Here is a 72089-nt window from a genome sequence, read left to right as displayed (position 1 = left end):
ACCAACATCATCCGTGATTGCTTTATGAGCACTGCACTTCACAATCGCAACTTCAGTCGGCAAGGTTAAAGATTCCAACAAGTCGTTAACTAGCTGACCATGCTGGATCTTAGTCCCATGGGACGTAATGAAACCCCTTTCTCTCCACAACCGGCCGAAACTATGGGCCACGCCAAATGCGTACTGACTATCTGTAAACACATTCACTCTCTTTCCCTCGGCTAAAACACACGCTCTTGTTAGAGCTATTAATTCTGCAGCTTGGGCAGAATTCTGACTCACTCTTGCAGTCTCCACAATCGTCTTCAAAGTCGTTACCGCGTAAGCAGCAGTCACATCACCATTCTCCAATTTAAAACATGACCCGTCCACATACAGCGTACCATCTGGGTCGGATAGCGGAGTATCCTTCAAATCGATGCGTCCTTTTGTCTCTTCCTCCGTTTTGAAATAGCAGTCATGTGGCTCGGAATCACTCGACTCTTGATCAGTCGGCAACAGCGTTGCTGGATTCAATACATTACATCTTTTGATCTGAATATGACTCGCTAGTAATGTCAGCTCGTAACCAGATAATCTCGCACTAGTAAGGTGTTGTGTCTTCGTTCGGTTCATGAGTGTATCCACTGCATGAGGAACCATGACCACTAGCATATTGTTCATCACCAAACCAGCAGATTGTCGAATGGAGGCTGCAGCTGCCGCTGTAGCTCTCAAACAACTAGGTAACGCTCTGGCTACCGGATCTAATGTTGATGAAAAATACGCACAAGGGCGTTGTTTATCACCAAACTTCTGTGTCAGAACACTCAACGCGCAACCTTCTCTTTCGTGAACGTAGAGCGTGAATGGCTTACTGTAATCAGGTGTACCTAATACAGGAGCTGAACACAATGCTTTTCGTAATTCAGTAAAACTCTCTTGACATTCATCAGACCATGGCACCGGACTCGGAACATTTTTCCCAGTCAAAGCTACCAATGGTTTCGCTAAAAGAGAAAAATTTGGAATCCACTGCCTGCAGTAAGAGGTAATCCCTAGGAAGGCACGTACTTCTCTCTGTGTGCGTGGAACACTCATCTGCGTAATTGCTTTTATTCTCTCTGGGGTCAACTTCCTTCCCTCCTTTGATAAGAGGTGACCTAGGTAGGTCACTTCTTGGCAGCAGTATTGCATTTTCGAAGGAGACACCTTGTGATTCAAATTAGACAAATGATGCAATAGGGAAATTGTAGCTGCTTTGCAAGTTTCCTTGTCATCGGCAGCCACTAAAAGATCGTCTACGTACTGTACTAGGGCAGAACCTGGAGGAAGGACAAAAGAATCTAGCTGACTTTTTAAAGCTTGACTGTAAATTGATGGACTTTCACAATAGCCTTGTGGAGCACGTTTAAATCTGAAACTGCGACCTCCTAGACAGAAGCCGAAAATATCCCTACTTTCTTCGGCTATCGGAATGCTGAAAAAGGCATTCTTTAGGTCAATCACTGAGAACCATTTGGCTGTGGCAGGAATCAATGTTAACAAGACAGTAATGTCTGGCACTACAGGAAACTGCGGGATTACAATCTTATTAACTTCTCTAAGGTCTATGACAAACCTATAAACTGGAGGTTTTGTAGGATCAGTTCGTTTCAGAATCGGCAATACAGGACTGTTACAGACATTTCCTCTAGTTTCCTCAACCACACCCTTCTTAATCAAATCTTGCACAATCAATAAAAGTGCACGTTCACCTTCACTCGATATTTTATATTGGGGAATTCTTGGAAATTTTACATTCGCTTTCAAAGTTACTACATACGGTGGAATTTCTAGGAGACCTACATCATTAGGACCAGTCGCCCAAAGAGAATCAGGGAGTGAACGTAGCTCCGGCGGGAGTGCGTCCATTGACAAATACATCGGAGAGGTGATATTTTTACCCAACGTAAGCTGTACTCCTTCCGGAGAACAGTACAATGTCGCATATAGTCTTTTTAACAAATCTAAACCAAGCAGGTTTTCATTACAACCTGTCGTCAAAATCAGGGGTGCTTTCAATTGGCACGGTCCAACAGAAATAGACAAAGGACCAGATATCGGGTTGTAAACAGGGGCGCCTGAAAAACCTACGGAAACATTTGTTGAGCCAGACAAAGGTGCGCCAGGGAGTTTCGCATGAATGATAGAACTTTTTGCGGCACCAGTATCCAACAGAAAGGGTTCGACTACACCTGATGTTGCTACTGCGACATAAGGCCCACTCTGATCCACTGGAACTGATACTACTCCCTCTCTCTGTCCATGGCTGTCCTAGTACCCATTTTGTTGATAACCCTCGTCTACTTCATTATAGTCCTCGACAAGATATTGTTGAGATCTATTTTGCTGAGTAGATTGTCCATTTCGTTGATCAAAGTGATTGGAAGGACGATCATTCGTTTGTGGAGGCATAGCACCTCGCCCTCGACCTCTAGAATTCTGCACAAAACCACCACGACCTCTCTGAGCTGCTGCTGCATTATTTTGCGCTAAGATCGGACATTCATTTTTATAGTGACCCTCTTTCTTACAGTACGCACACTGATTCCACTGATATTGAGGTCTTGATGAACCATAATCTGTCCTTTGGTATGAGTTTTGCTGCGTATTAGTTTGATTCGCGCGAGGCGGATACGCCTGCTGCAAAAGAACTTTGGTTTTTAAATCTTTCGTTTTCTTCTCTGATTTCTCCTTTTCCTCTTTATCTCTATTTTCGTAGTACTGTGCAGTCGCAAGTATTTGCGCTGTCGTAGATACAGCCCACGCACTTTCTGAATCCTTTAATTTATTGCATAATTCAGGTAACAAATTATGCACAAATTTATCGACAAACAGTCTCTGTCCTCCTTCTGTACTCATGTCCTGACCACTATGATCTACAAAAGTCTCTTCGAACCTCGTGAAGAAGTCGGAGACACTTTCGTCTTTCTTCTGCCTGCATGCTGACAACTTGTCCCAATTTACACGTAGTGCTGGCATCAGAGTCTTCATTAGATCAATTATTCTACCTGGCAGATTAGCAATTAAAGGCTCGGGTTTTGCACCACCTATTTGTTGACCATCTGCTGCAGTGATAGCTGCCCAATCACCACCTAAAGCAGCCTGATGATCCTCTCTACGAATTTTAGCCCACACTGGTTGCGGAACTACATTACCAAACAACATATCAATGTCGGCTAGGTTCATTATACAAGCCTCAACTGTCTGTGTTAATTCCTTGTAATATCCGGCTGGATTCTTACGTGGATCTGGCAAGGCCTGTTTCACCGCTAACACTTCTGCTCGCTTCCATGGAATGTGTATCCACACTCGTTGGAACTGTGCTGGAGCAGCTGCAATACCTGCATTATCATCACGTTGTATTGCTTCGCGCCAAATTGGAGGAACCTCCCTCATAGGATATTGGCGACTTAGCTTCACTTTACCTTTTTCTAAATCTCTCGGTGAACGAAGAGATGGATCATTCCTAAAACTTAAAATGAGTTCCATCGCTTCCTTTATATTCTCACCCACTATCATTCCAGCAGCAAACTCTTTTTGAACCCTAATTAAATCTTCCAAATCTGATTCAACATCGTCTTCTTCTATCTCTTCACGTAACAACGAGCACATCTCATCAAAGACGTACCGTTGTGTTGGTTCCCCCCACTGCATAAATGTGTCTAGCACATCTCTCGTACTATATCTTCTACCCTTCGAAATCCATCTGAGAGCCGTGGAATCTAAAACTCCCCGTTCCTCAGTACTTGGAAGCTGACTCCGTCTCTGTACAGAGTCAGGAGTAGGAGTCTTAATCAAAGTTTTATATATAGGAGACAGCATATTAGTAACAGAATCAGTGATTCTTCGACGAACAGAAAGTGGAGTTAGTACACTCGCAGATGTAGAGAACGCAGTAGAGGTAGGAATAGATAAAGGAACAGTAGGAGTATCGAGAAAAATAGTTTGAGGAACAGTGGGTACAGAAGTAGGTATAGAGGCTGGCAGTGTAGGAAGAGGAGGAGCTGTAGGAACATTTACATTCATCACAAGAGGTACAGGAACTTGATTCTGAGGGACAGGAGCAGGAGCACCAGGTTGTCCAGCAACCGGCAATTGAACATTCGGGACGAGTGGAGCCGCAGCACCTTGTGCATACGGTGGAGGTGACCGTAACAGATAAGATAACAGAGGATCGTTTTCGGAATCCTCCAATATCTTAGCCATTTTCGATGGCAAGGCAGGATAGCACTTGTCAATCGCTAGATTATGCTCTCTAATGGCTACATCTATAGCCTTCTCACACTCGTTAGCCTGCAACTGTTTAGTCGCTTGCTCTAGAGTTAACTCTTCTTGTTCTTTCTGTTCTTTCTTCAACCTTTTCATTTCTCTCTGTTTGGATTCTTTTCGCCAATAACGGAAAGAATCAAACATTGCCGGCCGGGCTTTCTTCTTAAACAATTTCGCTTCTAAGTTGTCGAGAATCTCTGGTTCAAAACTACCATGCAGTGGCCAACTAAGGACACCATCCTTCTTACAATAACGGACCCATATCTCATTATAAGATATAGGACCCACGCCATACTTGCAATATAAATCATATAGGGGAGTCCCAATCGGAGGAACCAGACAAGAGTCCTCCAATCGTGAGTCACTGTTGCAACTAAAACAAGACAACATTTTCCGACTTACCATTTTCAGTCCGGAACACAAAACAAACAAACACGGAACAAATATGTGCACTCGAACCAAGAACTTAGGCCTACCAAAACAAACTGATGTATCGATACCCAAACTAAACCAAATAGATTATCGTAACTAAAACAACCAGTGATAATCTGACAAAACCAAACCAAACCAAGAACCGATCAAGGATTTTTAACAATCCTCACAAAAGTAACCAGCTAGCTATCACTGAATACTTAACTGAGTCACTGAAGACGTCACCAAGGAGAAACCCGTCACGTTTCGCCGTACTAAGGACTGCACCTCTTCGGGTCCAAGACAGGGCGACGGTCAAGGCAACGGCCCACTGCAGCCGTCCTGAACGGGAAACCCTCGTGGAAGAGAACTTCGGCCACTTTTGCGATATGCCGGGATCGATGAAGTGGGGCGCCTCCCTCAGGAATCTTCACACGAAGCTTCTCGAACTCTTCAGGCTTTTGGACCGGTACCGAATGACGTCGCCCCACGTTGGGCGCCAATTGGAGTTCTGGACTTTTTTGGTTCCGTCCAGAGGTGTCAGGGTACAACACCCAAAGACCCCGGAGTTCCACCTGCCTTGGTGCACAAATGAACAGAAACACGGGCTTCTCGATGGTGGCGTCAAAGACCAAAGGTTTATTACTGCAGGGACACAGAAGTCATAGATACTACACACGGGCAGTAACCAGGAGCCTGTTCGATTTGTACAAAGAGGGCTGCTCCTTATATACTGTTTTTTATGCTAGGGGCAAATTCTTTACATGTAATACATTCCCAAAACCTTTGTGTCTAAAACAATAAATATTTGGCGTTACACAGGAACCGTCGATAATATCTGAGGCCAAACATTGCGAAAAGAGGGGTTCCCACTAGTTTGTCACAATTCCCTGTCAATATTGCATTCAGGACCCGGACCGCCTCATCGTAAAGTTCGTTACCTCCCCCTAATAAAGATTCAGAAAGAAAGAAACAGAGCCAGGTGTGGAAGATAGGAAAGCGGGATAAGGGATGTTTGTGGGTTGTAAATGGGCAAGGCTACCGGCTTCGGCCGCCTAATCATGATCAGGTACAATGGACACGAAGACCAGTTTGGCAGGACTGGCCTCGGGCAGAGGAGGCAGCCTTTGTCGAGTCATGCAGCTACAGCGTGATCTGGTTTAAGGTGCACGTGTCATGAAAGGGGTGAATCTCCGGCTAAGGCTACGTGTCCTTAATCAAAGTGGAGTGAATGAAGTGATCAGAGGCTATTGCATATGTGAGGGCAAGGAAACACAAAATGGCGGCCATGATCTAAGATGGATGCCGTGGGTAGATCAGAAATATGTCAATGGAAGGAGTGCTCTTGCTCGTAGCGTAGCGAAAACACTAGGATATACTAAATGGATCATTTGCGGTTCACTGATACCAATATTATGTATTTCCGACAAACTTGAAAACACGGGTTCAAGTCGTCACGGAACCGTCACGGAACCTCAGCCTGCGACAGGAAACAGCGCAAAACTCAACGTGGTCGCACCTCAATTTTGCAGTGAAAAAGTGCCCTTTTGTGCAAAGAGCCTACCTTTCATTTTTGAACCCTAGCTCTGCCGGCACCTAGGGAAACGTAGCAAACCTATACATTTTTGAAAACTACACACCCAGGGGAATTCAGGATGTGGTGACTCGACTGCCTCCCACCAGGTTCTGTTACCCAGAATCCCTTGCAAAGCTCAAAAATTGACCAAAAACGCATTTTCCTCACATTTCTGTGAAGGAAAGTTCTGGAACCTGCGTGGATCAACAAATTTCCACCCCCCCAGCATTCCCCCAGGTCTCCAGAAATAAATGGTACCTCACTTTCCTGGGTCTGCCTATTGCCTGCGACAGGAAACAGCGCAAATCGCAACATCATCGCACCTCAATTTCACAGTGAAAAAGTGCCCTTTTTTGGCAAAGAGCCTACCTTTCGTTTTTGAACCCTAGCTCTGCTGGCACCTAGGGAAACCGAGCAAACCTATACATTTCTGAAAACTACACACCCAGGGGAATTCAGGATGCGTTGATTAGACTGCCTCCCACCAGGTTCTGTTACCCAGAATCCCTTGCAAACCTAAACAATTGACAAAAACGCATTTTCCTCATATTTCTGTGGTGGAAAGTTCTGGAGTCTACGTGGATCAACAAATTTCCACCGACCCAGCACTCACCCAGGTCTCCTGAAAAAAATGGTACCTCACTTGCCTGGGTCTGCCTAGTGCCTGCGACAGGAAACAGCACAAAGCGCAACGTGGTCGCACCTCAATTTTGCAGTGAAAAGTGCCCTTTTTTGGCAAAGAGCCTACCTTTCGTATTTGAACCCTAGCTCTGCCAGCACCTAGGGAAACATAGCAAACCTATACATTTTTGAAAACTACACACCCAGGGGAATTCAGGATGCGGTGACTCGACTGCCTCCCACCAGGTTCTGTTACCCAGAATCCCTTGCAAAGCTCAAAAATTGACCAAAAACGCATTTTCCTCACATTTCTGTGGTGGAAATTTCTGGAACCTGCGTGGATCAACAAATTTCCACCCACCCAGCATTCCCCCAGGTCTCCAAAAATAAATGGTACCTCACTTTCCTGGGTCTGCCTATTGCCTGCGACAGGAAACAGCGCAAAACTCAACATCATCGCACCTCAATTTCACAGTGAAAAAGTGGCCTTTTTTGGCAAAGAGCCTACCTTTCGTTTTTGAACCCTAGCTCTGCTGGCACCTAGGGAAACCGAGCAAACCTATACATTTCTGAAAACTACACACCCAGGGGAATTCAGGATGGGTTGATTAGACTGCCTCCCACCAGGATCTGTTACCCAGAATCCCTTGCAAAGCTAAACAATTGACAAAAACGCATTTTCCTCATATTTCTGTGGTGGAAAGTTCTGGAGTCTACGTGGATCAACAAATTTCCACTGACCCAGCGTTCACCCAGGTCTCCTGAAAAAAATGGTACCTCACTTGCCTGGGTCTGCCTAGTGCCTGCGACAGGAAACAGCACAAAACGCAACGTGGTCGCACCTCAATTTTGCAGTGAAAAGGGCCCTTTTTTGGCAAAGAGCCTACCTTTTGTATTTGAATCCTAGCTCTGCCAGTACCTAGGGAAACATAGCAAACCTATACATTTTTGAAAACTACACACCCAGGGAAATTCAAGATAGGGTGACTCGACTGCCTCCCACCAGGTTCTGTTACCCAGAATCCCTTGCAATTCTAAACAAATTGACAAAAAAATGCATTTTCCTCACACTTCTGTGGAGCAAAGTTCTGGAATCTGCGTGAATCAACAAATTTCCACCCACCCAGCATTCCCCCAGGTCTCCCGAAATAAATGGTACCTCACTTGCCTGGGTCTGCCTATTGCATGCGACAGGAAACAGCGCAAAACGCAACATCATCGCACCTCAATTTTGCAGTGAAATTGTGCCCTTTTTTGGCAAAGAGCCTACCTTTCGTTTTTGAACCCTAGCTCTGCCGGCACCTAGGGAAACCTAGCAAACCAATACATTTGTGAAAACTACACACCCAGGGGAGTTCAGGATGGGGTGATTCGACTGCCTCCCACCAGGTTCTGTTACCCAGAATCCCTTGCAAATCTAAACAAATTAACAATAGAAATCCATTTTACTCACATTTCTGTGGTGGAAAGTTCTGGAATCTGCATGGATCAGCAAATTTTCACCGACCCAGCGTTCCCCCAGGTCTCCTGAAAAAAATGGTACCTCACTTGCCTGGGTCTGCCTAGTGCCTGCGACAGGAAACAGTGCAAAACTAAACGTGGTCGCACCTCAATTTTGCAGTGAAAAAGTGCCCTTTTTTGGCAAAGAGCCTACCTTTCGTTTTTGAACCCTAGCTCTGCCGGCACCTAGGGAAACCTAGCAAACCTATACATTTTTAAAAACTACACACCCAGGGGAATTCAGGATGGGGTGATTCGACTGCCTCCCACCAGGTTCTAATACCCAGAATACCTTGCAAATCTAAAAAATTGACCAAAAAACTAATTTTCCTCACATTTCTGTGGTGGAAAGTTCTGGAATCTGCGTGGATCAACAACTTTCCACCCACCCAGCGTTCCCCCAGGTCTCACAAAAAAATGGTACCTCACTTGCCTGGGTCTGCCTAGTGCCTGGGACAGGAAACAGCGCAAAACTCAACGTGGTCGCACCTCAATTTTGCAGTAAAAACGTGCCCTTTTTTGGCAAAGAGCCTACCTTTCGTTTTTGAACCCTAGCTCTGCCGGCACCTAGGGAAACCTAGCAAACCTATACATTTTTAAAAACTACATACCCAGGGGAATTCAGGATGGGGTGACTCGACTGCCTCCCACCAGGTTCTGTTACGCAGAATCCCTTGCAAAGCAAAATGATTGACAAAAAAATGCATTTTCCACACATTTCTGTGATGGAAAGTTCTGGAATCTGCGTGGATCAACAAATTCCCACCCACCGAGCGTTCCCCCAGGTCTCCCAAAAAAAATGGTACCTCACTTTCCTGGGTCTGCCTAGTGCCTGCGACAGGAAACGATTTACAAAAGGGGGTGGTGAAAGGGGGTGGTGATGAACAGAGTGTCTGAGTTAAACAGACCACTCTTACCCAGTCCAAAGATCAGGGCTTGATCCATCACCGTTATTTATCTCACTGCCCCATCCCAGCTCAGAACCTGGCTATATGCAAATCAGTCTGTCCCTGGCCCAGTGCATCATGGGAACAGGGCAGACTAAACTACCAAGCCAATTCTTCACCAGAAAGGAGACAAGCTACCGGGGACCGGTTTCTGGCATTTCAGCCTTCTTCGGCCCGGCTTGCTTGAATCCTGATGGAGCAGTGAGAAAGGGACTCATGTCTGAGTATACCCTGCCACACCTATAGTGGCCAAAAACGATTTACAAAAGGGGGTGGTGATGAACAGAGTGTCTGAGTTAAACAGACCACTCTTACCCAGTCCAAAGATCAGGGCTTGATCCATCACCGTTATTTATCTCACTGCCCCATCCCAGCTCAGAACCTGGCTATATGCAAATCAGTCTGTCCCTGGCCCAGTGCATCATGGGAACAGGGCAGACTAAACTACCAATCCAATTCTTCACCAGAAAGGAGACAAGCTACCGGGGACCGGTTTCTGGCATTTCAGCCTTCTTCGGCCCGGCTTGCATGAATCCTGATGGAGCAGTGAGAAAGGGACTCATGTCTGAGTATACCCTGCCACACCTATAGTGGCCAAAAACGATTTACAAAAGGGGGTGGTGATGAACAGAGTGTCTGAGTTAAACAGACCACTCTTACCCAGTCCAAAGATCAGGGCTTGATCCATCACCGTTATTTATCTCACTGCCCCATCCCAGCTCAGAACCTGGCTATATGCAAATCAGTCTGTCCCTGGCCCAGTGCATCATGGGAACAGGGCAGACTAAACTACCAAGCCAATTCTTCACCAGAAAGGAGACAAGCTACCGGGGACCGGTTTCTGGCATTTCAGTCTTCTTCGGCCCGGCTTGCTTGAATCCTGATGGAGCAGTGAGAAAGGGACTCATGTCTGAGTATACCCTGCCACACCTATAGTGGCCAAAAACGATTTACAAAAGGGGGTGGTTTGCCCTGTTCCCATCATGCACTGGGACAGGAACAGACTAATTTGCATACAGCCAGGTTCTGAAACTGGGATGGTGCAGTGAGCTAAAAAACGGTGTTGGATCTAGCCCTGATCTCTTGACTGGGTGAGAGTATTCTGTTTAATTCAGAGACTCTGTCCCTCACCACCCCTTATTGTAAATATATGCGACAGGAGACAGCGCAAAACGCAATGTGGTCGCACCTCAATTTTGCAGTGAAAACATGCCCTTTTTTGGCAAAGAGACTACCTTTTGTTTTTGAACCCTAGCTCTTCCGGCACCTAGGGAAACCTAGCAAACCTATACATTTTTGAAAACTACACACCCAGGGGAATTCAGGATGGGGTGATTCAACTGCCTCCCTCCAGGTTATGTTACCCAGAATACCTTGCAAAGCTAAACAAATTGACAAACAAAAAGCATTTTCCTCACATTTCTGTGGTGGAAAGTTCTGGAATCTGCGTGGATCAACAAATTTCTACCAACCCAGCGTTCCCCCAGGTCTCCTGAAAAAAATGGTACCTCACTTGCCTGGGTCTGCCTAGTGCCTGCGACAGGAAACAGTGCAAAACTCAATGTGGTCGCACCTCAATTTTGCAGTGAAAAAGTGCCCTTTTTTGCAAAGAGCCTACCTTTCGTTTTTGAACCCTAGCTCTGCCGGCATCTAGGGAAACCTAGCAAACCTATACATTTTTGAAAACTACACACCCAAGGAAATTCAGGATGGGGTGACTCGACTGCCTCCCACCAGGTTCTGTTACCCAGAATCCCTTGCAAATCTCAAAAATTGAACAAAAAATGCATTTTCCTCACATTTCTGTGGTGGAAAGTTCTGGAACCTGCGTGGATCAACAAATTTCCACCCACCCAGCATTCCCCCAGGTCTCCAGAAATAAATGGTACCTCACTTTCCTGGGTCTGCCTATTGCCTGCGACAGGAAACAGCGCAAATCGCAACATCATCGCACCTCAATTTCACAGTGAAAAAGTGCCCTTTTTTGGCAAAGAGCCTACCTTTCGTTTTTGAACCCTAGCTCTGCTGGCACCTAGGGAAACCGAGCAAACCTATACATTTCTGAAAACTACACACCCAGGGGAATTCAGGATGGGTTGATTAGACTGCCTCCCACCAGGTTCTGTTACCCAGAATCCCTTGCAAACCTAAACAATTGACAAAAACGCATTTTCCTCATATTTCTGTGGTGGAAAGTTCTGGAGTCTACGTGGATCAACAAATTTCCACCGACCCAGCACTCACCCAGGTCTCCTGAAAAAAATGGTACCTCACTTGCCTGGGTCTGCCTAGTGCCTGCGACAGGAAACAGCACAAAGCGCAACGTGGTCGCACCTCAATTTTGCAGTGAAAAGAGCCCTTTTTTGGCAAAGAGCCTACCTTTCGTATTTGAACCCTAGCTCTGCCAGCACCTAGGGAAACATAGCAAACCTATACATTTTTGAAAACTACACACCCAGGGAAATTCAAGATAGGGTGACTCGACTGCCTCCCACCAGGTTCTGTTACCCAGAATCCCTTGCAAATCTAAACAAATTGACAAAAAAATGCATTTTCCTCACATTTCTGTGGTGGAAAGTTCTGGAAGCTGCGTGGATCAACTAATTTCCACCGACCCAGCGTTCCCCCAGGTCTCCTGAAAACAATGGTACCTCACTTGCCTGGGTCTGCCTAGTGCCTGCGACAGGAAACAGCGCAAAACTCAACGTGGTCGCACCTCAATTTTGCAGTGAAAATGTGCCCTTTTTTGGCAAAGAGCCTACATTTCGTTTTTGAACCCTAGCTCTGCAGGCACCTAGGGAAACCTAGCAAACCTATACATTTTTGAAAACTACACACCCAGGGAAATTCAGGATGGGGTGACTTGACTGCCTCTCACCAGGTTCTGATACCCAGAATCCCTTGCAAAGCTAAAACATTGACCAAAAAACTAATTTTCCTCACATTTCTGTGGTGGAAAGTTCTGGAATCTGCGTGGATCAACAACTTTCCACCCACCCAGCGTTCCCCCAGGTCTCCCAAAAAAATGGTACCTCACTTGCCTGGGTCTGCCTAGTGCCTGGGATAGGAAACAGCGCAAAACACAACATCATCGCACCTCAATTTTGCAGTGAAAATGTGCCCTTTTTTGGCAAAGAGCCTACCTTTTGTTTTTTAACCCTAGCTCTGCCGGCACCTAGGGAAACCTAGCAAACCAAACATTTTTGAAAACTACACACCCATGGAAATTCAGGATGGGGTGACTCGACTGCCTCACACCAGGTTCTGTTACCCAGAATCCCTTGCAAATCTAAACAAATTGACAAAAAAAACACATTTTCCTCACATTTCTGTGGTGGAAAGTTCTGGAATCTGCGTGGATCAAGAAATTTCCACCGACCCAGCGTTCCCCCAGGTCTCCTGAAAAAAATGGTACCTCACTTGCCTGGGTCTGCCTAGTGCCTGCGACAGGAAACAGCGCAAAACTCAACGTGGCGGCACCATAATTTTGCAGTGAAAATGTGCCCTTTTTTAGCGAAGAGCCTACCTTTCATTTTTGAACCCTAGCTCTGCCTGCACCTAGGGAAACCTAGCAAACCTATACATTTTTGAAAACTACACACCCAGGGGAATTCAGGATGGGGTGATTTGACTGCCTCCCTCCAGGTTATGTTACCCAGAATCCCTTGCAAAGCTAAACAAATTGACAAAAAACACGCATTTTCCTCACATTTCTGTGGTGGAAAGTTCTGGAATCTGCGTGGATCAACAAATTTCTACCAACCCAGCGTTCCCCCAGGTCTCCTGGAAAAAATGGTACCTCACTTGCCTGGGTCTGCCTAGTGCCTGCGACAGGAAACAGCACAAAACTCAACGTGGTCGCACCTCAATTTTGCAGTGAAAAAGTGCCCTTTTTTGCAAAGAGCCTACCTTTCGTTTTTGAACCCTAGCTCTGCCGGCACCTAGGGAAACCTAGCAAACCTATACATTTTTGAAAACTACACACCTAGGGGAATTCAGGATGGGGTGACTCGACTGCCTCCCACCAGGTACTGTTACCCAGAATCCCTTGCAAAGCTCAAACATTTACCAAAAATGCATTTTCCTCATATTTCTGTGGTGGAAAGTTCTGGAATCTGCGTGGATCAACAACTTTCCACCCACCCAGCGTTCTCCCAGGTCTCCCAAAAAAATGGTACCTACTTTGCCTGGGACTCTCTAGTGCCTAGGACAGGAAACAGCGCAAAACGCAATATCATCGCACCTCAATTTCGCAGTGAAAATGTGCCCTTTTTTGGCAAAGAGCCTACCTTTCGTTTTTTAACCCTAGCTCTGCTGGCACCTAGGGAAACCTAGCAAACCTAAACATTTTTGAAAACTACACACCCAGGGGAATTCAGGATGCGGTGACTCGACTGCCTCCCACCAGGTTCTGTTACCCAGAATCCCTTTCAAAGCTAAACAAATTGACAAAAAAAATGCATTTTCCTCACATTTCTGTGGAGGAAAGTTCTGGAATCTGCGTGGATCAACAAATTTCCACCCACCCAGCATTCCCCCAGGTCTCCAGAAATAAATGGTACCTCACTTTCCTGGGTCTGCCTATTGCCTGTGATAGGAAACAGCGCAAAACGCACCATCATCGCACCTCAATTTCACAGTGAAAACGTGCCCTTTTTTGGCAAAGAGCCTACCTTTCATTTTTGAACCCTAGCTCTGCCGGCACCTAGGGAAACCTAGCAAACCTATACATTTCTGAAAACTGCACACCCAGGGGAATTCAGGATGGGTTGATTAGACTGCCTCCCACCAGGTTCTGTTACGCAGAATCCCTTGCAAAGCTAAACAATTGACAAAAAATGCATTTTCCTCATATTTCTGTGGTGGAAAGCTCTGGAGTCTACGTGGATCAACAAATTTCTACCAACCCAGCGTTCCCCCAGGTCTCCTTAAAAAAATGGTACCTCACTTGCCTGGGTCTGCCTAGTGCCTGCGACAGGAAACAGCGCAAAACTCAACGTGGTCGCACCTCAATTTTGCAGTGAAAAAGTGCCCTTTTGTGCAAAGAGCCTACCTTTCATTTTTGAACCCTAGCTCTGCCGGCACCTAGGGAAACATAGCAAACCTATACATTTTTGAAAACTACACACCCAGGGGAATTCAGGATGCGGTGACTCGACTGCCTCCCGCCAGGTTCTGTTACCCAGAATCCCTTGCAAAACTCATAAATTGACCAAAAACGCATTTTCCTCACATTTCTGTGGTGGAAATTTCTGGAACCTGCATGGATCAACAAATTTCCACCCACCCAGCATTCCCCCAGGTCTCCAAAAATAAATGGTACCTCACTTTCCTGGGTCTGCCTATTGCCTGGGACAGGAAACAGCGCAAAACGCAACATCATCGCACCTCAATTTCACAGTGAAAAAGTGCCCTTTTTTGGCAAAGAGCCTACCTTTCGTTTTTGAACCCTAGCTCTGCTGGCACCTAGGGAAACCGAGCAAACCTATACATTTCTGAAAACTACACACCCAGGGGAATTCAGGATGGGTTGATTCGACTGCCTCCCACCAGGTTCTGTTACCCAGAATCCCTTGCAAAGCTAAACAATTGACAAAAACGCATTTTCCTCATATTTCTGTGGTGGAAAGTTCTGGAGTCTATAAGGATCAACAAATTTCCACCAACCCAGCGTTCCCCCAGGTCTCCTGAAAAACATGGTACCTCACTTGCCTGGGTCTGCCTAGTGCCTGGGACAGGAAACAGCACAAAACGCAACGTGGTCGCACCTCAATTTTGCAGTGAAAAGCGCCCTTTTTTGGCAAAGAGCCTACCTTTCGTATTTGAACCCTAGCTCTGCCAGCACCTAGGGAAACATAGCAAACCTAAACATTTTTGAAAACTACACACCCATGGAAATTCAGGATGGGGTGACTCGACTGCCTCACACCAGGTTCTGTTACCCAGAATCCCTTGCAAATCTAAACAAATTGACAAAAAAACGCATTTTCCTCACATTTCTGTGGTGGAAAGTTCTTGAATCTGCGTGGATCAACAAATTTCCACCGACCCAGCGTTCCCCCATGTCTCCTGAAAAAAATGGTACCTCACTTGCCTGGGTCTGCCTAGTGCCTGCGACAGGAAACAGCGCAAAACTCAACGTGGCCGCACTATAATTTTGCAGTGAAAAGGGGCCCTTTTTTAGTAAAGAGCCTACCTTTCATTTTTGAACCCTAGCTCAGCCGGCACCTAGGGAAACCTAGCAAACCTATACATTTTTGAAAACTACACACCCAGGGGAATTCAGGATGGGGTTATTTGACTGCCCCCACCAGGTTATGTTACCCAGAATCCCTTGCAAAGCTAAACAAATTGACAAAAAACACGCATTTTCCTCACATTTCTGTGGTGGAAAGTTCTGGAATCTGCGTGGATCAACAAATTTCTACCAACCCAGCGATCCCCCAGATCTCCTGAAAAAAATGGTACCTCACTTGCCTGGGTCTGCCTAGTGCCTGCAACAGGAAACAGCGCAAAACTCAACGTGGTCGCACCTCAATTTTGCAGTGAAAAAGTGCCCTTTTTTGCAAAGAGCCTACCTTTCGTTTTTGAACCCTAGCTCTGCCGGCACCTAGGGAAAGCTAGCAAACCTATACATTTTTGAAAACTACACACCTAGGGGAATTCAGGATGGGGTGACTTGACTGCCTCCCACCAGGTTCTGTTACCCAGAATCCCTTGCAAAGCTCAAAAATTGACCAAAAACGCATTTTCCTCACATTTCTGTGGTGGAAAGTTCTGGAATCTGCATGTATCAACAACTTTCCACCCACCCAGCGTTCTCCCAGGTCTCCCAAAAAAATGGTACCTACTTTGCCTGGGACTGCCTAGTGCCTGGGACAGGAAACAGCGCAAAACGCAACATCATCGCACCTCAATTTCGCAGTGAAAAAGTGCCCTTTTTTGGCAAAGAGCCTACCTTTCATTTTTTAACCCTAGCTCTGCCGGCACCTAGAGAAACCTAGCAAACCTAAACATTTTTAAAAACTACACACCCAGGGGAATTCAGGATGCGGTGACTCAACTGCCTCCCACCAGGTTCTGTTACCCAGAATCCCTTGCAAAGCTAAACAAATTGACAAAAAAATGCATTTTCCTCACACTTCTGTGGAGGAAAGTTCTGGAATCTGCGTGGATCAACAAATTTCCACCCACCCAGCATTTCCCCAGGTCTCCCAAAAAAAATGATACCTCACTTGCCTGGGTCTGCCTAGTGCCTGCGACAGGAAACAGCGCAAAACGCAACATCATCGCACCTCAATTTCGCAGTGAAATTGTGCCCTTTTTTGGCAAAGAGCCGACCTATTGTTTTTTAACCCTAGCTCTGCCGGCACCTAGGGAAACCTAGCAAACCTATACATTTTTGAAAACTACACACCCATGGAAATTCAGGATGGGGTGACTCGACTGCCTCACACCAGGTTCTGTTACCCAGAATCCCTTGCAAATCTAAACAAATTGACAAAAAAACGCATTTTCCTCACATTTCTGTGGTGGAAAGTTCTTGAATCTGCGTGGATCAACAAATTTCCACCGACCCAGCGTTCCCCCATGTCTCCTGAAAAAAATGGTACCTCACTTGCCTGGGTCTGCCTAGTGCCTGCGACAGGAAACAGCGCAAAACTCAACGTGGCCGCACTATAATTTTGCAGTGAAAAGGGGCCCTTTTTTAGTAAAGAGCCTACCTTTCATTTTTGAACCCTAGCTCAGCCGGCACCTAGGGAAACCTAGCAAACCTATACATTTTTGAAAACTACACACCCAGGGGAATTCAGGATGGGGTTATTTGACTGCCCCCACCAGGTTATGTTACCCAGAATCCCTTGCAAAGCTAAACAAATTGACAAAAAACACGCATTTTCCTCACATTTCTGTGGTGGAAAGTTCTGGAATCTGCGTGGATCAACAAATTTCTACCAACCCAGCGATCCCCCAGATCTCCTGAAAAAAATGGTACCTCACTTGCCTGGGTCTGCCTAGTGCCTGCGACAGGAAACAGCGCAAAACTCAACGTGGTCGCACCTCAATTTTGCAGTGAAAAAGTGCCCTTTTTTGCAAAGAGCCTACCTTTAGTTTTTGAACCCTAGCTCTGCCGGCACCTAGGGAAAGCTAGCAAACCTATACATTTTTGAAAACTACACACCTAGGGGAATTCAGGATGGGGTGACTTGACTGCCTCCCACCAGGTTCTGTTACCCAGAATCCCTTGCAAAGCTCAAAAATTGACCAAAAACGCATTTTCCTCACATTTCTGTGGTGGAAAGTTCTGGAATCTGCATGTATCAACAACTTTCCACCCACCCAGCGTTCTCCCAGGTCTCCCAAAAAAATGGTACCTACTTTGCCTGGGACTGCCTAGTGCCTGGGACAGGAAACAGCGCAAAACGCAACATCATCGCACCTCAATTTCGCAGTGAAAAAGTGCCCTTTTTTGGCAAAGAGCCTACCTTTCATTTTTTAACCCTAGCTCTGCCGGCACCTAGGGAAACTTAGCAAACCTAAACATTTTTAAAAACTACACACCCAGGGGAATTCAGGATGCGGTGACTCAACTGCCTCCCACCAGGTTCTGTTACCCAGAATCCCTTGCAAAGCTAAACAAATTGACAAAAAAATGCATTTTCCTCACACTTCTGTGAAGGAAAGTTCTGGAATCTGCGTGGATCAACAAATTTCCACCCACCCAGCATTCCCCCAGGTCTCCCAAAAAAAATGGTACCTCACTTGCCTGGGTCTGCCTAGTGCCTGCGACAGGAAACAGCGCAAAACGCAACATCATCGCACCTCAATTTCGCAGTGAAATTGTGCCCTTTTTTGGCAAAGAGCCGACCTTTCGTTTTTTAACCCTAGCTCTGCCGGCACCTAGGGAAACCTAGCAAACCTATACATTTTTGAAAACTACACACCCAGGGAAATTCAGGATGGGGTGATTCAACTGCCTCCCACCAGGTTCTGTTACCCAGAATCCCTTGCAAGTCTAAACAAATTGACAAAAAAACGCATTTTCCTCACAATTCTGTGGTGGAAAGCTCTGGAATCTGCGTGGATCAACAACTTTCCACCCACCCAGCGTTCCCTCAGGTCTCCCAAAAAAATGGTAACTCACTTGCCTGGGTATGCCTAGTGCCTGGGACAGTAAACAGCGCAAAACTCAACGTGGTCGCACCTCAATTTTGCAGTGAAAAAGTGCCCTTTTTTGGCAAAGAGCCTACCTTTCGTTTTTGAACCCTAGCTCTGCCGGCACCTAGGGAAACCTAGCAAACCTATATATTTTTGAAAACTACACACCCAGGGGAATTCAGGATGGGTTGATTCGACTGGCTCCCACCAGGTTCTGTTACCCAGAATCCCTTGCAAAGCAAAAAGATTGACAAAAAACGCATGTTCCTCACATTTCTGTGGTGGAAAGTTATGGAATCTACGTGGATCAACAAATTTCCACCGACTCAGCGTTCCCCCAGGTCTCCTGAAAAAAATTGTACCTCACTTGCCTGGGTCTGCCTAGTGCCTGCGACAGGAAACAGCGCAGAACGCAACATCATCGCACCTCAATTTTGCAGTGAAAAAGTGCCCTTTTTTGGCAAAGAGCCTACCTTTCGTATTTGAACCCTAGCTCTGCCAGCACCTAGGGAAACATAGCAAACCTATACATTTTTGAAAACTACACACGCAGGGGAATTCAGGATGGGGTGATTCAACTGCCTCCCACCAGGTTCTGTTATCCAGAATCCCTTGCAAATCTAAACAAATTGACAAAAAAAACGCATTTTCCTCACATTTCTGTGGTGGAAAGTTCTGGAATCTGCGTGGATCAACAACTTTCCACCCACCCAGCATTCCCCCAGGTCTCCCAAAAAAATGGTACCTCACTTTCCTGGGTCTGCCTAGTGCCTGGGACAGGAAACAGCGCAAAACTCAAAGTGGTCGCACCTCAATTTTGCAGTAAAAACATGCCCTTTTTTGGCAAAGAGCCTACCTTTCATTTTTGAACCCTAGCTCTGCCGGCACCTAGGGAAACCTAGCAAACCTATACATTCTTGAAAACTACACACCCAGGGGAATTCAGGATGGGGTGACTCGACTGCCTCCCACCAGGTTCTGTTACCCGGAATCCCTTGCAAAGCAAATAGATTGACAAAAAATGCATTTTCCTCACATTTCTGTGAGGGAAAGTTCTGGAATCTGCGTGGATCAACAAATTCCCACCCACCGAGCGTTCCCCCAGGTCTCTCAAAAAAAATGGTACCTCACTTGCCTGGGTCTGCCTAGTGCCTGCGACAGGAACAGGGCAAAACTCAACGTGGTCGCACCTCAATTTTGCTGTGAAAATCTGCCCTTTTTTGCAAAGAGCCTACCTTTCGTTTTTGAACCCTAGCTCTGCCGGCACCTAGGGAAACCTAGCAAACCTATACATTTTTAAAAACTACACACCCAGGAGAATTCAGGATGGGGTGACTCGACTGCCTCCCACCAGGTTCTGTTACCCAGAATCCCTTGCAAAGCTCAGAAATTTACCAAAAAACGCATTTTCCTCACATTTCTTTGGTGGAAAGTTCTGGAATCTGCGTGGATCAACAACTTTCCACCCACCCAGAGTTTCCCCAGGTCTCCCAAAAAAATGGTACCTCACTTGCCTAGGTCTGCCTAGTCCCTGGGACAGGAAACAGCGCAAAATGCAACATCATCGCACCTCAATTTCGCAGTAAAAATGTGCCATATTTTGGCAAAGAGCCTACCTTTCGTTTTTGAACCCTAGCTCTGCCGGCACCTAGGGAAACCTAGCAAACCTATACATTTTTAAAAAATACATACCGAGGGGAATTCAGGATGGGGTGACTCGACTGCCTCCCACCAGGTTCTGTTATGCAGAATCCCTTGCAAACCAAAATGATTGACAAAAAAATGCATTTTCCTCACATTTCTGTGATGAAAAGTTCTGGAATCTGCGTGGATCAACAAATTCCCACCCACCGAGCGTTCCCCCAGGTCTCCCAAAAAAATGGTACCTCACTTTCCTGGGTCTGCCTAGTGCCTGCGACAGGAAACAGCGCAAAACGCAACGTGGTCGCACCTCAATTTTGCAGTGAAAATGTGCCCTTTTTTGGCAAAGAGACTACCTTTCGTTTTTGAACCCTAGCTCTGCCGGCACCTAGGGAAACCTAGCAAACCTATACATTTTTGAAAACTACACACCCAGGGAAATTCAGGATGGGGTGATTCAACTGCCTCCCACCAGGTTCTGTTACCCAGAACACCTTGCAAAGCTAAACAAATTGACAAACAAAAAGCATTTTCCTCACACTTCTGTGGTGGAAAGTTCTGGAATCTCCGTTGATCAACAAATTTCTACGAACCCAGCGTTCCCCCAGGTCTCCTGAAAAAAATGGTACCTCACTTGATTGGGTCTGCCTAGTGCCTGCGACAGGAAACAGCGCAAACCTCAATGTGGTCGCACCTCAATTTTGCAGTGAAAAAGTGCCCTTTTTTTCAAAGAGCCTACCTTTCGTTTTTGAACCCTAGCTCTGCCGGCATCTAGGGAAACCTAGCAAACCTATACATTTTTGAAAACTACACACCCAAGGGAATTCAGGATGGGGTGACTCGGCTGCCTCCCACCAGGTTCTGTTACCCAGAATCCCTTGCAAAGCTCAAAAATTGACCAAAAAATGCATTTTCCTCACATTTCTGTGGTGGAATGTTCTGGAATCTGCGTGGATCAACAACTTTCCACCTACCCAGGGTTTCCCCAGGTCTCCCAAAAAAATGGTACCTCACTTGCCTGGGTCTGCCTAGTGCCTGGAACAGGAAACAGCGCATAACGCAACATCATCGCACCTCAATTTCGCAGTGAAAACGTGCCCTTTTTTGGCAAAGAGCCTACCTTTCATTTTTTAACCCTAGCTCTGCCGGCACCTAGGGAAACCTAGCAAACCTAAACATTTTTGAAAACTACACACCCAGGGGAATTCAGGATGCGGTGACTCGACTGCCTTCCACCAGGGTCTGTTACCCAGAATCCCTTGCAAAGCTAAACAAATTGACAAAACAAACGCATTTTCCTCACATTTCTGTGATGGAAAGTTCTGGAATCTGCTCGGATCAACAAATTCCCACCCACCGAGCGTTCCCCCAGGTCTCCCAAAAAAAAGGTACCTCACTTGCCTGGGTCTGCCTAGTGCCTGCAACAGGAAATAGCGCAAAATGCAACGTGGTCGCACCTCAATTTTGCAGTGAAAACATGCCCTTTTTTTGGCAAAGAGCCTACCTTTCGTTTTTGAACCCTAGCTCTGCCGGCACCTAGGGAAACCTAGCAAACCTATACATTTTTGAAAACTACACACCCAGGGGAATTCAGGATGGGGTGATTTGACTGCCTCCCTCCAGGTTATGTTACCCAGAATCCCTTGCAAAGCTAAACAAATTGACAAAAAACACGCATTTTCCTCACATTTCTGTGGTGGAAAGTTCTGGAATCTGCGTGGATCAACAACTTTCCACCCACCCAGTGTTCTCCAAGGTCTCCCAAAAAAATGGTACCTACTTTGCCTGGGACTCTCTAGTGCCTGGGACAGGAAACAGTGCAAAACGCAACATCATCGCACCTCAATTTCGCAGTGAAAATGTGCCCTTTTTTGGCAAAGAGCCTACCTTTCGTTTTTTAACCCTAGCTCTGCCGGCACCTAGGGAAAACTAGCAAACCTAAACATTTTTGAAAACTACACACCCAGAGAAATTCAGGATGCGGTGACTCGACTGCCTCCCACCAGGTTTTGTTACCCAGAATCCCTTGCAAAGCTAAACAAATTGACAAAAAAATGCATTTTCCTCACATTTCTGTGGAGGAAAGTTCTGGAATCTGCGTGGATCAACAAATTTCCACCCACCCAGCATTCCCCCAGGTCTCCAGAAATAAATGGTACCTCACTTTCCTCGGTCCGCCTATTGCCTGTGACAGGAAACAGCGCAAAACGCAACATCATCGCACCTCAATTTCACAGTGAAAACATGCCCTTTTTTGTCAAAGAGCCTACCTTTCGTTTTTGAACCCTAGCTCTGCCGGCACCTAGGGAAACCTAGCAAACCTATACATTTCTGAAAACTGCACACCCAGGGGAATTCAGGATGGGTTGATTAGAATGCCTCACACCAGGTTCTGTTACGCAGAATCCCTTGCAAATCTAAACAATTGACAAAAAAACACATTTTCCTCATATTTCTGTGGTGGAAAGCTCTGGAGTCTACGTGGATCAACAAATTTCTACCAACCCAGCGTTCCCCCAGGTCTCCTGAAAAAAATGGTACCTCACTTGCCTGGGTCTGCCTAATGCCTGCGACAGGAAACAGCGCAAAACTCAACGTGGTTGCACCTCAATTTTGCAGTGAAAAAGTGCCCTTTTGTGCAAAGAGCCTACCTTTCGTTTTTTAACCCTAGCTCTGCCAGCACCTAGGGAAACGTAGCAAACCTATACATTTTTGAAAACTACACACCCAGGGAAATTCAGGATGTGGGGACTCGACTACCTCCCACCAGGTTCTGTTACCCAGAATCCCTTGCAAAGCTCAGAAATTTACCAAAAACGCATTTTCCTCACATTTCTGTGGTGGAAAGTTCTGGAACCTGCGTGGATCAACAAATTTCCACCCACCCAGCATTCCCCCAGGTCTCCAGAAATAAATAGTACCTCACTTTCCTGGGTCTGCCTATTGCCTGCGACAGGAAACAGCGCAAAACGCAACATCATCGCACCTCAATTTCACAGTGAAAACATGCCCTTTTTTGTCAAAGAGCCTACCTTTCGTTTTTGAACCCTAGCTCTGCCGGCACCTAGGGAAACCTAGCAAATCTATACATTTCTGAAAACTACACACCCAGGGGAATTCAGGATGGGTTGATTAGACTGCCTCCCACCAGGTTCTGTTACCCAGAATCCCTTGCAAAGCTAAACAATTGACAAAAACACATTTTCCTCATATTTCTGTGGTGGAAAGTTCTGGAGTCTACGTGGATCAACAAATTTCCACCGACCCAGCGTTCACCCAGGTCTCCTGAAAATAAGTGGTACCTCACTTGCCTGGGTCTGCCTAGTGCCTGCGACAGGAAACAGCACAAAACGCAACGTGGTCGCGCCTCAATTTTGCAGTGAAAATGTGCCCTTTTTTGGCAAAGAGCCTACCTTTCGTATTTGAACCCTAGCTCTGCCAGCACCTAGGGAAACATAGCAAACCTATACATTTTTTAAGACTACACACCCAGGGAAATTCAAGATAGGGTGACTCGACTGCCTCCCAACAGGTTCTGTTACCCAGAATCCCTTACAAATCTAAACAAATTGACAAAAAAATGTATTTTCCTCACACTTCTGTGGAGCAAAGTTCTGGAATCTGCGTGAATCAACAAATTTCCACCCACCCAGCATTCCCCCAGGTCTCCCGAAATAAATGGTACCTCACTTGCCTGGGTCTGCCTATTGCCTGCAACAGGAAACAGCGCAAAACGCAACATCATCGCACCTCAATTTCGCAGTGAAATCGTGCCCTTTTTTGGCAAAGAGCCTATCTTTCGTTTTTGAACCCTAGCTCTGCCGGCACCTAGGGAAACCTAGCAAACCTATACATTTTTGAAAACTACACACCCAGGGGAGTTCCGGATGGGGTGATTCGACTGCCTCCCACCAGGTTCTGTTACCCAGAATCCCTTGCAAATCTAAACAAATTGACAAAAGAAATGCATTTTCCTCACATTTCTGTGGTGGAAACTTCTGGAATCTGTGTGGATCAACAAATTTCCACCGACCCAGCGTTCCCCCAGGTCTCTTGAAAAAAATGGTACCTCACTTGCCTGGGTCTGCCTAGTGCCTGCGACAGGAAACAGTGCAAAACTAAACGTGGTCGCACCTCAATTTCACAGTGAAAACGTGCCCTTTTTTGGCAAAGAGCCCACCTTTCGTTTTTGAACCCTAGCTCTGCTGGCACCTAGGGAAACCTAGCAAACCTATACATTTCTGAAAACTACACACCCAGGGGAATTCAGGATGGGTTGATTAGACTGCCGCCCACCAGGTTCTGTTACCCAGAATCCCTTGCAAAGCTAAACAATTGACAAAAATGCATTTTCCTCATATTTCTGTGGTGGAAAGTTCTGGAGTCTACAGGGATCAACAAATTTCCACCGACCCAGCGTTCACCCAGGTCTCCTGAAAAAAATGGTACCTCACTTGCCTGGGTCTGCCTAGTGCCTGCGACAGGAAACAGCACAAAACGCAACATGGTCGCACCTCAATTTTGCAGTGAAAATGTGCCCTTTTTTGGCAAAGAGCCTACCTTTCGTATTTGAACCCTAGCTCTGCCAGCACCTAGGGAAACATAGCAAACCTATACATTTTTTAAAACTACATACCCAGGGAAATTCAAGATAGGGTGACTCGACTGCCTCCCAACAGGTTCTGTTACCCAGAATCCCTTACAAATCTAAACAAATTGACAAAAAATGTATTTTCCTCACACTTCTGTGGAGCAAAGTTCTGGAATCTGCGTGAATAAACACATTTCCACCCACCCAGCATTCCCCCAGGTCTCCCAAAATAAATGGTACCTCACTTGCCTGGGTCTGCCTATTGCCTGCGACAGGAAACAGCGCAAAACGCAACATCATCGCACCTCAATTTTGCAGTGAAATTGTGCCCTTTTTTGGCAAAGAGCCGACCTTTCGTTTTTTAACCCTAGCTCTGCCGGCACCTAGGGAAACCTAGCAAACCTATACATTTTTGAAAACTACACACCCAGGGGAATTCAGGATGGGGTGATTCAACTGCCTCCCACCAGGTTCTGTTACCCAGAATCCCTTGCAAAGCTAAACAAATTGACAAAAAAATGCATTTTCCTCACACTTCTGTGAAGGAAAGTTCTGGAATCTGCGTGGATCAACAAATTTCCACCCACCCAGCATTCCCCCAGGTCTCCCAAAAAAAATGGTACCTCACTTGCCTGGGTCTGCCTAGTGCCTGCGACAGGAAACAGCGCAAAACGCAACATCATCGCACCTCAATTTCGCAGTGAAATTGTGCCCTTTTTTGGCAAAGAGCCGACCTTTCGTTTTTTAACCCTAGCTCTGCCGGCACCTAGGGAAACCTAGCAAACCTATACATTTTTGAAAACTACACACCCAGGGGAATTCAGGATGGGGTGATTCAACTGCCTCCCACCAGGTTCTGTTACCCAGAATCCCTTGCAAATCTAAACAAATTGACAAAAAAACGCATTTTCCTCACATTTCTGTGGTGGAAAGCTCTGGAATCTGCGTGGATCAACAACTTTCCACCCACCCAGCGTTCCCTCAGGTCTCCCAAAAAAATGGTAACTCACTTGCCTGGGTATGCCTAGTGCCTGGGACAGTAAACAGCGCAAAACTCAACGTGGTCGCACCTCAATTTTGCAGTGAAAAAGTGCCCTTTTTTGGCAAAGAGCCTACCTTTCGTTTTTGAACCCTAGCTCTGCCGGCACCTAGGGAAACCTAGCAAACCTATATATTTTTGAAAACTACACACCCAGGGGAATTCAGGATGGGTTGATTCGACTGGCTCCCACCAGGTTCTGTTACCCAGAATCCCTTGCAAAGCAAAAAGATTGACAAAAAACGCATGTTCCTCACATTTCTGTGGTGGAAAGTTATGGAATCTACGTGGATCAACAAATTTCCACCGACTCAGCGTTCCCCCAGGTCTCCTGAAAAAAATTGTACCTCACTTGCCTGGGTCTGCCTAGTGCCTGCGACAGGAAACAGCGCAGAACGCAACATCATCGCACCTCAATTTTGCAGTGAAAAAGTGCCCTTTTTTGGCAAAGAGCCTACCTTTCGTATTTGAACCCTAGCTCTGCCAGCACCTAGGGAAACATAGCAAACCTATACATTTTTGAAAACTACACACGCAGGGGAATTCAGGATGGGGTGATTCAACTGCCTCCCACCAGGTTCTGTTATCCAGAATCCCTTGCAAATCTAAACAAATTGACAAAAAAAACGCATTTTCCTCACATTTCTGTGGTGGAAAGTTCTGGAATCTGCGTGGATCAACAACTTTCCACCCACCCAGCATTCCCCCAGGTCTCCCAAAAAAATGGTACCTCACTTTCCTGGGTCTGCCTAGTGCCTGGGACAGGAAACAGCGCAAAACTCAAAGTGGTCGCACCTCAATTTTGCAGTAAAAACGTGCCCTTTTTTGGCAAAGAGCCTACCTTTCATTTTTGAACCCTAGCTCTGCCGGCACCTAGGGAAACCTAGCAAACCTATACATTCTTGAAAACTACACACCCAGGGGAATTCAGGATGGGGTGACTCGACTGCCTCCCACCAGGTTCTGTTACCCGGAATCCCTTGCAAAGCAAATAGATTGACAAAAAATGCATTTTCCTCACATTTCTGTGAGGGAAAGTTCTGGAATCTGCGTGGATCAACAAATTCCCACCCACCGAGCGTTCCCCCAGGTCTCTCAAAAAAAATGGTACCTCACTTGCCTGGGTCTGCCTAGTGCCTGCGACAGGAACAGGGCAAAACTCAACGTGGTCGCACCTCAATTTTGCTGTGAAAATCTGCCCTTTTTTGCAAAGAGCCTACCTTTCGTTTTTGAACCCTAGCTCTGCCGGCACCTAGGGAAACCTAGCAAACCTATACATTTTTAAAAACTACACACCCAGGAGAATTCAGGATGGGGTGACTCGACTGCCTCCCACCAGGTTCTGTTACCCAGAATCCCTTGCAAAGCTCAGAAATTTACCAAAAAACGCATTTTCCTCACATTTCTGTGGTGGAAAGTTCTGGAATCTGCGTGGATCAACAACTTTCCACCCACCCAGAGTTTCCCCAGGTCTCCCAAAAAAATGGTACCTCACTTGCCTAGGTCTGCCTAGTCCCTGGGACAGGAAACAGCGCAAAATGCAACATCATCGCACCTCAATTTCGCAGTAAAAATGTGCCATATTTTGGCAAAGAGCCTACCTTTCGTTTTTGAACCCTAGCTCTGCCGGCACCTAGGGAAACCTAGCAAACCTATACATTTTTAAAAAATACATACCGAGGGGAATTCAGGATGGGGTGACTCGACTGCCTCCCACCAGGTTCTGTTATGCAGAATCCCTTGCAAACCAAAATGATTGACAAAAAAATGCACTTTCCTCACATTTCTGTGATGAAAAGTTCTGGAATCTGCGTGGATCAACAAATTCCCACCCACCGAGCGTTCCCCCAGGTCTCCCAAAAAAATGGTACCTCACTTTCCTGGGTCTGCCTAGTGCCTGCGACAGGAAACAGCGCAAAACGCAACGTGGTCGCACCTCAATTTTGCAGTGAAAATGTGCCCTTTTTTGGCAAAGAGACTACCTTTCGTTTTTGAACCCTAGCTCTGCCGGCACCTAGGGAAACCTAGCAAACCTATACATTTTTGAAAACTACACACCCAGGGAAATTCAGGATGGGGTGATTCAACTGCCTCCCACCAGGTTCTGTTACCCAGAACACCTTGCAAAGCTAAACAAATTGACAAACAAAAAGCATTTTCCTCACACTTCTGTGGTGGAAAGTTCTGGAATCTCCGTTGATCAACAAATTTCTACGAACCCAGCGTTCCCCCAGGTCTCCTGAAAAAAATGGTACCTCACTTGATTGGGTCTGCCTAGTGCCTGCGACAGGAAACAGCGCAAACCTCAATGTGGTCGCACCTCAATTTTGCAGTGAAAAAGTGCCCTTTTTTTCAAAGAGCCTACCTTTCGTTTTTGAACCCTAGCTCTGCCGGCATCTAGGGAAACCTAGCAAACCTATACATTTTTGAAAACTACACACCCAAGGGAATTCAGGATGGGGTGACTCGGCTGCCTCCCACCAGGTTCTGTTACCCAGAATCCCTTGCAAAGCTCAAAAATTGACCAAAAAATGCATTTTCCTCACATTTCTGTGGTGGAATGTTCTGGAATCTGCGTGGATCAACAACTTTCCACCTACCCAGGGTTTCCCCAGGTCTCCCAAAAAAATGGTACCTCACTTGCCTGGGTCTGCCTAGTGCCTGGAACAGGAAACAGCGCATAACGCAACATCATCGCACCTCAATTTCGCAGTGAAAACGTGCCCTTTTTTGGCAAAGAGCCTACCTTTCATTTTTTAACCCTAGCTCTGCCGGCACCTAGGGAAACCTAGCAAACCTAAACATTTTTGAAAACTACACACCCAGGGGAATTCAGGATGCGGTGACTCGACTGCCTTCCACCAGGGTCTGTTACCCAGAATCCCTTGCAAAGCTAAACAAATTGACAAAACAAACGCATTTTCCTCACATTTCTGTGATGGAAAGTTCTGGAATCTGCTCGGATCAACAAATTCCCACCCACCGAGCGTTCCCCCAGGTCTCCCAAAAAAAAGGTACCTCACTTGCCTGGGTCTGCCTAGTGCCTGCAACAGGAAATAGCGCAAAATGCAACGTGGTCGCACCTCAATTTTGCAGTGAAAACATGCCCTTTTTTTGGCAAAGAGCCTACCTTTCGTTTTTGAACCCTAGCTCTGCCGGCACCTAGGGAAACCTAGCAAACCTATACATTTTTGAAAACTACACACCCAGGGGAATTCAGGATGGGGTGATTTGACTGCCTCCCTCCAGGTTATGTTACCCAGAATCCCTTGCAAAGCTAAACAAATTGACAAAAAACACGCATTTTCCTCACATTTCTGTGGTGGAAAGTTCTGGAATCTGCGTGGATCAACAACTTTCCACCCACCCAGTGTTCTCCAAGGTCTCCCAAAAAAATGGTACCTACTTTGCCTGGGACTCTCTAGTGCCTGGGACAGGAAACAGTGCAAAACGCAACATCATCGCACCTCAATTTCGCAGTGAAAATGTGCCCTTTTTTGGCAAAGAGCCTACCTTTCGTTTTTTAACCCTAGCTCTGCCGGCACCTAGGGAAAACTAGCAAACCTAAACATTTTTGAAAACTACACACCCAGAGAAATTCAGGATGCGGTGACTCGACTGCCTCCCACCAGGTTTTGTTACCCAGAATCCCTTGCAAAGCTAAACAAATTGACAAAAAAATGCATTTTCCTCACATTTCTGTGGAGGAAAGTTCTGGAATCTGCGTGGATCAACAAATTTCCACCCACCCAGCATTCCCCCAGGTCTCCAGAAATAAATGGTACCTCACTTTCCTCGGTCCGCCTATTGCCTGTGACAGGAAACAGCGCAAAACGCAACATCATCGCACCTCAATTTCACAGTGAAAACATGCCCTTTTTTGTCAAAGAGCCTACCTTTCGTTTTTGAACCCTAGCTCTGCCGGCACCTAGGGAAACCTAGCAAACCTATACATTTCTGAAAACTGCACACCCAGGGGAATTCAGGATGGGTTGATTAGAATGCCTCACACCAGGTTCTGTTACGCAGAATCCCTTGCAAATCTAAACAATTGACAAAAAAACACATTTTCCTCATATTTCTGTGGTGGAAAGCTCTGGAGTCTACGTGGATCAACAAATTTCTACCAACCCAGCGTTCCCCCAGGTCTCCTGAAAAAAATGGTACCTCACTTGCCTGGGTCTGCCTAGTGCCTGCGACAGGAAACAGCGCAAAACTCAACGTGGTTGCACCTCAATTTTGCAGTGAAAAAGTGCCCTTTTGTGCAAAGAGCCTACCTTTCGTTTTTTAACCCTAGCTCTGCCAGCACCTAGGGAAACGTAGCAAACCTATACATTTTTGAAAACTACACACCCAGGGAAATTCAGGATGTGGGGACTCGACTACCTCCCACCAGGTTCTGTTACCCAGAATCCCTTGCAAAGCTCAGAAATTTACCAAAAACGCATTTTCCTCACATTTCTGTGGTGGAAAGTTCTGGAACCTGCGTGGATCAACAAATTTCCACCCACCCAGCATTCCCCCAGGTCTCCAGAAATAAATAGTACCTCACTTTCCTGGGTCTGCCTATTGCCTGCGACAGGAAACAGCGCAAAACGCAACATCATCGCACCTCAATTTCACAGTGAAAACATGCCCTTTTTTGTCAAAGAGCCTACCTTTCGTTTTTGAACCCTAGCTCTGCCGGCACCTAGGGAAACCTAGCAAATCTATACATTTCTGAAAACTACACACCCAGGGGAATTCAGGATGGGTTGATTAGACTGCCTCCCACCAGGTTCTGTTACCCAGAATCCCTTGCAAAGCTAAACAATTGACAAAAACACATTTTCCTCATATTTCTGTGGTGGAAAGTTCTGGAGTCTACGTGGATCAACAAATTTCCACCGACCCAGCGTTCACCCAGGTCTCCTGAAAATAAGTGGTACCTCACTTGCCTGGGTCTGCCTAGTGCCTGCGACAGGAAACAGCACAAAACGCAACGTGGTCGCGCCTCAATTTTGCAGTGAAAATGTGCCCTTTTTTGGCAAAGAGCCTACCTTTCGTATTTGAACCCTAGCTCTGCCAGCACCTAGGGAAACATAGCAAACCTATACATTTTTTAAGACTACACACCCAGGGAAATTCAAGATAGGGTGACTCGACTGCCTCCCAACAGGTTCTGTTACCCAGAATCCCTTACAAATCTAAACAAATTGACAAAAAAATGTATTTTCCTCACACTTCTGTGGAGCAAAGTTCTGGAATCTGCGTGAATCAACAAATTTCCACCCACCCAGCATTCCCCCAGGTCTCCCGAAATAAATGGTACCTCACTTGCCTGGGTCTGCCTATTGCCTGCAACAGGAAACAGCGCAAAACGCAACATCATCGCACCTCAATTTCGCAGTGAAATCGTGCCCTTTTTTGGCAAAGAGCCTATCTTTCGTTTTTGAACCCTAGCTCTGCCGGCACCTAGGGAAACCTAGCAAACCTATACATTTTTGAAAACTACACACCCAGGGGAGTTCCGGATGGGGTGATTCGACTGCCTCCCACCAGGTTCTGTTACCCAGAATCCCTTGCAAATCTAAACAAATTGACAAAAGAAATGCATTTTCCTCACATTTCTGTGGTGGAAACTTCTGGAATCTGTGTGGATCAACAAATTTCCACCGACCCAGCGTTCCCCCAGGTCTCTTGAAAAAAATGGTACCTCACTTGCCTGGGTCTGCCTAGTGCCTGCGACAGGAAACAGTGCAAAACTAAACGTGGTCGCACCTCAATTTCACAGTGAAAACGTGCCCTTTTTTGGCAAAGAGCCCACCTTTCGTTTTTGAACCCTAGCTCTGCTGGCACCTAGGGAAACCTAGCAAACCTATACATTTCTGAAAACTACACACCCAGGGGAATTCAGGATGGGTTGATTAGACTGCCGCCCACCAGGTTCTGTTACCCAGAATCCCTTGCAAAGCTAAACAATTGACAAAAATGCATTTTCCTCATATTTCTGTGGTGGAAAGTTCTGGAGTCTACAGGGATCAACAAATTTCCACCGACCCAGCGTTCACCCAGGTCTCCTGAAAAAAATGGTACCTCACTTGCCTGGGTCTGCCTAGTGCCTGCGACAGGAAACAGCACAAAACGCAACATGGTCGCACCTCAATTTTGCAGTGAAAATGTGCCCTTTTTTGGCAAAGAGCCTACCTTTCGTATTTGAACCCTAGCTCTGCCAGCACCTAGGGAAACATAGCAAACCTATACATTTTTTAAAACTACATACCCAGGGAAATTCAAGATAGGGTGACTCGACTGCCTCCCAACAGGTTCTGTTACCCAGAATCCCTTACAAATCTAAACAAATTGACAAAAAATGTATTTTCCTCACACTTCTGTGGAGCAAAGTTCTGGAATCTGCGTGAATAAACACATTTCCACCCACCCAGCATTCCCCCAGGTCTCCCAAAATAAATGGTACCTCACTTGCCTGGGTCTGCCTATTGCCTGCGACAGGAAACAGCGCAAAACGCAACATCATCGCACCTCAATTTTGCAGTGAAATTGTGCCCTTTTTTGGCAAAGAGCCGACCTTTCGTTTTTTAACCCTAGCTCTGCCGGCACCTAGGGAAACCTAGCAAACCTATACATTTTTGAAAACTACACACCCAGGGGAATTCAGGATGGGGTGATTCAACTGCCTCCCACCAGGTTCTGTTACCCAGAATCCCTTGCAAAGCTAAACAAATTGACAAAAAAATGCATTTTCCTCACACTTCTGTGAAGGAAAGTTCTGGAATCTGCGTGGATCAACAAATTTCCACCCACCCAGCATTCCCCCAGGTCTCCCAAAAAAAATGGTACCTCACTTGCCTGGGTCTGCCTAGTGCCTGCGACAGGAAACAGCGCAAAACGCAACATCATCGCACCTCAATTTCGCAGTGAAATTGTGCCCTTTTTTGGCAAAGAGCCGACCTTTCGTTTTTTAACCCTAGCTCTGCCGGCACCTAGGGAAACCTAGCAAACCTATACATTTTTGAAAACTACACACCCAGGGGAATTCAGGATGGGGTGATTCAACTGCCTCCCACCAGGTTCTGTTACCCAGAATCCCTTGCAAATCTAAACAAATTGACAAAAAAACGCATTTTCCTCACATTTCTGTGGTGGAAAGCTCTGGAATCTGCGTGGATCAACAACTTTCCACCCACCCAGCGTTCCCTCAGGTCTCCCAAAAAAATGGTAACTCACTTGCCTGGGTATGCCTAGTGCCTGGGACAGTAAACAGCGCAAAACTCAACGTGGTCGCACCTCAATTTTGCAGTGAAAAAGTGCCCTTTTTTGGCAAAGAGCCTACCTTTCGTTTTTGAACCCTAGCTCTGCCGGCACCTAGGGAAACCTAGCAAACCTATATATTTTTGAAAACTACACACCCAGGGGAATTCAGGATGGGTTGATTCGACTGGCTCCCACCAGGTTCTGTTACCCAGAATCCCTTGCAAAGCAAAAAGATTGACAAAAAACGCATGTTCCTCACATTTCTGTGGTGGAAAGTTATGGAATCTACGTGGATCAACAAATTTCCACCGACTCAGCGTTCCCCCAGGTCTCCTGAAAAAAATTGTACCTCACTTGCCTGGGTCTGCCTAGTGCCTGCGACAGGAAACAGCGCAGAACGCAACATCATCGCACCTCAATTTTGCAGTGAAAAAGTGCCCTTTTTTGGCAAAGAGCCTACCTTTCGTATTTGAACCCTAGCTCTGCCAGCACCTAGGGAAACATAGCAAACCTATACATTTTTGAAAACTACACACGCAGGGGAATTCAGGATGGGGTGATTCAACTGCCTCCCACCAGGTTCTGTTATCCAGAATCCCTTGCAAATCTAAACAAATTGACAAAAAAAACGCATTTTCCTCACATTTCTGTGGTGGAAAGTTCTGGAATCTGCGTGGATCAACAACTTTCCACCCACCCAGCATTCCCCCAGGTCTCCCAAAAAAATGGTACCTCACTTTCCTGGGTCTGCCTAGTGCCTGGGACAGGAAACAGCGCAAAACTCAAAGTGGTCGCACCTCAATTTTGCAGTAAAAACGTGCCCTTTTTTGGCAAAGAGCCTACCTTTCATTTTTGAACCCTAGCTCTGCCGGCACCTAGGGAAACCTAGCAAACCTATACATTCTTGAAAACTACACACCCAGGGGAATTCAGGATGGGGTGACTCGACTGCCTCCCACCAGGTTCTGTTACCCGGAATCCCTTGCAAAGCAAATAGATTGACAAAAAATGCATTTTCCTCACATTTCTGTGAGGGAAAGTTCTGGAATCTGCGTGGATCAACAAATTCCCACCCACCGAGCGTTCCCCCAGGTCTCTCAAAAAAAATGGTACCTCACTTGCCTGGGTCTGCCTAGTGCCTGCGACAGGAACAGGGCAAAACTCAACGTGGTCGCACCTCAATTTTGCTGTGAAAATCTGCCCTTTTTTGCAAAGAGCCTACCTTTCGTTTTTGAACCCTAGCTCTGCCGGCACCTAGGGAAACCTAGCAAACCTATACATTTTTAAAAACTACACACCCAGGAGAATTCAGGATGGGGTGACTCGACTGCCTCCCACCAGGTTCTGTTACCCAGAATCCCTTGCAAAGCTCAGAAATTTACCAAAAAACGCATTTTCCTCACATTTCTGTGGTGGAAAGTTCTGGAATCTGCGTGGATCAACAACTTTCCACCCACCCAGAGTTTCCCCAGGTCTCCCAAAAAAATGGTACCTCACTTGCCTAGGTCTGCCTAGTCCCTGGGACAGGAAACAGCGCAAAATGCAACATCATCGCACCTCAATTTCGCAGTAAAAATGTGCCATATTTTGGCAAAGAGCCTACCTTTCGTTTTTGAACCCTAGCTCTGCCGGCACCTAGGGAAACCTAGCAAACCTATACATTTTTAAAAAATACATACCGAGGGGAATTCAGGATGGGGTGACTCGACTGCCTCCCACCAGGTTCTGTTATGCAGAATCCCTTGCAAACCAAAATGATTGACAAAAAAATGCACTTTCCTCACATTTCTGTGATGAAAAGTTCTGGAATCTGCGTGGATCAACAAATTCCCACCCACCGAGCGTTCCCCCAGGTCTCCTGAAAAAAATGGTACCTCACTTGAATGGGTCTGCCTAGTGCCTGCGACAGGAAACAGCGCAAAACGCAACGTGGTCGCACCTCAATTTTGCAGTGAAAATGTGCCCTTTTTTGGCAAAGAGACTACCTTTCGTTTTTGAACCCTAGCTCTGCCGGCACCTAGGGAAACCTAGCAAACCTATACATTTTTGAAAACTACACACCCAGGGAAATTCAGGATGGGGTGATTCAACTGCCTCCCACCAGGTTCTGTTACCCAGAACACCTTGCAAAGCTAAACAAATTGACAAACAAAAAGCATTTTCCTCACACTTCTGTGGTGGAAAGTTCTGGAATCTCCGTTGATCAACAAATTTCTACGAACCCAGCGTTCCCCCAGGTCTCCTGAAAAAAATGGTACCTCACTTGATTGGGTCTGCCTAGTGCCTGCGACAGGAAACAGCGCAAACCTCAATGTGGTCGCACCTCAATTTTGCAGTGAAAAAGTGCCCTTTTTTTCAAAGAGCCTACCTTTCGTTTTTGAACCCTAGCTCTGCCGGCATCTAGGGAAACCTAGCAAACCTATACATTTTTGAAAACTACACACCCAAGGGAATTCAGGATGGGGTGACTCGGCTGCCTCCCACCAGGTTCTGTTACCCAGAATCCCTTGCAAAGCTCAAAAATTGACCAAAAAATGCATTTTCCTCACATTTCTGTGGTGGAATGTTCTGGAATCTGCGTGGATCAACAACTTTCCACCTACCCAGGGTTTCCCCAGGTCTCCCAAAAAAATGGTACCTCACTTGCCTGGGTCTGCCTAGTGCCTGGAACAGGAAACAGCGCATAACGCAACATCATCGCACCTCAATTTCGCAGTGAAAACGTGCCCTTTTTTGGCAAAGAGCCTACCTTTCATTTTTTAACCCTAGCTCTGCCGGCACCTAGGGAAACCTAGCAAACCTAAACATTTTTGAAAACTACACACCCAGGGGAATTCAGGATGCGGTGACTCGACTGCCTTCCACCAGGGTCTGTTACCCAGAATCCCTTGCAAAGCTAAACAAATTGACAAAACAAACGCATTTTCCTCACATTTCTGTGATGGAAAGTTCTGGAATCTGCTCGGATCAACAAATTCCCACCCACCGAGCGTTCCCCCAGGTCTCCCAAAAAAAAGGTACCTCACTTGCCTGGGTCTGCCTAGTGCCTGCAACAGGAAATAGCGCAAAATGCAACGTGGTCGCACCTCAATTTTGCAGTGAAAACATGCCCTTTTTTTGGCAAAGAGCCTACCTTTCGTTTTTGAACCCTAGCTCTGCCGGCACCTAGGGAAACCTAGCAAACCTATACATTTTTGAAAACTACACACCCAGGGGAATTCAGGATGGGGTGATTTGACTGCCTCCCTCCAGGTTATGTTACCCAGAATCCCTTGCAAAGCTAAACAAATTGACAAAAAACACGCATTTTCCTCACATTTCTGTGGTGGAAAGTTCTGGAATCTGCGTGGATCAACAACTTTCCACCCACCCAGTGTTCTCCAAGGTCTCCCAAAAAAATGGTACCTACTTTGCCTGGGACTCTCTAGTGCCTGGGACAGGAAACAGTGCAAAACGCAACATCATCGCACCTCAATTTCGCAGTGAAAATGTGCCCTTTTTTGGCAAAGAGCCTACCTTTCGTTTTTTAACCCTAGCTCTGCCGGCACCTAGGGAAAACTAGCAAACCTAAACATTTTTGAAAACTACACACCCAGAGAAATTCAGGATGCGGTGACTCGACTGCCTCCCACCAGGTTTTGTTACCCAGAATCCCTTGCAAAGCTAAACAAATTGACAAAAAAATGCATTTTCCTCACATTTCTGTGGAGGAAAGTTCTGGAATCTGCGTGGATCAACAAATTTCCACCCACCCAGCATTCCCCCAGGTCTCCAGAAATAAATGGTACCTCACTTTCCTCGGTCCGCCTATTGCCTGTGACAGGAAACAGCGCAAAACGCAACATCATCGCACCTCAATTTCACAGTGAAAACATGCCCTTTTTTGTCAAAGAGCCTACCTTTCGTTTTTGAACCCTAGCTCTGCCGGCACCTAGGGAAACCTAGCAAACCTATACATTTCTGAAAACTGCACACCCAGGGGAATTCAGGATGGGTTGATTAGAATGCCTCACACCAGGTTCTGTTACGCAGAATCCCTTGCAAATCTAAACAATTGACAAAAAAACACATTTTCCTCATATTTCTGTGGTGGAAAGCTCTGGAGTCTACGTGGATCAACAAATTTCTACCAACCCAGCGTTCCCCCAGGTCTCCTGAAAAAAATGGTACCTCACTTGCCTGGGTCTGCCTAGTGCCTGCGACAGGAAACAGCGCAAAACTCAACGTGGTTGCACCTCAATTTTGCAGTGAAAAAGTGCCCTTTTGTGCAAAGAGCCTACCTTTCGTTTTTTAACCCTAGCTCTGCCAGCACCTAGGGAAACGTAGCAAACCTATACATTTTTGAAAACTACACACCCAGGGAAATTCAGGATGTGGGGACTCGACTACCTCCCACCAGGTTCTGTTACCCAGAATCCCTTGCAAAGCTCAGAAATTTACCAAAAACGCATTTTCCTCACATTTCTGTGGTGGAAAGTTCTGGAACCTGCGTGGATCAACAAATTTCCACCCACCCAGCATTCCCCCAGGTCTCCAGAAATAAATAGTACCTCACTTTCCTGGGTCTGCCTATTGCCTGCGACAGGAAACAGCGCAAAACGCAACATCATCGCACCTCAATTTCACAGTGAAAACATGCCCTTTTTTGTCAAAGAGCCTACCTTTCGTTTTTGAACCCTAGCTCTGCCGGCACCTAGGGAAACCTAGCAAATCTATACATTTCTGAAAACTACACACCCAGGGGAATTCAGGATGGGTTGATTAGACTGCCTCCCACCAGGTTCTGTTACCCAGAATCCCTTGCAAAGCTAAACAATTGACAAAAACACATTTTCCTCATATTTCTGTGGTGGAAAGTTCTGGAGTCTACGTGGATCAACAAATTTCCACCGACCCAGCGTTCACCCAGGTCTCCTGAAAATAAGTGGTACCTCACTTGCCTGGGTCTGCCTAGTGCCTGCGACAGGAAACAGCACAAAACGCAACGTGGTCGCGCCTCAATTTTGCAGTGAAAATGTGCCCTTTTTTGGCAAAGAGCCTACCTTTCGTATTTGAACCCTAGCTCTGCCAGCACCTAGGGAAACATAGCAAACCTATACATTTTTTAAGACTACACACCCAGGGAAATTCAAGATAGGGTGACTCGACTGCCTCCCAACAGGTTCTGTTACCCAGAATCCCTTACAAATCTAAACAAATTGACAAAAAAATGTATTTTCCTCACACTTCTGTGGAGCAAAGTTCTGGAATCTGCGTGAATCAACAAATTTCCACCCACCCAGCATTCCCCCAGGTCTCCCGAAATAAATGGTACCTCACTTGCCTGGGTCTGCCTATTGCCTGCAACAGGAAACAGCGCAAAACGCAACATCATCGCACCTCAATTTCGCAGTGAAATCGTGCCCTTTTTTGGCAAAGAGCCTATCTTTCGTTTTTGAACCCTAGCTCTGCCGGCACCTAGGGAAACCTAGCAAACCTATACATTTTTGAAAACTACACACCCAGGGGAGTTCAGGATGGGGTGATTCGACTGCCTCCCACCAGGTTCTGTTACCCAGAATCCCTTGCAAATCTAAACAAATTGACAAAAGAAATGCATTTTCCTCACATTTCTGTGGTGGAAACTTCTGGAATCTGTGTGGATCAACAAATTTCCACCGACCCAGCGTTCCCCCAGGTCTCTTGAAAAAAATGGTACCTCACTTGCCTGGGTCTGCCTAGTGCCTGCGACAGGAAACAGTGCAAAACTAAACGTGGTCGCACCTCAATTTCACAGTGAAAACGTGCCCTTTTTTGGCAAAGAGCCCACCTTTCGTTTTTGAACCCTAGCTCTGCTGGCACCTAGGGAAACCTAGCAAACCTATACATTTCTGAAAACTACACACCCAGGGGAATTCAGGATGGGTTGATTAGACTGCCGCCCACCAGGTTCTGTTACCCAGAATCCCTTGCAAAGCTAAACAATTGACAAAAATGCATTTTCCTCATATTTCTGTGGTGGAAAGTTCTGGAGTCTACGTGGATCAACAAATTTCCACCGACCCAGCGTTCACCCAGGTCTCCTGAAAAAAATGGTACCTCACTTGCCTGGGTCTGCCTAGTGCCTGCGACAGGAAACAGCACAAAACGCAACATGGTCGCACCTCAATTTTGCAGTGAAAATGTGCCCTTTTTTGGCAAAGAGCCTACCTTTCGTATTTGAACCCTAGCTCTGCCAGCACCTAGGGAAACATAGCAAACCTATACATTTTTTAAAACTACATACCCAGGGAAATTCAAGATAGGGTGACTCGACTGCCTCCCAACAGGTTCTGTTACCCAGAATCCCTTACAAATCTAAACAAATTGACAAAAAATGTATTTTCCTCACACTTCTGTGGAGCAAAGTTCTGGAATCTGCGTGAATAAACACATTTCCACCCACCCAGCATTCCCCCAGGTCTCCCAAAATAAATGGTACCTCACTTGCCTGGGTCTGCCTATTGCCTGCGACAGGAAACAGCGCAAAACGCAACATCATCGCACCTCAATTTTGCAGTGAAATTGTGCCCTTTTTTGGCAAAGAGCCGACCTTTCGTTTTTTAACCCTAGCTCTGCCGGCACCTAGGGAAACCTAGCAAACCTATACATTTTTGAAAACTACACACCCAGGGGAATTCAGGATGGGGTGATTCAACTGCCTCCCACCAGGTTCTGTTACCCAGAATCCCTTGCAAAGCTAAACAAATTGACAAAAAAATGCATTTTCCTCACACTTCTGTGAAGGAAAGTTCTGGAATCTGCGTGGATCAACAAATTTCCACCCACCCAGCATTCCCCCAGGTCTCCCAAAAAAAATGGTACCTCACTTGCCTGGGTCTGCCTAGTGCCTGCGACAGGAAACAGCGCAAAACGCAACATCATCGCACCTCAATTTCGCAGTGAAATTGTGCCCTTTTTTGGCAAAGAGCCGACCTTTCGTTTTTTAACCCTAGCTCTGCTGGCACCTAGGGAAACCTAGCAAACCTATACATTTTTGAAAACTACACACCCAGGGGAATTCAGGATGGGGTGATTCAACTGCCTCCCACCAGGTTCTGTTACCCAGAATCCCTTGCAAATCTAAACAAATTGACAAAAAAACGCATTTTCCTCACATTTCTGCCGTGGAAAGCTCTGGAATCTGCGTGGATCAACAACTTTCCACCCACCCAGCGTTCCCTCAGGTCTCCCAAAAAAATGGTAACTCACTTGCCTGGGTATGCCTAGTGCCTGGGACAGGAAACAGCGCAAAACTCAACGTGGTCGCACCTCAATTTTGCAGTGAAAAAGTGCCCTTTTTTGGCAAAGAGCCTACCTTTCGTTTTTGAACCCTAGCTCTGCCGGCACCTAGGGAAACCTAGCAAACCTATATATTTTTGAAAACTACACACCCAGGGGAATTCAGGATGGGTTGATTCGACTGGCTCCCACCAGGTTCTGTTACCCAGAATCCCTTGCAAAGCAAAAAGATTGACAAAAAACGCATGTTCCTCACATTTCTGTGGTGGAAAGTTATGGAATCTACGTGGATCAACAAATTTCCACCAACTCAGCGTTCCCCCAGGTCTCCTGAAAAAAATTGTACCTCACTTGCCTGGGTCTGCCTAGTGCCTGCGACAGGAAACAGCGCAGAACGCAACATCATCGCACCTCAATTTCGCAGTGAAAAAGTGCCCTTTTTTGGCAAAGAGCCTACCTTTCGTATTTGAACCCTAGCTCTGCCAGCACCTAGGGAAACATAGCAAACCTATACATTTTTTAAAACTACACACGCAGGGGAATTCAGGATGGGGTGATTCAACTGCCTCCCACCAGGTTCTGTTATCCAGAATCCCTTGCAAATCTAAACAAATTGACAAAAAAAACGCATTTTCCTCACATTTCTGTGGTGGAAAGTTCTGGAATCTGCGTGGATCAACAACTTTCCACCCACCCAGCATTCCCCCAGGTCTCCCAAAAAAATGGTACCTCACTTTCCTGGGTCTGCCTAGTGCCTGGGACAGGAAACAGCGCAAAACTCAAAGTGGTCGCACCTCAATTTTGCAGTAAAAACGTGCCCTTTTTTGGCAAAGAGCCTACCTTTCATTTTTGAACCCTAGCTCTGCCGGCACCTAGGGAAACCTAGCAAACCTATACATTCTTGAAAACTACACACGCAGGGGAATTCAGGATGGGGTGACTCGACTGCCTCCCACCAGGTTCTGTTACCCGGAATCCCTTGCAAAGCAAATAGATTGACAAAAAATGCATTTTCCTCACATTTCTGTGAGGGAAAGTTCTGGAATCTGCGTGGATCAACAAATTCCCACCCACCGAGCGTTCCCCCAGGTCTCTCAAAAAAAATGGTACCTCACTTGCCTGGGTCTGCCTAGTGCCTGCGACAGGAACAGGGCAAAACTCAACGTGGTCGCACCTCAATTTTGCTGTGAAAATGTGCCCTTTTTTGCAAAGAGCCTACCTTTCGTTTTTGAACCCTAGCTCTGCCGGCACCTAGGGAAACCTAGCAAACCTATACATTTTTAAAAACTACACACCCAGGAGAATTCAGGATGGGGTGACTCGACTGCCTCCCACCAGGTTCTGTTACCCAGAATCCCTTGCAAAGCTCAGAAATTTACCAAAAAACGCATTTTCCTCACATTTCTGTGGTGGAAAGTTCTGGAATCTGCGTGGATCAACAACTTTCCACCCACCCAGAGTTTCCCCAGGTCTCCCAAAAAAATGGTACCTCACTTGCCTAGGTCTGCCTAGTCCCTGGGACAGGAAACAGCGCAAAATGCAACATCATCGCACCTCAATTTCGCAGTAAAAATGTGCCATATTTTGGCAAAGAGCCTACCTTTCGTTTTTGAACCCTAGCTCTGCCGGCACCTAGGGAAACCTAGCAAACCTATACATTTTTAAAAAATACATACCCAGGGGAATTCAGGATGGGGTGACTCGACTGCCTCCCACCAGGTTCTGTTATGCAGAATCCCGTGCAAACCAAAATGATTGACAAAAAAATGCATTTTCCTCACATTTCTGTGATGAAAAGTTCTGGAATCTGCGTGGATCAACAAATTCCCACCCACCGAGCGTTCCCCCAGGTCTCCCAAAAAAATGGTACCTCACTTTCCTGGGTCTGCCTAGTGCCTGGAACAGGAAACAGCGCATAACGCAACATCATCGCACCTCAATTTCGCAGTGAAAACGTGCCCTTTTTTGGCAAAGAGCCTACCTTTCATTTTTTAACCCTAGCTCTGCCGGCACCTAGGGAAACCTAGCAAACCTAAACATTTTTGAAAACTACACACCCAGGGGAATTCAGGATGCGGTGACTCGACTGCCTTCCACCAGGGTCTGTTACCCAGAATCCCTTGCAAAGCTAAACAAATTGACAAAACAAACGCATTTTCCTCACATTTCTGTGATGGAAAGTTCTGGAATCTGCTCGGATCAACAAATTCCCACCCACCGAGCGTTCCCCCAGGTCTCCCAAAAAAAAGGTACCTCACTTGCCTGGGTCTGCCTAGTGCCTGCAACAGGAAATAGCGCAAAATGCAACGTGGTCGCACCTCAATTTTGCAGTGAAAACATGCCCTTTTTTTGGCAAAGAGCCTACCTTTCATTTTTGAACCCTAGCTCTGCCGGCACCTAGGGAAACCTAGCAAACCTATACATTTTTGAAAACTACACACCCAGGGGAATTCAGGATGGGGTGATTTGACTGCCTCCCTCCAGGTTATGTTACCCAGAATCCCTTGCAAAGCTAAACAAATTGACAAAAAACACGCATTTTCCTCACATTTCTGTGGTGGAAAGTTCTGGAATCTGCGTGGATCAACAACTTTCCACCCACCCAGTGTTCTCCAAGGTCTCCCAAAAAAATGGTACCTACTTTGCCTGGGACTCTCTAGTGCCTGGGACAGGAAACAGTGCAAAACGCAACATCATCGCACCTCAATTTCGCAGTGAAAATGTGCCCTTTTTTGGCAAAGAGCCTACCTTTCGTTTTTTAACCCTAGCTCTGCCGGCACCTAGGGAAAACTAGCAAACCTAAACATTTTTGAAAACTACACACCCAGAGAAATTCAGGATGCGGTGACTCGACTGCCTCCCACCAGGTTTTGTTACCCAGAATCCCTTGCAAAGCTAAACAAATTGACAAAAAAAATGCATTTTCCTCACATTTCTGTGGAGGAAAGTTCTGGAATCTGCGTGGATCAACAAATTTCCACCCACCCAGCATTCCCCCAGGTCTCCAGAAATAAATGGTACCTCACTTTCCTCGGTCCGCCTATTGCCTGTGACAGGAAACAGCGCAAAACGCAACATCATCGCACCTCAATTTCACAGTGAAAACATGCCCTTTTTTGTCAAAGAGCCTACCTTTCGTTTTTGAACCCTAGCTCTGCCGGCACCTAGGGAAACCTAGCAAACCTATACATTTCTGAAAACTGCACACCCAGGGGAATTCAGGATGGGTTGATTAGAATGCCTCACACCAGGTTCTGTTACGCAGAATCCCTTGCAAATCTAAACAATTGACAAAAAAACACATTTTCCTCATATTTCTGTGGTGGAAAGCTCTGGAGTCTACGTGGATCAACAAATTTCTACCAACCCAGCGTTCCCCCAGGTCTCCTGAAAAAAATGGTACCTCACTTGCCTGGGTCTGCCTAGTGCCTGCGACAGGAAACAGCGCAAAACTCAACGTGGTCGCACCTCAATTTTGCAGTGAAAAAGTGCCCTTTTGTGCAAAGAGCCTACCTTTCGTTTTTTACCCTAGCTCTGCCGGCACCTAGGGAAACGTAGCAAACCTATACATTTTTGAAAACTACACACCCAGGGAAATTCAGGATGCGGGGACTCGACTACCTCCCACCAGGTTCTGTTACCCAGAATCCCTTGCAAAGCTCAGAAATTTACCAAAAACGCATTTTCCTCACATTTCTGTGGTGGAAAGTTCTGGAACCTGCGTGGATCAACAAATTCCACCCACCCAGCATTCCCCCAGGTCTCCAGAAATAAATGGTACCTCACTTTCCTGGGTCTGCCTATTGCCTGCGACAGGAAACAGCGCAAAACGCAACATCATCGCACCTCAATTTCACAGTGAAAACGTGCCCTTTTTTGGCAAAGAGCCCACCTTTCGTTTTTGAACCCTAGCTCTTCTGGCACCTAGGGAAACCTAGCAAATCTATACATTTCTGAAAACTACACACCCAGGGGAATTCAGGATGGGTTGATTAGACTGCCTCCCACCAGGTTCTGTTACCCAGAATCCCTTGCAAAGCTAAACAATTGACAAAAACGCATTTTCCTCATATTTCTGTGGTGGAAAGTTCTGGAGTCTACGTGGATCAACAAATTTCCACCGACCCAGCGTTCACCCAGGTCTCCTGAAAAAAAGTGGTACCTCACTTGCCTGGGTCTGCCTAGTGCCTGCGACAGGAAACAGCACAAAACGCAACGTGGTCGCGCCTCAATTTTGCAGTGAAAATGTGCCCTTTTTTGGCAAAGAGCCTACCTTTCGTATTTGAACCCTAGCTCTGCCAGCACCTAGGGAAACATAGCAAACCTATACATTTTTTAAGACTACACACCCAGGGAAATTCAAGATAGGGTGACTCGACTGCCTCCCAACAGGTTCTGTTACCCAGAATCCCTTACAAATCTAAACAAATTGACAAAAAAATGTATTTTCCTCATACTTCTGTGGAGCAAAGTTCTGGAATCTGCGTGAATCAACAAATTTCCACCCACCCAGCATTCCCCCAGGTCTCCCGAAATAAATGGTACCTCACTTGCCTGGGTCTGCCTATTGCCTGCAACAGGAAACAGCGCAAAACGCAACATCATCGCACCTCAATTTCGCAGTGAAATCGTGCCCTTTTTTGGCAAAGAGCCTATCTTTCGTTTTTGAACCCTAGCTCTGCCGGCACCTAGGGAAACCTAGCAAACCTATACATTTTTGAAAACTACACACCCAGGGGAGTTCAGGATGGGGTGATTCGACTGCCTCCCACCAGGTTCTGTTACCCAGAATCCCTTGCAAATCTAAACAAATTGACAAAAGAAATGCATTTTCCTCACATTTCTGTGGTGGAAACTTCTGGAATCTGTGTGGATCAACAAATTTCCACCGACCCAGCGTTCCCCCAGGTCTCTTGAAAAAAATGGTACCTCACTTGCCTGGGTCTGCCTAGTGCCTGCAACAGGAAACAGTGCAAAACTAAACGTGGTCGCACCTCAATTTCACAGTGAAAACGCGCCCTTTTTTGGCAAAGAGCCCACCTTTCGTTTTTGAACCCTAGCTCTGCTGGCACCTAGGGAAACCTAGCAAACCTATACATTTCTGAAAACTACACACCCAGGGGAATTCAGGATGGGTTGATTAGACTGCCGCCCACCAGGTTCTGTTACCCAGAATCCCTTGCAAAGCTAAACAATTGACAAAAATGCATTTTCCTCATATTTCTGTGGTGGAAAGTTCTGGAGTCTACGTGGATCAACAAATTTCCACCGACCCAGCGTTCACCCAGGTCTCCTGAAAAAAATGGTACCTCACTTGCCTGGGTCTGCCTAGTGCCTGCGACAGGAAACAGCACAAAACGCAACATGGTCGCACCTCAATTTTGCAGTGAAAATGTGCCCTTTTTTGGCAAAGAGCCTACCTTTCGTATTTGAACCCTAGCTCTGCCAGCACCTAGGGAAACATAGCAAACCTATACATTTTTTAAAACTACATACCCAGGGAAATTCAAGATAGGGTGACTCGACTGCCTCCCAACAGGTTCTGTCACCCAGAATCCCTTACAAATCTAAACAAATTGACAAAAAATGTATTTTCCTCACACTTCTGTGGAGCAAAGTTCTGGAATCTGCGTGAATAAACACATTTCCACCCACCCAGCATTCCCCCAGGTCTCCCAAAATAAATGGTACCTCACTTGCCTGGGTCTGCCTATTGCCTGCGACAGGAAACAGCGCAAAACGCAACATCATCGCACCTCAATTTCGCAGTGAAATCGTGCCCTTTTTTGGCAAAGAGCCTACCTTTCGTTTTTGAACCCTAGCTCTGCCGGCACCTAGGGAAACCTAGCAAACCTATACATTTTTGAAAACTACACACCCAGGGGAGTTCAGGATGGGGTGATTCGACTGCCTACCACCAGGTTCTGTTACCCAGAATCCCTTGCAAATCTAAACGAATTGACAAAAGAAATGCATTTTCCTCACATTTCTGTGGTGGAAACTTCTGGAATCTGCGTGGATCAACAAATTTCCACCGACCCAGCGTTCCCCCAGGTCTCCTGAAAAAAATGGTACCTCACTTGCCTGGGTCTGCCTAGTGCCTGCGACAGGAAACAGTGCAAAACTAAACGTGGTCGCACCTCAATTTTGCAGTGAAAAAGTGCCCTTTTTTGGCAAAGAGCCAACCTTTCGTTTTTTAACCCTAGCTCTGCCGGCACCTAGGGAAACCTAGCAAACCTATACATTTTTAAAAACTACACACCCAGGGGAATTCACGATGGGGTGACTCGACTCCCTCCCACCAGGTTCTAATACCCAGAATCCCTTGCAAATCTCAATAAATTGACCAGAAAACTAATTTTCCTCACATTTCTGTGGTGGAAAGTTCTGGAATCTGCGTGGATCAACAACTTTCCACCCACCCAGCATTCCCCCAGGTCTCCCAAAAAAATGCTACCTCACTTGCCTGGGTCTGCCTAGTGCCTGGGACAGGAAACAGCGCAAATTTCAACGTGGTCACACCTCAATTTTGCAGTAAAAACGTGCCCTTTTTTGGCAAAGAGCCTACCTTTTGTTTTTGAACCCTAGCTCTGCCGGCACCTAGGGAAACCTAGCAAACCTATACATTTTTAAAAACTACATACCCAGGGGAATTCAGGATGGGGTGATTCGACTGCCTCCCACCAGGTTCTGTTACGCAGAATCCCTTGCAAAGCAAAATGATTGACAAAAAAATGCATTTTCCTCACATTTCTGTGATGGAAAGTTCTGGAATCTGCTTGGATCAACAAATTCCCACCCACTGAGCGTTCCCCCAGGTCTCCCAAAAAAAATGGTACCTCACTTTCCTTGGTCTGCCTAGTGCCTGCGACAGGAAACAGCGCAAAACGCAACGTGGTCGCACCTCAATTTTGCAGTGAAAATGTGCCCTTTTTTGGCAAAGAGACTACCTTTCGTTTTTGAACCCTAGCTCTGCCGGCACCTAGGGAAACCTAGCAAACCTATAAATTTTTGAAAACTACACACCCAGGGAAATTCAGGATGTGGTGATTCAACTGCCTCTTACCAGGTTCTGTTATCCAGAATACCTTGCAAAGCTAAACAAATTGACAAACAAAAAGCATTTTCCTCACATTTCTGTGGTGGAAAGTTCTGGAATCTGCGTTGATCAACAAATTTCTACCAACCCAGCGTTCCCCCAGGTCTCCTGAAAAAAATGGTACCTCACTTGATTGGGTCTGCCTAGTGCCTGCGACAGGAAACAGCGCAAAACTCAATGTGGTCGCACCTCAATTTTGCAGTGAAAAAGTGCCCTTTTTTGCAAAGAGCCTACCTTTTATTTTTGAACCCTAGCTCTGCCGGCATCTAGGGAAACCTAGCAAACCTATACATTTTTGAAAGCTACACACCCAAGGGAATTCAGGATGGGGTGACTCAACTGCCTCCCACCAGGTTCTGTTACCCAGAATCCCTTGCAAAGCTCAAAAATTGACCAAAAAATGCATTTTCCTCACATTTCTGTGGTGGAAAGTTCTGGAATCTGCGTGGATCAACAACTTTCCACCCACCCAGGGTTTCCCCAGGTCTCCCAAAAAAATGGTACCTCACTTGCCTGGGTCTGCCTATTGCCTGCGACAGGAAACAGCGTAAAATGCAACATCATCGCACCTCAATTTCACAGTGAAATCGTGCCCTTTTTTGGCAAAGAGCCCACCTTTCGTTTTTGAACCCTAGCTCTGCTGGCACCTAGGGAAACCTAGCAAACCTATACATTTCTGAAAACTACACACCCAGGGGAATTCAGGATGGGTTGATTAGACTGCCGCCCACCAGGTTCTGTTATCCAGAATCCCTTGCAAAGCTAAACAATTGACAAAAATGCATTTTCCTCATATTTCTGTGGTGGAAAGTTCTGGAGTCTACGTGGATCAACAAATTTCCACCGACCCAGCGTTCACCCAGGTCTCCTGAAAAAAATGGTACCTCACTTGCCTGGGTCTGCCTAGTGCCTGTGACAGGAAACAGCACAAAACGCAACATGGTCGCACCTCAATTTTGCAGTGAAAACGTGCCCTTTTTTGGCAAAGAGCCTACCTTTCGTATTTGAACCCTAGCTCTGCCAGCACCTAGGGAAACATAGCAAACCTATACATTTTTTAAAACTACATACCCAGGGAAATTCAAGATAGGGTGACTCGACTGCCTCCCAACAGGTTCTGTTACCCAGAATCCCTTACAAATCTAAACAAATTGGCAAAAAATGTATTTTCCTCACACTTCTGTGGAGCAAAGTTCTGGAATCTGCGTGAATAAACACATTTCCACCCACCCAGCATTCCCCCAGGTCTCCCAAAATAAATGGTACCTCACTTGCCTGGGTCTGCCTATTGCCTGCGACAGGAAACAGCGCAAAACGCAACATCATCGCACCTCAATTTCGCAGTGAAATCGTGCCCTTTTTTGGCAAAGAGCCTACCTTTCGTTTTTGAACCCTAGCTCTGCCGGCACCTAGGGAAACCTAGCAAACCTATACATTTTTGAAAACTACACACCCAGGGGAGTTCAGGATGGGGTGATTCGACTGCCTACCACCAGGTTCTGTTACCCAGAATCCCTTGCAAATCTAAACGAATTGACAAAAGAAATGCATTTTCCTCACATTTCTGTGGTGGAAACTTCTGGAATCTGCGTGGATCAACAAATTTCCACCGACCCAGCGTTCCCCCAGGTCTCCTGAAAAAAATGGTACCTCACTTGCCTGGGTCTGCCTAGTGCCTGCGACAGGAAACAGTGCAAAACTAAACGTGGTCGCACCTCAATTTTGCAGTGAAAAAGTGCCCTTTTTTGGCAAAGAGCCAACCTTTCGTTTTTGAACCCTAGCTCTGCCGGCACCTAGGGAAACCTAGCAAACCTATACATTTTTAAAAACTACACACCCAGGGGAATTCACGATGGGGTGACTCGACTCCCTCCCACCAGGTTCTAATACCCAGAATCCCTTGCAAATCTCAATAAATTGACCAGAAAACTAATTTTCCTCACATTTCTGTGGTGGAAAGTTCTGGAATCTGCATGGATCAACAACTTTCCACCCACCCAGCATTCCCCCAGGTCTCCCAAAAAAATGCTACCTCACTTGCCTGGGTCTGCCTAGTGCCTGGGACAGGAAACAGCGCAAATTTCAACGTGGTCACACCTCAATTTTGCAGTAAAATCGTGCCCTTTTTTGGCAAAGAGCCTACCTTTTGTTTTTGAACCCTAGCTCTGCCGGCACCTAGGGAAACCTAGCAAACCTATACATTTTTAAAAACTACATACCCAGGGGAATTCAGGATGGGGTGATTCGACTGCCTCCCACCAGGTTCTGTTACGCAGAATCCCTTGCAAAGCAAAATGATTGACAAAAAAATGCATTTTCCTCACATTTCTGTGATGGAAAGTTCTGGAATCTGCTTGGATCAACAAATTCCCACCCACTGAGCGTTCCCCCAGGTCTCCCAAAAAAAATGGTACCTCACTTTCCTTGGTCTGCCTAGTGCCTGCGACAGGAAACAGCGCAAAACGCAACGTGGTCGCACCTCAATTTTGCAGTGAAAATGTGCCCTTTTTTGGCAAAGAGACTACCTTTCGTTTTTGAACCCTAGCTCTGCCGGCACCTAGGGAAACCTAGCAAACCTATAAATTTTTGAAAACTACACACCCAGGGAAATTCAGGATGTGGTGATTCAACTGCCTCTTACCAGGTTCTGTTATCCAGAATACCTTGCAAAGATAAACAAATTAACAAACAAAAAGCATTTTCCTCACATTTCTGTGGTGGAAAGTTCTGGAATCTGCGTTGATCAACAAATTTCTACCAACCCAGCGTTCCCCCAGGTCTCCTGAAAAAAATGGTACCTCACTTGATTGGGTCTGCCTAGTGCCTGCGACAGGAAACAGCGCAAAACTCAATGTGGTCGCACCTCAATTTTGCAGTGAAAAAGTGACCTTTTTTGCAAAGAGCCTACCTTTTATTTTTGAACCCTAGCTCTGCCGGCATCTAGGGAAACCTAGCAAACCTATACATTTTTGAAAACTACACACCCAAGGGAATTCAGGATGGGGTGACTCAACTGCCTCCCACCAGGTTCTGTTACCCAGAATCCCTTGCAAAGCTCAAAAATTGACCAAAAAATGCATTTTCCTCACATTTCTGTGGTGGAAAGTTCTGGAATCTGCGTGGATCAACAACTTTCCACCCACCCAGGGTTTCCCCAGGTCTCCCAAAAAAATGGTACCTCACTTGCCTGGGTCTGCCTATTGCCTGCGACAGGAAACAGCGCAAAATGCAACATCATCGCACCTCAATTTCGCAGTGAAATCGTGCCCTTTTTTGGCAAGGAGCCCACCTTTCGTTTTTGAACCCTAGCTCTGCTGGCACCTAGGGAAACCTAGCAAACCTATACATTTCTGAAAACTACACACCCAGGGGAATTCAGGATGGGTTGATTAGACTGCCGCCCACCAGGTTCTGTTACCCAGAATCCCTTGCAAAGCTAAACAATTGACAAAAATGCATTTTCCTCATATTTCTGTGGTGGAAAGTTCTGGAGTCTACGTGGATCAACAAATTTCCACCGACCCAGCGTTCACCCAGGTCTCCTGAAAAAAATGGTACCTCACTTGCCTGGGTCTGCCTAGTGCCTGTGACAGGAAACAGCACAAAACGCAACATGGTCGCACCTCAATTTTGCAGTGAAAACGTGCCCTTTTTTGGCAAAGAGCCTACCTTTCGTATTTGAACCCTAGCTCTGCCAGCACCTAGGGAAACATAGCAAACCTATACATTTTTTAAAACTACATACCCAGGGAAATTCAAGATAGGGTGACTCGACTGCCTCCCAACAGGTTCTGTTACCCAGAATCCCTTACAAATCTAAACAAATTGGCAAAAAATGTATTTTTCTCACACTTCTGTGGAGCAAAGTTCTGGAATCTGCGTGAATAAACACATTTCCACCCACCCAGCATTCCCCCAGGTCTCCCAAAATAAATGGTACCTCACTTGCCTGGGTCTGCCTATTGCCTGCGACAGGAAACAGCGCAAAACGCAACATCATCGCACCTCAATTTCGCAGTGAAATCGTGCCCTTTTTTGGCAAAGAGCCTACCTTTCGTTTTTGAACCCTAGCTCTGCCGGCACCTAGGGAAACCTAGCAAACCTATACATTTTTGAAAACTAAACACTCAGGGGAGTTCAGGATGGGGTGATTCGACTGCCTACCACCAGGTTCTGTTACCCAGAATCCCTTGCAAATCTAAACGAATTGACAAAAGAAATGCATTTTCCTCACATTTCTGTGGTGGAAACTTCTGGAATCTGCGTGGATCAACAAATTTCCACCGACCCAGCGTTCCCCCAGGTCTCCTGAAAAAAATGGTACCTCACTTGCCTGGGTCTGCCTAGTGCCTGCGACAGGAAACAGTGCAAAACTAAACGTGGTCGCACCTCAATTTTGCAGTGAAAAAGTGCCCTTTTTTGGCAAAGAGCCAACCTTTCGTTTTTGAACCCTAGCTCTGCCGGCACCTAGGGAAACCTAGCAAACCTATACATTTTTAAAAACTACACACCCAGGGGAATTCACGATGGGGTGACTCGACTGCCTCCCACCAGGTTCTAATACCCAGAATCCCTTGCAAATCTCAAAAAATTGACCAGAAAACTAATTTTCCTCACATTTCTGTGGTGGAAAGTTCTGGAATCTGCGTGGATCAACAACTTTCCACCCACCCAGCATTCCCCCAGGTCTCCCAAAAAAATGCTACCTCACTTGCCTGGGTCTGCCTAGTGCCTGGGACAGGAAACAGCGCAAATTTCAATGTGGTCGCACCTCAATTTTGCAGTAAAAACGTGCCCTTTTTTGGCAAAGAGCCTACCTTTTGTTTTTGAACCCTAGCTCTGCCGGCACCTAGGGAAACCTAGCAAACCTATACATTTTTAAAAACTACATACCCAGGGGAATTCAGGATGGGGTGATTCGACTGCCTCCCACCAGGTTCTGTTACGCAGAATCCCTTGCAAAGCAAAATGATTGACAAAAAAATGCATTTTCCTCACATTTCTGTGATGGAAAGTTCTGGAATCTGCTTGGATCAACAAATTCCCACCCACTGAGCGTTCCCCCAGGTCTCCCAAAAAAAATGGTACCTCACTTTCCTTGGTCTGCCTAGTGCCTGCGACAGGAAACAGCGCAAAACGCAACGTGGTCGCACCTCAATTTTGCAGTGAAAATGTGCCCTTTTTTGGCAAAGAGACTACCTTTCGTTTTTGAACCCTAGCTCTGCCGGCACCTAGGGAAACCTAGCAAACCTATAAATTTTTGAAAACTACACACCCAGCGAAATTCAGGATGTGGTGATTCAACTGCCTCTTACCAGGTTCTGTTATCCAGAATACCTTGCAAAGCTAAACAAATTGACAAACAAAAAGCATTTTCCTCACATTTCTGTGGTGGAAAGTTCTGGAATCTGCGTTGATCAACAAATTTCTACCAACCCAGCGTTCCCCCAGGTCTCCTGAAAAAAATGGTACCTCACTTGATTGGGTCTGCCTAGTGCCTGCGACAGGAAACAGCGCAAAACTCAATGTGGTCGCACCTCAATTTTGCAGTGAAAAAGTGCCCTTTTTTGCAAAGAGCCTACCTTTTATTTTTGAACCCTAGCTCTGCCGGCATCTAGGGAAACCTAGCAAACCTATACATTTTTGAAAACTACACACCCAAGGGAATTCAGGATGGGGTGACTCAACTGCCTCCCACCAGGTTCTGTTACCCAGAATCCCTTGCAAAGCTCATAAATTGACCAAAAAATGCATTTTCCTCACATTTCTGTGGTGGAAAGTTCTGGAATCTGCGTGGATCAACAACTTTCCACCCACCCAGGGTTTCCCCAGGTCTCCCAAAAAAATGGTACCTCACTTGCCTGGGTCTGCCTATTGCCTGCGACAGGAAACAGCGCAAAATGCAACATCATCGCACCTCAATTTCGCAGTGAAATCGTGCCCTTTTTTGGCAAAGAGCCCACCTTTCGTTTTTGAACCCTAGCTCTGCTGGCACCTAGGGAAACCTAGCAAACCTATACATTTCTGAAAACTACACACCCAGGGGAAATCAGGATGGGTTGATTAGACTGCCGCCCACCAGGTTCTGTTACCCAGAATCCCTTGCAAAGCTAAACAATTGACAAAAATGCATTTTCCTCATATTTCTGTGGTGGAAAGTTCTGGAGTCTACATGGATCAACAAATTTCCACCGACCCAGCGTTCACCCAGGTCTCCTGAAAAAAATGGTACCTCACTTGCCTGGGTCTGCCTAGTGCCTGTGACAGGAAACAGCACAAAACGCAACATGGTCGCACCTCAATTTTGCAGTGAAAAGTGCCCTTTTTTGGCAAAGAGCCTACCTTTCGTATTTGAACCCTAGCTCTGCCAGCACCTAGGGAAACATAGCAAACCTATACATTTTTTAAAACTACATACCCAGGGAAATTCAAGATAGGGTGACTCGACTGCCTCCCAACAGGTTCTGTTACCCAGAATCCCTTACAAATCTAAACAAATTGACAAAAAATGTATTTTCCTCACACTTCTGTGGAGCAAAGTTCTGGAATCTGCGTGAATAAACACATTTCCACCCACCCAGCATTCCCCCAGGTCTCCCAAAATAAATGGTACCTCACTTGCCTGGGTCTGCCTATTGCCTGCGACAGGAAACAGCGCAAAATGCAACATCATCGCACCTCAATTTCGCAGTGAAATCGTGCCCTTTTTTGGCAAAGAGCCTACCTTTCGTTTTTGAACCCTAGCTCTGCCGGCACCTAGGGAAACCTAGCAAACCTATACATTTTTGAAAACTACACACCCAGGGGAGTTCAGGATGGGGTGATTCGACTGCCTACCACCAGGTTCTGTTACCCAGAATCCCTTGCAAATCTAAACGAATTGACAAAAGAAATGCATTTTCCTCACATTTCTGTGGTGGAAACTTCTGGAATCTGCGTGGATCAACAAATTTCCACCGACCCAGCGTTCCCCCAGGTCTCCTGAAAAAAATGGTACCTCACTTGCCTGGGTCTGCCTAGTGCCTGCGACAGGAAACAGTGCAAAACTAAACGTGGTCGCACCTCAATTTTGCAGTGAAAAAGTGCCCTTTTTTGGCAAAGAGCCAACCTTTCGTTTTTGAACCCTAGCTCTGCCGGCACCTAGGGAAACCTAGCAAACCTATACTTTTTTAAAAACTACACACCCAGGGGAATTCACGATGGGGTGACTCGACTGCCTCCCACCAGGTTCTAATACCCAGAATCCCTTGCAAATCTCAAAAAATTGACCAGAAAACTAATTTTCCTCACATTTCTGTGGTGGAAAGTTCTGGAATCTGCGTGGATCAACAACTTTCCACCCACCCAGCATTCCCCCAGGTCTACCAAAAAAATGCTACCTCACTTGCCTGGGTCTGCCTAGTGCCTGGGACAGGAAACAGCGCAAATTTCAACGTGGTCGCACCTCAATTTTGCAGTAAAAACGTGCCCTTTTTTGGCAAAGAGCCTACCTTTTGTTTTTGAACCCTAGCTCTGCCGGCACCTAGGGAAACCTAGCAAACCTATACATTTTTAAAAACTACATACCCAGGGGAATTCAGGATGGGGTGATTCGACTGCCTCCCACCAGGTTCTGTTACGCAGAATCCCTTGCAAAGCAAAATGATTGACAAAAAAATGCATTTTCCTCACATTTCTGTGATGGAAAGTTCTGGAATCTGCTTGGATCAACAAATTCCCACCCACTGAGCGTTCCCCCAGGTCTCCCAAAAAAAATGGTACCTCACTTTCCTTGGTCTGCCTAGTGCCTGCGACAGGAAACAGCGCAAAACTCAACGTGGTCGCACCTCAATTTTGCAGTGAAAAAGTGCCCTTTTTTGGCAAAGAGACTACCTTTCGTTTTTGAACCCTAGCTCTGCCGGCACCTAGGGAAACCTAGCAAACCTATAAATTTTTGAAAACTACACACCCAGGGAAATTCAGGATGTGGTGATTCAACTGCCTCTTACCAGGTTCTGTTATCCAGAATACCTTGCAAAGCTAAACAAATTGACAAACAAAAAGCATTTTCCTCACATTTCTGTGGTGGAAAGTTCTGGAATCTGCGTTGATCAACAAATTTCTACCAACCCAGCGTTCCCCCAGGTCTCCTGAAAAAAATGGTACCTCACTTGATTGGGTCTGCCTAGTGCCTGCGACAGGAAACAGCGCAAAACTCAATGTGGTCGCACCTCAATTTTGCAGTGAAAAAGTGCCCTTTTTTGCAAAGAGCCTACCTTTTATTTTTGAACCCTAGCTCTGCCGGCATCTAGGGAAACCTAGCAAACCTATACATTTTTGAAAACTACACACCCAAGGGAATTCAGGATGGGGTGACTCAACTGCCTCCCACCAGGTTCTGTTACCCAGAATCCCTTGCAAAGCTCAAAAATTGACCAAAAAATGCATTTTCCTCACATTTCTGTGGTGGAAAGTTCTGGAATCTGCGTGGATCAACAACTTTCCACCCACCCAGGGTTTCCCCAGGTCTCCCAAAAAAATGGTAACTCACTTGCCTGGGTCTGCCTATTGCCTGCGACAGGAAACAGCGCAAAATGCAACATCATCGCACCTCAATTTCGCAGTGAAATCGTGCCCTTTTTTGGCAAAGAGCCCACCTTTCGTTTTTGAACCCTAGCTCTGCTGGCACCTAGGGAAACCTAGCAAACCTATACATTTCTGAAAACTACACACCCAGGGGAATTCAGGATGGGTTGATTAGACTGCCGCCCACCAGGTTCTGTTACCCAGAATCCCTTGCAAAGCTAAACAATTGACAAAAATGCATTTTCCTCATATTTCTGTGGTGGAAAGTTCTGGAGTCTACGTGGATCAACAAATTTCCACCGACCCAGCGTTCACCCAGGTCTCCTGAAAAAAATGGTACCTCACTTGCCTGGGTCTGCCTAGTGCCTGCGACAGGAAACAGCACAAAACGCAACATGGTCGCACCTCAATTTTGCAGTGAAAACGTGCCCTTTTTTGGCAAAGAGCCTACCTTTCGTATTTGAACCCTAGCTCTGCCAGCACCTAGGGAAACATAGCAAACCTATACATTTTTTAAAACTACATACCCAGGGAAATTCAAGATCGGGTGACTCGACTGCCTCCCAACAGGTTCTGTTACCCAGAATCCCTTACAAATCTAAACAAATTGACAAAAAATGTATTTTCCTCACACTTCTGTGGAGCAAAGTTCTGGAATCTGCGTGAATAAACACATTTCCACCCACCCAGCATTCCCCCAGGTCTCCCAAAATAAATGGTACCTCACTTGCCTGGGTCTGCCTATTGCCTGCGACAGGAAACAGCGCAAAACGCAACATCATCGCACCTCAATTTCGCAGTGAAATCGTGCCCTTTTTTGGCAAAGAGCCTACCTTTCGTTTTTGAACCCTAGCTCTGCCGGCACCTAGGGAAACCTAGCAAACCTATACATTTTTGAAAACTACACACCCAGGGGAGTTCAGGATGGGGTGATTCGACTGCCTACCACCAGGTTCTGTTACCCAGAATCCCTTGCAAATCTAAACGAATTGACAAAAGAAATGCATTTTCCTCACATTTCTGTGGTGGAAACTTCTGGAATCTGCGTGGATCAACAAATTTCCACCGACCCAGCGTTCCCCCAGGTCTCCTGAAAAAAATGGTACCTCACTTGCCTGGGTCTGCCTAGTGCCTGCGACAGGAAACAGTGCAAAACTAAACGTGGTCGCACCTCAATTTTGCAGTGAAAAAGTGCCCTTTTTTGGCAAAGAGCCAACCTTTCGTTTTTGAACCCTAGCTCTGCCGGCACCTAGGGAAACCTAGCAAACCTATACATTTTTAAAAACTACACACCCAGGGGAATTCACGATGGGGTGACTCGACTCCCTCCCACCAGGTTCTAATACCCAGAATCCCTTGCAAATCTCAATAAATTGACCAGAAAACTAATTTTCCTCACATTTCTGTGGTGGAAAGTTCTGGAATCTGCATGGATCAACAACTTTCCACCCACCCAGCATTCCCCCAGGTCTCCCAAAAAAATGCTACCTCACTTGCCTGGGTCTGCCTAGTGCCTGGGACAGGAAACAGCGCAAATTTCAACGTGGTCACACCTCAATTTTGCAGTAAAATCGTGCCCTTTTTTGGCAAAGAGCCTACCTTTTGTTTTTGAACCCTAGCTCTGCCGGCACCTAGGGAAACCTAGCAAACCTATACATTTTTAAAAACTACATACCCAGGGGAATTCAGGATGGGGTGATTCGACTGCCTCCCACCAGGTTCTGTTACGCAGAATCCCTTGCAAAGCAAAATGATTGACAAAAAAATGCATTTTCCTCACATTTCTGTGATGGAAAGTTCTGGAATCTGCTTGGATCAACAAATTCCCACCCACTGAGCGTTCCCCCAGGTCTCCCAAAAAAAATGGTACCTCACTTTCCTTGGTCTGCCTAGTGCCTGCGACAGGAAACAGCGCAAAACGCAACGTGGTCGCACCTCAATTTTGCAGTGAAAATGTGCCCTTTTTTGGCAAAGAGACTACCTTTCGTTTTTGAACCCTAGCTCTGCCGGCACCTAGGGAAACCTAGCAAACCTATAAATTTTTGAAAACTACACACCCAGGGAAATTCAGGATGTGGTGATTCAACTGCCTCTTACCAGGTTCTGTTATCCAGAATACCTTGCAAAGATAAACAAATTAACAAACAAAAAGCATTTTCCTCACATTTCTGTGGTGGAAAGTTCTGGAATCTGCGTTGATCAACAAATTTCTACCAACCCAGCGTTCCCCCAGGTCTCCTGAAAAAAATGGTACCTCACTTGATTGGGTCTGCCTAGTGCCTGCGACAGGAAACAGCGCAAAACTCAATGTGGTCGCACCTCAATTTTGCAGTGAAAAAGTGACCTTTTTTGCAAAGAGCCTACCTTTTATTTTTGAACCCTAGCTCTGCCGGCATCTAGGGAAACCTAGCAAACCTATACATTTTTGAAAACTACACACCCAAGGGAATTCAGGATGGGGTGACTCAACTGCCTCCCACCAGGTTCTGTTACCCAGAATCCCTTGCAAAGCTCAAAAATTGACCAAAAAATGCATTTTCCTCACATTTCTGTGGTGGAAAGTTCTGGAATCTGCGTGGATCAACAACTTTCCACCCACCCAGGGTTTCCCCAGGTCTCCCAAAAAAATGGTACCTCACTTGCCTGGGTCTGCCTATTGCCTGCGACAGGAAACAGCGCAAAATGCAACATCATCGCACCTCAATTTTGCAGTGAAATCGTGCCCTTTTTTGGCAAGGAGCCCACCTTTCGTTTTTGAACCCTAGCTCTGCTGGCACCTAGGGAAACCTAGCAAACCTATACATTTCTGAAAACTACACACCCAGGGGAATTCAGGATGGGTTGATTAGACTGCCGCCCACCAGGTTCTGTTACCCAGAATCCCTTGCAAAGCTAAACAATTGACAAAAATGCATTTTCCTCATATTTCTGTGGTGGAAAGTTCTGGAGTCTACGTGGATCAACAAATTTCCACCGACCCAGCGTTCACCCAGGTCTCCTGAAAAAAATGGTACCTCACTTGCCTGGGTCTGCCTAGTGCCTGTGACAGGAAACAGCACAAAACGCAACATGGTCGCACCTCAATTTTGCAGTGAAAACGTGCCCTTTTTTGGCAAAGAGCCTACCTTTCGTATTTGAACCCTAGCTCTGCCAGCACCTAGGGAAACATAGCAAACCTATACATTTTTTAAAACTACATACCCAGGGAAATTCAAGATAGGGTGACTCGACTGCCTCCCAACAGGTTCTGTTACCCAGAATCCCTTACAAATCTAAACAAATTGGCAAAAAATGTATTTTCCTCACACTTCTGTGGAGCAAAGTTCTGGAATCTGCGTGAATAAACACATTTCCACCCACCCAGCATTCCCCCAGGTCTCCCAAAATAAATGGTACCTCACTTGCCTGGGTCTGCCTATTGCCTGCGACAGGAAACAGCGCAAAACGCAACATCATCGCACCTCAATTTCGCAGTGAAATCGTGCCCTTTTTTGGCAAAGAGCCTACCTTTCGTTTTTGAACCCTAGCTCTGCCGGCACCTAGGGAAACCTAGCAAACCTATACATTTTTGAAAACTAAACACTCAGGGGAGTTCAGGATGGGGTGATTCGACTGCCTACCACCAGGTTCTGTTACCCAGAATCCCTTGCAAATCTAAACGAATTGACAAAAGAAATGCATTTTCCTCACATTTCTGTGGTGGAAACTTCTGGAATCTGCGTGGATCAACAAATTTCCACCGACCCAGCGTTCCCCCAGGTCTCCTGAAAAAAATGGTACCTCACTTGCCTGGGTCTGCCTAGTGCCTGCGACAGGAAACAGTGCAAAACTAAACGTGGTCGCACCTCAATTTTGCAGTGAAAAAGTGCCCTTTTTTGGCAAAGAGCCAACCTTTCGTTTTTGAACCCTAGCTCTGCCGGCACCTAGGGAAACCTAGCAAACCTATACATTTTTAAAAACTACACACCCAGGGGAATTCACGATGGGGTGACTCGACTGCCTCCCACCAGGTTCTAATACCCAGAATCCCTTGCAAATCTCAAAAAATTGACCAGAAAACTAATTTTCCTCACATTTCTGTGGTGGAAAGTTCTGGAATCTGCGTGGATCAACAACTTTCCACCCACCCAGCATTCCCCCAGGTCTCCCAAAAAAATGCTACCTCACTTGCCTGGGTCTGCCTAGTGCCTGGGACAGGAAACAGCGCAAATTTCAATGTGGTCGCACCTCAATTTTGCAGTAAAAACGTGCCCTTTTTTGGCAAAGAGCCTACCTTTTGTTTTTGAACCCTAGCTCTGCCGGCACCTAGGGAAACCTAGCAAACCTATACATTTTTAAAAACTACATACCCAGGGGAATTCAGGATGGGGTGATTCGACTGCCTCCCACCAGGTTCTGTTACGCAGAATCCCTTGCAAAGCAAAATGATTGACAAAAAAATGCATTTTCCTCACATTTCTGTGATGGAAAGTTCTGGAATCTGCTTGGATCAACAAATTCCCACCCACTGAGCGTTCCCCCAGGTCTCCCAAAAAAAATGGTACCTCACTTTCCTTGGTCTGCCTAGTGCCTGCGACAGGAAACAGCGCAAAACGCAACGTGGTCGCACCTCAATTTTGCAGTGAAAATGTGCCCTTTTTTGGCAAAGAGACTACCTTTCGTTTTTGAACCCTAGCTCTGCCGGCACCTAGGGAAACCTAGCAAACCTATAAATTTTTGAAAACTACACACCCAGCGAAATTCAGGATGTGGTGATTCAACTGCCTCTTACCAGGTTCTGTTATCCAGAATACCTTGCAAAGCTAAACAAATTGACAAACAAAAAGCATTTTCCTCACATTTCTGTGGTGGAAAGTTCTGGAATCTGCGTTGATCAACAAATTTCTACCAACCCAGCGTTCCCCCAGGTCTCCTGAAAAAAATGGTACCTCACTTGATTGGGTCTGCCTAGTGCCTGCGACAGGAAACAGCGCAAAACTCAATGTGGTCGCACCTCAATTTTGCAGTGAAAAAGTGCCCTTTTTTGCAAAGAGCCTACCTTTTATTTTTGAACCCTAGCTCTGCCGGCATCTAGGGAAACCTAGCAAACCTATACATTTTTGAAAACTACACACCCAAGGGAATTCAGGATGGGGTGACTCAACTGCCTCCCACCAGGTTCTGTTACCCAGAATCCCTTGCAAAGCTCATAAATTGACCAAAAAATGCATTTTCCTCACATTTCTGTGGTGGAAAGTTCTGGAATCTGCGTGGATCAACAACTTTCCACCCACCCAGGGTTTCCCCAGGTCTCCCAAAAAAATGGTACCTCACTTGCCTGGGTCTGCCTATTGCCTGCGACAGGAAACAGCGCAAAATGCAACATCATCGCACCTCAATTTCGCAGTGAAATCGTGCCCTTTTTTGGCAAAGAGCCCACCTTTCGTTTTTGAACCCTAGCTCTGCTGGCACCTAGGGAAACCTAGCAAACCTATACATTTCTGAAAACTACACACCCAGGGGAAATCAGGATGGGTTGATTAGACTGCCGCCCACCAGGTTCTGTTACCCAGAATCCCTTGCAAAGCTAAACAATTGACAAAAATGCATTTTCCTCATATTTCTGTGGTGGAAAGTTCTGGAGTCTACATGGATCAACAAATTTCCACCGACCCAGCGTTCACCCAGGTCTCCTGAAAAAAATGGTACCTCACTTGCCTGGGTCTGCCTAGTGCCTGTGACAGGAAACAGCACAAAACGCAACATGGTCGCACCTCAATTTTGCAGTGAAAAGTGCCCTTTTTTGGCAAAGAGCCTACCTTTCGTATTTGAACCCTAGCTCTGCCAGCACCTAGGGAAACATAGCAAACCTATACATTTTTTAAAACTACATACCCAGGGAAATTCAAGATAGGGTGACTCGACTGCCTCCCAACAGGTTCTGTTACCCAGAATCCCTTACAAATCTAAACAAATTGACAAAAAATGTATTTTCCTCACACTTCTGTGGAGCAAAGTTCTGGAATCTGCGTGAATAAACACATTTCCACCCACCCAGCATTCCCCCAGGTCTCCCAAAATAAATGGTACCTCACTTGCCTGGGTCTGCCTATTGCCTGCGACAGGAAACAGCGCAAAATGCAACATCATCGCACCTCAATTTCGCAGTGAAATCGTGCCCTTTTTTGGCAAAGAGCCTACCTTTCGTTTTTGAACCCTAGCTCTGCCGGCACCTAGGGAAACCTAGCAAACCTATACATTTTTGAAAACTACACACCCAGGGGAGTTCAGGATGGGGTGATTCGACTGCCTACCACCAGGTTCTGTTACCCAGAATCCCTTGCAAATCTAAACGAATTGACAAAAGAAATGCATTTTCCTCACATTTCTGTGGTGGAAACTTCTGGAATCTGCGTGGATCAACAAATTTCCACCGACCCAGCGTTCCCCCAGGTCTCCTGAAAAAAATGGTACCTCACTTGCCTGGGTCTGCCTAGTGCCTGCGACAGGAAACAGTGCAAAACTAAACGTGGTCGCACCTCAATTTTGCAGTGAAAAAGTGCCCTTTTTTGGCAAAGAGCCAACCTTTCGTTTTTGAACCCTAGCTCTGCCGGCACCTAGGGAAACCTAGCAAACCTATACTTTTTTAAAAACTACACACCCAGGGGAATTCACGATGGGGTGACTCGACTGCCTCCCACCAGGTTCTAATACCCAGAATCCCTTGCAAATCTCAAAAAATTGACCAGAAAACTAATTTTCCTCACATTTCTGTGGTGGAAAGTTCTGGAATCTGCGTGGATCAACAACTTTCCACCCACCCAGCATTCCCCCAGGTCTACCAAAAAAATGCTACCTCACTTGCCTGGGTCTGCCTAGTGCCTGGGACAGGAAACAGCGCAAATTTCAACGTGGTCGCACCTCAATTTTGCAGTAAAAACGTGCCCTTTTTTGGCAAAGAGCCTACCTTTTGTTTTTGAACCCTAGCTCTGCCGGCACCTAGGGAAACCTAGCAAACCTATACATTTTTAAAAACTACATACCCAGGGGAATTCAGGATGGGGTGATTTGACTGCCTCCCACCAGGTTCTGTTACGCAGAATCCCTTGCAAAGCAAAATGATTGACAAAAAAATGCATTTTCCTCACATTTCTGTGATGGAAAGTTCTGGAATCTGCTTGGATCAACAAATTCCCACCCACTGAGCGTTCCCCCAGGTCTCCCAAAAAAAATGGTACCTCACTTTCCTTGGTCTGCCTAGTGCCTGCGACAGGAAACAGCGCAAAACTCAACGTGGTCGCACCTCAATTTTGCAGTGAAAAAGTGCCCTTTTTTGGCAAAGAGACTACCTTTCGTTTTTGAACCCTAGCTCTGCCGGCACCTAGGGAAACCTAGCAAACCTATAAATTTTTGAAAACTACACACCCAGGGAAATTCAGGATGTGGTGATTCAACTGCCTCTTACCAGGTTCTGTTATCCAGAATACCTTGCAAAGCTAAACAAATTGACAAACAAAAAGCATTTTCCTCACATTTCTGTGGTGGAAAGTTCTGGAATCTGCGTTGATCAACAAATTTCTACCAACCCAGCGTTCCCCCAGGTCTCCTGAAAAAAATGGTACCTCACTTGATTGGGTCTGCCTAGTGCCTGCGACAGGAAACAGCGCAAAACTCAATGTGGTCGCACCTCAATTTTGCAGTGAAAAAGTGCCCTTTTTTGCAAAGAGCCTACCTTTTATTTTTGAACCCTAGCTCTGCCGGCATCTAGGGAAACCTAGCAAACCTATACATTTTTGAAAACTACACACCCAAGGGAATTCAGGATGGGGTGACTCAACTGCCTCCCACCAGGTTCTGTTACCCAGAATCCCTTGCAAAGCTCAAAAATTGACCAAAAAATGCATTTTCCTCACATTTCTGTGGTGGAAAGTTCTGGAATCTGCGTGGATCAACAACTTTCCACCCACCCAGGGTTTCCCCAGGTCTCCCAAAAAAATGGTAACTCACTTGCCTGGGTCTGCCTATTGCCTGCGACAGGAAACAGCGCAAAATGCAACATCATCGCACCTCAATTTCGCAGTGAAATCGTGCCCTTTTTTGGCAAAGAGCCCACCTTTCGTTTTTGAACCCTAGCTCTGCTGGCACCTAGGGAAACCTAGCAAACCTATACATTTCTGAAAACTACACACCCAGGGGAATTCAGGATGGGTTGATTAGACTGCCGCCCACCAGGTTCTGTTACCCAGAATCCCTTGCAAAGCTAAACAATTGACAAAAATGCATTTTCCTCATATTTCTGTGGTGGAAAGTTCTGGAGTCTACGTGGATCAACAAATTTCCACCGACCCAGCGTTCACCCAGGTCTCCTGAAAAAAATGGTACCTCACTTGCCTGGGTCTGCCTAGTGCCTGCGACAGGAAACAGCACAAAACGCAACATGGTCGCACCTCAATTTTGCAGTGAAAACGTGCCCTTTTTTGGCAAAGAGCCTACCTTTCGTATTTGAACCCTAGCTCTGCCAGCACCTAGGGAAACATAGCAAACCTATACATTTTTTAAAACTACATACCCAGGGAAATTCAAGATCGGGTGACTCGACTGCCTCCCAACAGGTTCTGTTACCCAGAATCCCTTACAAATCTAAACAAATTGACAAAAAATGTATTTTCCTCACACTTCTGTGGAGCAAAGTTCTGGAATCTGCGTGAATAAACACATTTCCACCCACCCAGCATTCCCCCAGGTCTCCCAAAATAAATGGTACCTCACTTGCCTGGGTCTGCCTATTGCCTGCGACAGGAAACAGCGCAAAACGCAACATGGTCGCACCTCAATTTTGCAGTAAAAACGTGCCCTTTTTTGGCAAAGAGCCTACCTTTTGTTTTTGAACCCTAGCTCTGCCGGCACCTAGGGAAACCTAGCAAACCTATACATTTTTAAAAACTACATACCCAGGGGAATTCAGGATGGGGTGATTCGACTGCCTCCCACCAGGTTCTGTTACGCAGAATCCCTTGCAAAGCAAAATGATTGACAAAAAAATGCATTTTCCTCACATTTCTGTGATGGAAAGTTCTGGAATCTGCTTGGATCAACAAATTCCCACCCACTGAGCGTTCCCCCAGGTCTCCCAAAAAAAATAGTACCTCACTTTCCTTGGTCTGCCTAGTGCCTGCGACAGGAAACAGCGCAAAACGCAACGTGGTCGCACCTCAATTTTGCAGTGAAAATGTGCCCTTTTTTGGCAAAGAGACTACCTTTCGTTTTTCAACCCTAGCTCTGCCGGCACCTAGGGAAACCTAGCAAACCTATAAATTTTTGAAAACTACACACCCAGGGAAATTCAGGATGTGGTGATTCAACTGCCTCTTACCAGGTTCTGTTATCCAGAATACCTTGCAAAGCTAAACAAATTGACAAACAAAAAGCATTTTCCTCACATTTCTGTGGTGGAAAGTTCTGGAATCTGCGTTGATCAACAAATTTCTACCAACCCAGCGTTCCCCCAGGTCTCCTGAAAAAAATGGTACCTCACTTGAATGGGTCTGCCTAGTGCCTGCGACAGGAAACAGCGCAAAACTCAATGTGGTCGCACCTCAATTTTGCAGTGAAAAAGTGCCCTTTTTTGCAAAGAGCCTACCTTTTATTTTTGAACCCTAGCTCTGCCGGCATCTAGGGAAACCTAGCAAACCTATACATTTTTGAAAACTACACACCCAAGGGAATTCAGGATGGGGTGACTCAACTGCCTCCCACCAGGTTCTGTTACCCAGAATCCCTTGCAAAGCTCAAAAATTGACCAAAAAATGCATTTTCCTCACATTTCTGTGGTGGAAAGTTCTGGAATCTGCGTGGATCAACAACTTTCCACCCACCCAGGGTTTCCCCAGGTCTCCCAAAAAAATGGTACCTCACTTGCCTGGGTCTGCCTATTGCCTGCAACAGGAAACAGCGCAAAATGCAACATCATCGCACCTCAATTTCGCAGTGAAATTGTGCCCTTTTTTGGCAAAGAGCCTACCTTTCGTTTTTGAACCCTAGCTCTGCCGGCACCTAGGGAAACCTAGGAAACCTATACATTTTTGAAAACTACACACCCAAGGGAATTCAGGATGGGGTGACTCAACTGCCTCCCACCAGGTTCTGTTACCCAGAATCCCTTGCAAAGCTCAAAAATTGACCAAAAAATGCATTTTCCTCACATTTCTGTGGTGGAAAGTTCTGGAATCTGCGTGGATCAACAACTTTCCACCCACCCAGGGTTTCCCCAGGTCTCCCAAAAAAATGGTACCTCACTTGCCTGGGTCTGCCTATTGCCTGCGACAGGAAACAGCGCAAAATGCAACATCATCGCACCTCAATTTCGCAGTGAAATCGTGCCCTTTTTTGGCAAAGAGCCCACCTTTCGTTTTTGAACCCTAGCTCTGCTGGCACCTAGGGAAACCTAGCAAACCTATACATTTCTGAAAACTACACACCCAGGGGAAATCAGGATGGGTTGATTAGACTGCCGCCCACCAGGTTCTGTTACCCAGAATCCCTTGCAAAGCTAAACAATTGACAAAAATGCATTTTCCTCATATTTCTGTGGTGGAAAGTTCTGGAGTCTACGTGGATCAACAAATTTCCACCGACCCAGCGTTCACCCAGGTCTCCTGAAAAAAATGGTACCTCACTTGCCTGGGTCTGCCTAGTGCCTGTGACAGGAAACAGCACAAAACGCAACATGGTCGCACCTCAATTTTGCAGTGAAAACGTGCCCTTTTTTGGCAAAGAGCCTACCTTTCGTATTTGAACCCTAGCTCTGCCAGCACCTAGGGAAACATAGCAAACCTATACATTTTTTAAAACTACATACCCAGGGAAATTCAAGATAGGGTGACTCGACTGCCTCCCAACAGGTTCTGTTACCCAGAATCCCTTACAAATCTAAACAAATTGACAAAAAATGTATTTTCCTCACACTTCTGTGGAGCAAAGTTCTGGAATCTGCGTGAATAAACACATTTCCACCCACCCAGCATTCCCCCAGGTCTCCCAAAATAAATGGTACCTCACTTGCCTGGGTCTGCCTATTGCCTGCGACAGGAAACAGCGCAAAACGCAACATCATCGCACCTCAATTTCGCAGTGAAATCGTGCCCTTTTTTGGCAAAGAGCCTACCTTTCGTTTTTGAACCCTAGCTCTGCCGGCACCTAGGGAAACCTAGCAAACCTATACATTTTTGAAAACTACACACCCAGGGGAGTTCAGGATGGGGTGATTCGACTGCCTACCACCAGGTTCTGTTACCCAGAATCCCTTGCAAATCTAAACGAGTTGACAAAAGAAATGCATTTTCCTCACATTTCTGTGGTGGAAACTTCTGGAATCTGCGTGGATCAACAAATTTCCACCAACCCAGCGTTCCCCCAGGTCTCCTGAAAAAAATGGTACCTCACTTGCCTGGGTCTGCCTAGTGCCTGCGACAGGAAACAGTGCAAAACTAAACGTGGTCGCACCTCAATTTTGCAGTGAAAAAGTGCCCTTTTTTGGCAAAGAGCCAACCTTTCGTTTTTGAACCCTAGCTCTGCCGGCACCTAGGGAAACCTAGCAAACCTATACTTTTTTAAAAACTACACACCCAGGGGAATTCACGATGGGGTGACTCGACTGCCTCCCACCAGGTTCTAATACCCAGAATCCCTTGCAAATCTCAAAAAATTGACCAGAAAACTAATTTTCCTCACATTTCTGTGGTGGAAAGTTCTGGAATCTGCGTGGATCAACAACTTTCCACCCACCCAGCATTCCCCCAGGTCTACCAAAAAAATGCTACCTCACTTGCCTGGGTCTGCCTAGTGCCTGGGACAGGAAACAGCGCAAATTTCAACGTGGTCGCACCTCAATTTTGCAGTAAAAACGTGCCCTTTTTTGGCAAAGAGCCTACCTTTTGTTTTTGAACCCTAGCTCTGCCGGCACCTAGGGAAACCTAGCAAACCTATACATTTTTAAAAACTACATACCAAGGGGAATTCAGGATGGGGTGATTCGACTGCCTCCCACCAGGTTCTGTTACGCAGAATCCCTTGCAAAGCAAAATGATTGACAAAAAAATGCATTTTCCTCACATTTCTGTGATGGAAAGTTCTGGAATCTGCTTGGATCAACAAATTCCCACCCACTGAGCGTTCCCCCAGGTCTCCCAAAAAAAATGGTACCTCACTTTCCTTGGTCTGCCTAGTGCCTGCGACAGGAAACAGCGCAAAACTCAACGTGGTCGCACCTCAATTTTGCAGTGAAAAAGTGCCCTTTTTTGGCAAAGAGACTACCTTTCGTTTTTGAACCCTAGCTCTGCCGGCACCTAGGGAAACCTAGCAAACCTATAAATTTTTGAAAACTACACACCCAGGGAAATTCAGGATGTGGTGATTCAACTGCCTCTTACCAGGTTCTGTTATCCAGAATACCTTGCAAAGCTAAACAAATTGACAAACAAAAAGCATTTTCCTCACATTTCTGTGGTGGAAAGTTCTGGAATCTGCGTTGATCAACAAATTTCTACCAACCCAGCGTTCCCCCAGGTCTCCTGAAAAAAATGGTACCTCACTTGATTGGGTCTGCCTAGTGCCTGCGACAGGAAACAGCGCAAAACTCAATGTGGTCGCACCTCAATTTTGCAGTGAAAAAGTGCCCTTTTTTGCAAAGAGCCTACCTTTTATTTTTGAACCCTAGCTCTGCCGGCATCTAGGGAAACCTAGCAAACCTATACATTTTTGAAAACTACACACCCAAGGGAATTCAGGATGGGGTGACTCAACTGCCTCCCACCAGGTTCTGTTACCCAGAATCCCTTGCAAAGCTCAAAAATTGACCAAAAAATGCATTTTCCTCACATTTCTGTGGTGGAAAGTTCTGGAATCTGCGTGGATCAACAACTTTCCACCCACCCAGGGTTTCCCCAGGTCTCCCAAAAAAATGGTAACTCACTTGCCTGGGTCTGCCTATTGCCTGCGACAGGAAACAGCGCAAAATGCAACATCATCGCACCTCAATTTCGCAGTGAAATCGTGCCCTTTTTTGGCAAAGAGCCCACCTTTCGTTTTTGAACCCTAGCTCTGCTGGCACCTAGGGAAACCTAGCAAACCTATACATTTCTGAAAACTACACACCCAGGGGAATTCAGGATGGGTTGATTAGACTGCCGCCCACCAGGTTCTGTTACCCAGAATCCCTTGCAAAGCTAAACAATTGACAAAAATGCATTTTCCTCATATTTCTGTGGTGGAAAGTTCTGGAGTCTACGTGGATCAACAAATTTCCACCGACCCAGCGTTCACCCAGGTCTCCTGAAAAAAATGGTACCTCACTTGCCTGGGTCTGCCTAGTGCCTGCGACAGGAAACAGCACAAAACGCAACATGGTCGCACCTCAATTTTGCAGTGAAAACGTGCCCTTTTTTGGCAAAGAGCCTACCTTTCGTATTTGAACCCTAGCTCTGCCAGCACCTAGGGAAACATAGCAAACCTATACATTTTTTAAAACTACATACCCAGGGAAATTCAAGATCGGGTGACTCGACTGCCTCCCAACAGGTTCTGTTACCCAGAATCCCTTACAAATCTAAACAAATTGACAAAAAATGTATTTTCCTCACACTTCTGTGGAGCAAAGTTCTGGAATCTGCGTGAATAAACACATTTCCACCCACCCAGCATTCCCCCAGGTCTCCCAAAATAAATGGTACCTCACTTGCCTGGGTCTGCCTATTGCCTGCGACAGGAAACAGCGCAAAACGCAACATGGTCGCACCTCAATTTTGCAGTAAAAACGTGCCCTTTTTTGGCAAAGAGCCTACCTTTTGTTTTTGAGCCCTAGCTCTGCCGGCACCTAGGGAAACCTAGCAAACCTATACATTTTTAAAAACTACATACCCAGGGGAATTCAGGATGGGGTGATTCGACTGCCTCCCACCAGGTTCTGTTACGCAGAATCCCTTGCAAAGCAAAATGATTGACAAAAAAATGCATTTTCCTCACATTTCTGTGATGGAAAGTTCTGGAATCTGCTTGGATCAACAAATTCCCACCCACTGAGCGTTCCCCCAGGTCTCCCAAAAAAAATAGTACCTCACTTTCCTTGGTCTGCCTAGTGCCTGCGACAGGAAACAGCGCAAAACGCAACGTGGTCGCACCTCAATTTTGCAGTGAAAATGTGCCCTTTTTTGGCAAAGAGACTACCTTTCGTTTTTCAACCCTAGCTCTGCCGGCACCTAGGGAAACCTAGCAAACCTATAAATTTTTGAAAACTACACACCCAGGGAAATTCAGGATGTGGTGATTCAACTGCCTCTTACCAGGTTCTGTTATCCAGAATACCTTGCAAAGCTAAACAAATTGACAAACAAAAAGCATTTTCCTCACATTTCTGTGGTGGAAAGTTCTGGAATCTGCGTTGATCAACAAATTTCTACCAACCCAGCGTTCCCCCAGGTCTCCTGAAAAAAATGGTACCTCACTTGAATGGGTCTGCTTAGTGCCTGCGACAGGAAACAGCGCAAAACTCAATGTGGTCGCACCTCAATTTTGCAGTGAAAAAGTGCCCTTTTTTGCAAAGAGCCTACCTTTTATTTTTGAACCCTAGCTCTGCCGGCATCTAGGGAAACCTAGCAAACCTATACATTTTTGAAAACTACACACGCAAGGGAATTCAGGATGGGGTGACTCAACTGCCTCCCACCAGGTTCTGTTACCCAGAATCCCTTGCAAAGCTCAAAAATTGACCAAAAAATGCATTTTCCTCACATTTCTGTGGTGGAAAGTTCTGGAATCTGCGTGGATCAACAACTTTCCACCCACCCAGGGTTTCCCCAGGTCTCCCAAAAAAATGGTACCTCACTTGCCTGGGTCTGCCTATTGCCTGCAACAGGAAACAGCGCAAAATGCAACATCATCGCACCTCAATTTCGCAGTGAAATTGTGCCCTTTTTTGGCAAAGAGCCTACCTTTCGTTTTTGAACCCTAGCTCTGCCGGCACCTAGGGAAACCTAGGAAACCTATACATTTTTGAAAACTACACACCCAGGGGAGTTCAGGATGGGGTGATTCGACTGCCTACCACCAGGTTCTGTTACCCAGAATCCCTTGCAAATCTAAACGAATTGACAAAAGAAATGCATTTTCCTCACATTTCTGTGGTGGAAACTTCTGGAATCTGCGTGGATCAACAAATTTCCACCGACCCAGCGTTCCCCCAGGTCTCCTGAAAAAAATGGTACCTCACTTGCCTGGGTCTGCCTAGTGCCTGCGACAGGAAACAGTGCAAAACTAAACGTGGTCGCACCTCAATTTTGCAGTGAAAAAGTGCCCTTTTTTGGCAAAGAGCCAACCTTTCGTTTTTGAACCCTAGCTCTGCCAGCACCTAGGGAAACCTAGCAAACCTATACATTTTTAAAAACTACACACCCAGGGGAATTCACGATGGGGTGACTCGACTGCCTCCCACCAGGTTCTAATACCCAGAATCCCTTGCAAATCTCAAAAAATTGACCAGAAAACTAATTTTCCTCACATTTCTGTGGTGGAAAGTTCTGGAATCTGCGTGGATCAACAACTTTCCACCCACCCAGGGTTTCCCCAGGTCTCCCAAAAAAATGGTACCTCACTTGCCTGGGTCTGCCTATTGCCTGCAACAGGAAACAGCGCAAAACGCAACATCATCGCACCTCAATTTCGCAGTGAAATCGTGCCCTTTTTTGGCAAAGAGCCTACCTTTCGTTTTTGAACCCTAGCTCTGCCGGCACCTAGGGAAACCTAGGAAACCTATACATTTTTGAAAACTACACACCCAGGGGAGTTCAGGATGGGGTGATTCGACTGCCTACCACCAGGTTCTGTTACCCAGAATCCCTTGCAAATCTAAACGAATTGACAAAAGAAATGCATTTTCCTCACATTTCTGTGGTGGAAACTTCTGGAATCTGCGTGGATCAACAAATTTCCACCGACCCAGCGTTCCCCCAGGTCTCCTGAAAAAAATGGTACCTCACTTGCCTGGGTCTGCCTAGTGCCTGCGACAGGAAACAGTGCAAAACTAAACGTGGTCGCACCTCAATTTTGCAGTGAAAAAGTGCCCTTTTTTGGCAAAGAGCCAACCTTTCGTTTTTGAACCCTAG

This window comes from Lissotriton vulgaris, chromosome 8 (genome assembly GCF_964263255.1).
Source record: "Lissotriton vulgaris chromosome 8, aLisVul1.2, whole genome shotgun sequence".
Taxonomy (NCBI): Eukaryota; Metazoa; Chordata; class Amphibia; order Caudata; family Salamandridae; genus Lissotriton; species Lissotriton vulgaris.
This window is presented reverse-complemented; position numbering follows the sequence as displayed.